Source organism: Clupea harengus, chromosome 2 (assembly GCF_900700415.2).
Source record: "Clupea harengus chromosome 2, Ch_v2.0.2, whole genome shotgun sequence".
Classification (NCBI taxonomy): Eukaryota; Metazoa; Chordata; class Actinopteri; order Clupeiformes; family Clupeidae; genus Clupea; species Clupea harengus.
Window position 1 is genome coordinate 11,230,220 of NC_045153.1, and position 72,089 is coordinate 11,302,308.

Genomic DNA, 72,089 nt, shown 5'->3' on the forward strand with positions numbered 1-72,089 from the left:
CGCCCTAAGGAATAAGTAAATACACAATCCATGTACACACACAGTGCACACAGTCCTAAGGTCCAGTTAACAAAATAACACAAAACTTTTTGAAAAAAAAAATACTTAATATACCAGTAGCTTTAAATCAACGGTATGCAACCACTTGTTACTTTGATGTATGGATGTATGTACAACTAATTCTGATATCATGTTCAAATGATGGTATATGGGCATGGGAAGGAGGACACTTCTCATTCCCACTAACTGGCCATGCTTTGCACTGTGTACTTCTGTGTCTGGGATGGACCACCCAACGGCATTGTACGAAAAGCTTTCACAGCACAACACTGCCAACTAGATCACCAGTTAGCATGCTAGCAAGCTTTTATTAGTGCTGGTGTTTTCACAGGTTTTGACAAGGTAGTTAGCTTACTAGTTTTCAATTAAAACTGCACTGCTGCTTTAAGGAGTTCAAGAGACAAGTACACCCCTGCCTCTCTACCAGAAACCTGACCCGGCTTCACAGCCCACAGTGCTTGTGGAATGGTTTGCTTTGTTTCCAAGGGTGTTAAAAGGGTTTTTGTCCCTTTGAACAACAGCCAAGGCTTTTGTTGTCCAGTGAGTAATGTGGAGCTCAGAGAATAACCTGTACAAGGCAGGGCTGGACCAACATGCTGTCTAGTTCTCTGGCCATAAGCTTAATACTTATATCTTGTTCTGTGTACGGTTTGATGGAATCTCTTTCCCCCACTGAAGAACATGATCAGTGTGGCTCAGTGGTAACTGTGCATGTGTGAAGCAATAAGTCTTATCAAGCATGTTTGTCTTATCCTGTTGAGCCTTCTGGAGGTGTCGTGGGCCTAATTCAATGAAACAGGAAGGTTGAAAACGAAAGTGCAATGCTCACAAAGGCAGTTTTGTAGAAGTATTTATATAATGCCAAAACAATAAAATGTCTCAAGGCACTTTACAGAGCCTAGGGCCTGAACCCCTCTGTAGCAAGCACAATGGCGACAAGGGCAAGGAAAAACTCCCTGTGGGCATGTGAAGTGCGCATGTTGAGCCATGAAAGAGTGCCTTTAAAGATCCCGGATACAACATGCCTTGCATGTTTTGTAGCGGTCTCCAGCCTGTTGTGTTCTGTCATATTGGTTAGGTTAGGTTATTGGGCATGAGTACTTGCATGTGACAGTGAGAGGATTGGCCGCTGTGGGAAGTCAAACAATAGCACGAGGAATTTAACATATTCTCATGCTATTACCCCACAGTCAGTGATGACTGATCTCCCAGATCCTGTGATTGTCACACAATACATTTTATGGCTTTTTTTTTTTACTATAAGTGAAGGCTGGCGCCACTTAATTACATGTCTTGTTTGACCTGCTAATTGGACCAAGGCCAAGTTTGCATACTGTAGGTACAAAGGGATGACTGAGCCCTTTATCTTCACCTGCTTCCTATGTTGTTAAAAGCAGCAGGTGGTCAAATGTGTAAAGTGCACCACAAAGAGGAAGAAAACCCTTCAGAATTTCCCCTTTTCCAACTGTTACAAACATAATCCAACAGTCTTCTATGTGCCAAGGTAGATTTTCTGCTAAATGCTCAAAAAGTATTATTGTGTTCATAGTGAGGCCTGTGTGTGTGCATGTATTGTGTTCATAGTGAGGCCTGTGTGTGTGCATGTATTGTGTTCATAGTGAGGCATGTGTGTGTACATGTATTGTGTTCATAGTGAGGCCTGTGTGTGTGCATGTATTGTGTTCATAGTGAGGCCTGTGTGTGTGTGTGTGTGTGCATGTATTGTGTTCATAGTGAGGCCTGTGTGTGTGTGTGTGTGTGTGTGTGTGCATGTATTGTGTTCATAGTGAGGCCTGTGTGTGTGCATGTATTGTGATCTGAAGCTGAAGTAGAGACTAACATGGCAGCTGTGCTTCATGGTTTTGGAAGACCTGTGGACTTAGTCAATAAATTAAAAGGGTACAAACGCCATCCAAACCCTTGGGGTGGAAAAAAATATCACCAATGATGATGATGCAGCATTTTGTTGTTGTTGTTTTGGGGTTGACAGGAAAGCTGAGGGCTGTGCTGACACATGTTTATATGGAAATGGGAAACTGTAGCCATCAGCGAAAAGATTTTCATGACATGTAAAACAAAGTAGTTCACTTTATTATGGCTAAGAAATATAATATTAGACACTCATGCAAAAACAGAAGCGGAAAATCCTACATTGTCATCAGTTGAACAAAGTACAGGGTGCTTGAGCATCAGAAAATGTGTGTCTGAACGGCTAAAAACAAGACTACTAACCTGAGATCATATCTGGCACAGAGACTAGGGAGGAGCTGCAGTCACTCCTTTAATGAGTTTGTAGGATGATCTCAAATCCTCTGGCTTTCCAGCAGGGGCTACTTGTGAAACATGTCTGATACTTTGTTTTGCTAAAAGACATGGCAGCCCATGATGAAAGGGGCCAGTTGTTCTTACAATCTTAGCTAAATACTGTTTTATATCTCCTCCCAGACTGTTTGTTTATGTGGTCTGTAAATAGTAGCATCTTACATGTTAAGTCTGTGCTCTGACTGCCATACCAATGAGCCTGGCTCTTTAAGTCATAAATAACATATCATTTACCTTATTTATTTATTGGTTGATTTAGACATATATTTATCTCTTAATCTGTTGATTCTTCGGAAAGCCTGTTAAAGATGCTCTCTGTCTTCTGTGTACCCAAGACACCTAACCCCTGTGTCATGGTGGTCTTGTGCTGGTTCGGACTAAGTAGCAAAGGATTTTCTGTTGCATCCTAGAGTGTATTTTATGACAAGAAACATAGTCCTGGGTCAGAGTTGACATTAAGCAATGATCAAAATATGTGCTGCATGAATGGTTGATTGCTTGATTTTGCAAGTAGCCCCTCACCCATTGCTTTGGGTGAAGTGGTGTAATCCTTAGGAACACAAAAGCCATGACCATGTCACACAGTGGGAGGAATAGTAGGGAACAAGAAAAACTAAAAATTGAGGCAGGTTGAAGACATGACATGCATGGTCCATCATTTTGCCAAACACAGGGAACATGTTTGTAGCATACTAAATACATGACAATATATACATGCAATGTATGGTTCCACTCAGATTCCACATATGCTGGGTAAGAGTGTGAATATGTCAGGAAAAGGATAGACAATATGTGACAATATGTGTTCTGAGTAATGTAACTTCACTTTCCAATTTAATCCATCCCATCCCATGCAGTAGGCCTACACTATTATGCCAAACCAGATCACAGTCCGAAAGAGAGATCCAGGCAAAGGTCAAAACCCGGGAAACATAGTCAGGCAGAATACAGGCAGGGGAACAATCAAAGACAGCTAAATTCCAAAATCCAGCAACAGGAAGAAAACAAGACAGGACAAAATGCTAGATGGACAGTCAAAAGACAGGGCAAAATGTTAGATGGACACATGCAAAAGGGTTACACGATCTGACAAACTGGGACTAACAGAACCGGGTGTAACTAGGCTGAGTGAAAAACTGGTACAAAACCAACAAACTTAACTCAAAAATATTATTGTGTTCATAGTGAGGCCTGCATGTATTACGCTGAAGGAGGAAGGGGCATATTAGATAGAACCGCCACTGTTAGGAAGTGCCCACCTAACTGTTCCCCTTTTTAATCCCTCATAATAAATACTGTGACGGAGTGCCATCACTACACATGAGTATGTGATTTGACTGCCATACCATGGAGCCTGGCTCTTTGGCGTTGAGGTAGGAGTGCAGGTTTGGCACCCTGTAGACCCGGGTTCAAGTCCGGGTGGGGTGACAACTCTCTCCCTTCACTACAAATGGTGTCAGAAGTGGGATGGCTTGCCGTGAGGCCCGGATCACATTACATTTACATTTAGCAGACGCTTTTATCCAAAGCGACTTACATATGTGCGACTTACAATGTATACACATTTTACATTTACACTGATGGCACACTGCACATCAGGAGCAATTAGGGGTTCAGTGTCTTGCTCAAGGACGCTTCGACAGGGAATCGAACTAGCAACCTTCTGATTACTAAACGACTTCTCTACCTCCTGTACCACTGTCGCCCCATAGGAGGAGGAGTAGGAGTAGGAGGAGGAGGAGGGACCCCCTGTAAGTTGACCCCTGTGTGTGGGATGGGTGAAGCACTTGTGTGCGGGGCGCCCTGAAATGGGAGAAGTACAGTTGGTGGATGCGAGAGGAATGCCTGTGTGTGTGAAGCGCAAGGGTGTGCTTCCCGAAGGGGAGGGCAGTGTGACAGAGTGCCGTCACTACACATGAGTATGTGCAATCCCATCTAGAGTGCAGGCGCACATACACATACATTGTTACATATCTGTCTTTCACCTCATAAGGGTTCTTCATAATATGATACAAATTAAGTAAGAAAGATAGTCTTTACAGATGGAATGGGTTTGGCATCCACCCCTCCTTCTCCCAGTCACTCCCACCAGTTGGTCTGTGGTGGACAGGCTCTCTACCCACAAGCCCACAACCATCAACTGCCATCTGGTGTGTGATGAAAGCTTGTAGTCAGGAGGCTAAGGATCATTTCATGCCTGTGAGACTGAAATGTTTATCACTAGGAAACTGATCTGCTGTTACTCCTACACTTGTCTGTGCAGGTTCTGGGAAATGGAACTACATGATGAGGTCTGTCTAGTGATCTTGTGGTCTGCCCTAAGGGATAAGTAAATACACAATCCATGTACACACACAGTGCACACAGTCCTAAGGTCCAAAGGTTAAAAAAGAACACAAAACTTTTTGAAAAAAAAAACTTAATATACCAGTAGCTTTAAATCAGCGGTATGCAACCACTTGTTACTTTGATGTATGTATGTATTTACATTTACATTTACATTTAGTCATTTAGCAGACGCTTTTGTCCAAAGCGACGTACAAGGGAGAGAACAGTCAAGCTAAGAGCAATACAAAGCATGGTGTAAATAAATACTACTTTACATGAGAATTAGAAAACAACGACCTAGAAAAAAGGAAAAAGAGGTGCAGGAATGTAACTGCTGAAGTGCAAGTTAAGCGCTAGTCAGGTGCCAGTTAGGAGGGGAGGTGCTCTCTGAAGAGTTGGGTCTTCAAAAGCTTCTTGAAGGTACAGAGGGACGCCCCTGCTCTGGTAGTACTAGGCAGTTCGTTCCACCAACGTGGAACTACAAATGATCATCTGTTTTAGTAAGGTGGTCACGTAGCCCCAGAGGCATTCATTTTTGTTTGTGTGAAAATAACTTCTTAAAAGGACGTCCCAAGTTTGTCCCACATTATGTTGCTCTGCAGATTCAAGGGAAGAGGCAGAGAGGATATCATTAAGGGTGGGGTACTTCATTACTAGAATTATTATAGTTACACTCTTGCAAATATTGCAGTTTTACAGATGGTGTGCTTCAAATCCAACGCTTCTCCGTTTCATCTTTCATTTCTGTTTCAGCTTCACGTCTCCACATAAAAAAAAAGCTAGACAGCGTAGCCCATTTCTTAACATGGTCTTTCACAAGACACGGCTTTAAACCCTGATACTGATAAATGCCAGTTGTCTGTTGAAACATGTATGTATGTACAACTAATTCTGATATCAAGTTCAAATGATGGTATATGGGCATGGGAAGGAGGACACTTTTCATTCCCACTAACTGGCCATGCTTTGCACTGTGTACTTCTGTGTCTGGGATGGGCCACCCAACGGAATTGTAAGAAAAGCTTTCACAGCACAACACTGCCAACTAGATCACCAGTTAGCATGCTAGCATTTTAAGAAAAGCTTTCACAGCACAACACTGCCAATTAGATCACCAGTTAGCATGCTAGCAAGCTTTTATTAGTGCTGGTGTTTTCACAGGTTTTGACAAGGTAGTTAGCTTACTAGTTTTCAATTAAAACTCTGCACTGCTGCTTTAGAGGCCATGCAGACGGACTCTAGTTTGTCTGAACCCGGTGAACCCCGAGTCCGGATAGCCCTATCGTGCAGACGAACGCACTGTATCCGCACACTGTATCCGCACTCCCTCGAATCGGGGGTCCAAAGTGAGTAACCTCCGAATCCGATTGCTGTTGGTGTTCGTCTGCACGCTATCCGCATACCTAATCGGATTGCCCCACGTGATCGCATCATTAGACCAGCCAGAACAACGACACAACCGGCATTATTTAATAACTGAATAGTTTGCCATGGCGCAGTGAGTTTGGCAGCCAGTTATAACAGCTCTCCAGTTTAAAAAAAAATATTCTTCCTATTACCTTGCTCCTTTTCCACGTGAATTTCCCTAACGGGATTAATACAAATGTATCTATCTATCTGTTGTTAGGAAAGGGATGACATTAACAAGCCACACTTTAATCTATCACTGTTTAATCTATTTGCATCAGACCATTTTTCAAAAAACTGTTTTTAAAAGTGTCAGCAATAGCCTATATGAGCAAATCTGACGTGAAAAGATTTTTTTATTATAGACGGAAGTTTCAAAACAGATGAATGTTACGTTAGCTTTAGTCCTGTCAGACAACGATAGCGATAGCTACTAGCTAGCGTTAACGTTACTTCAGAGGTAGCCTACAGTACGTGAAGGACAAAGCCCTCAACAATAGCCTACATTTGTTGTTAGTAATAAAACCATGAAATTGGAAGCAATTGTAAACCATGAAACATTCAGGATCCACAGCACTTGCATTGTGGTCTCTCCTGCTCAAGCTCAGCATCTCCATAAAGCACAGGCATTTAAACAACTCAGACATGTCATGTTGCACATTGCTTTGTTGCACTGTTCTAAACTCTTTATTATCAATAACAAATATAATTATTTTTCGCTTAACCTACAGTCTGCTCTTACCACTGATTTTATAAACCACCATAATGTGTTACTGTGCAGATTAAATGTAGGCTATGCGGCTAAGCTAAACGTTGCTAGTTGGAGCTCAACTACTGTCATATGCTACTTTGATAGCATGCTCCTGTCTTCTTCTCTGTTTTCTTCAGTTGTCTGTAGCACCAAAGCGCCACCAACAGGCGTGGGGGATGTACTACAGCTGAGTCAATCGGATTCACTGGGTTCATGTGCACGCGATGTAAAAAGTGGGTAGGTGTGAAAAATGAACCCGGGTTCAGGCAAACTAGAGTCCGTCTGCATGGGGCCTTAAGGAGTTCAAGAGACAAGTACACCCCTGCCTCTCTACCAGAAACCTGACCCGGCTTCACAGCCCACAGTGCCTGTGGAATGGTTTGCTTTGTTTCCAAGGGTGTTAAAAGGGTTTTTGTCCCTTTGAACAAGGCTTTTGGTGTCCAGTGAGTAATGTGGAGCTCAGAGAATAACCTGGACCAACATGCTGTCTAGTTCTCAGGCCATAAGCTTAATACTTATATCTTGTTCTGTGTACGGTTTGATGGAATCTCTTTCCCCCACTGAAGAACATGGTCAGTGTGGCTCAGTGGTAACTGTGCATGTGAGAAACAATAAGTCTTATCAAGCATGTTTGTCTTATCCTGTTGAGCCTTCTGGAGGTGTGGTGGGCCTAATTCAATGAAACAGGAAGGTTGAAAACGAAAGTGCAATGCTCACAAAGGCAGCTTTGTAGAAGTATTTATATAATGCCAAGACAATAAAATGTCTCAAGGCACTTTACAGAGCCTAGGGCCTGAACCCCTCTGTAGCAAGCACAATGGCGACAAGGGCAAGGAAAAACTCCCTGTGGGCATGTGGAGTGCGCATGTTGAGCCATGAAAGAGTGCCTTTAAAGATCCCGGATACAACATGCCTTGCGTCTCCAGTCTGTTGTGCTCTGTTATATTGGTTAGGTTAGGTCATTGGGCATGAGTACTTGCATGTGACAGTGAGAGGATTGGCCGCTGTGGGAAGTCAAACAATAGCACGAGGAATTTAACATATTTTCATGCTATTACCCCACAGTCAGTGATGACTGATCTCCCAGATCCTGTGATTGTCACACTGCAGATTCATTTTGGGAAAAACAAGATGTTCTGTACACAACAATATGACCACAAGACCAACAGAAAAGAAATGGTTGATGGAGCCGCTCTCATGCCTGCCATCATCCCATCTCATCACAAGGACACACACCCTTACGGGAGGATCTTTACTCACTTCCCTATACCACTGCTTTTGCCTATTCATCATGCAGTTAAACCCACCCACACACACACACATACACACACACACACACACACACACACTTCTCTGGTCAGTTGAGACTGCTTCCTTTAATTCATTTCATCAGCTCCATACCATACATTTCAGGCACACCACATATTCTAGAGGATGTTCAGCATACCACATACCAGCATCACAATTTCTCCAAGCAGTTGAGGCACCCAGCATAGTTGAGGTCCCCCCCCCCCCCCCCCCCCCCCATACAAAGGGTCTAGTCATGTTATGGGTTGGGAAGAAATGTGCCATTTCACCACAGTATTTAGTCTCTTCTTGTCTCATTCGTTCCTCACTCAGGATTATGGTGAGATTGGTTCTTCTCTAGTAAACAGAATCTAAGTTAACAGGGCGGTAATGCAGTTGAGGCGATCATTACAGAGCTAGACCAGAGCCTACCAGCTAACATCAGATGTCATAAAAAACAATGTCGCACGGTTAGAAATGGTCACAGCATCAAATGTCAAACTTTCCGGCCAGCCCATTGCTGCTAATGGTTATGTACCACTGTCATTTCAGTGTAAATATATACAACATCAATCATTGTTATGCCACTACACAGTGTCGGCTGTAATATCTTTACCACATGGTTCTTATGGAGGAGGGTGCCAACCATGTATTACCATTGCTTTAACACTCATAGGGAGTTCCAATGAAAGCAGAATTAGGCTCGATTCCTAATTGAAGACACAGTTTAATCTAAGACAGTGATATCCGTTCCCATGAGTCAGCCTTAGACAGGCCTCCTGAGAAAACCGCCACAACCGTTAAGTCATGGTGATTTGCATCACTGGTACCCACTGTGGGTTTACAACTCAAACACAAGTCAGAGACATCATCTAGAACACTATGTACATATTTGGAAACAAAATACATATTTCAACAGACAACTGGCATTTATCAGTATCAGGGTTTAAAGCCGTGTCTTGTGAAAGACCATGTTAAGAAATGGGCTACGCTGTCTAGCTTTTTTTTAAAGTTGAGACGTGAAGCTGAAACAGAGATGAAAGATGAAACAGAGAAGTGTTGGGTTTGAAGCACACCATCTGTAAAACTGCAACATTTGCAAGAGTGTAACTATAATAATTCTAGTAATGAAGTAATCTACAAGTACCCCACCCTTAATTATATCCTCTCTGCCTCTTCCCTTGAATCTGCAGAGCAACATAATGTGGGACAAATCTGGGACGTCCTTTTAAGAAGTTATTTTCACACAAACAAAAATGAATGCCTCTGGGGCTACGTGACCACCTTACTAAAACAGATATGTACACATACAACACCGCGATCAAGAACATGACCTGTTTTGGCAACAGTTCTAAGTTATTTCGGTAAATATGTGTCCAATCCACCAAGTCAAATCCATGTCACAGTTGTCAGTTAGGCCACATTAACCAATATGGTACCAACACAGGATGCACATGTTAACCCTTTTAACAGCCATCCTAAAATACTGTCACTGAAAAATGAAAAATAACCATGACAGGTCTACTTATGGTCTTAAAAAAAAACGTCACATGGTTTGTCACAGCATAAAATGTCAACGCTGGGGTATTGCTGATAATGGTAATGTGCTATAACACACACACACACACACACACACACACACACACACACACACACACACACACACACACACACACACACACACACACACACACACACACACACACACACACACACACACATGTTCTATCAGCACAAAGCAAGAAAGCTCTCCTCTCCCACACACTAATACATCCAAATACAGCCCAACTAAAGGTGTAGTAGTAGTAGCCCCACCAAATACCCTCCCCCAACAAACACAAACACACACGCACACACACACACACACACACACACACACACACACACACACACCAAATACCCTCCCCCAACAGACACAACACATACACACACACACACACACACACACACACACACACCAAATACCCTCCCCCAACAGACACAACACATACACACGCACACGCCCACACACTAAATACCCTCCCCCAGAAGTCGTTTTAAGCCATCTGGCTTTTTATCTGCACCTGCTTCCTATGTTGTGAAAACAAAGGAGCAGGTGTTTAGGTGTGTAAAGGTTAGATGTGAACCTCCCCTCTTTCTATTACTTTAACACAACAGTGGGGTATGTGCCACAGCAGATATTCTACTCAAGATTAAGTTCTAAAGTTATTTATTCTTTGGGCGAACTAGTGAACTATGAAACGTCATTTAAAAAAGTGGCTGGAGGGGGGGGGGGGTGTGTGTGTGTCACGGGACAAGGGCAGACAAGATTATCACAACCTTGGGAATGTAAAGGAGTGCAGCCCCAAAACACCAGCAACTGTTAATCCTGTGGCTCAATCCATGCTTGCATTATGGAAACAGATTGTGTTTACATACAAAATATTAGGGGTGTCACATCAGGGGTTGTGTGTCAAACCTGGGGAAGTTAACTCAGAGTAAGTTATTATCTCTTATAGAGGAGCCCTATGGCGTCATTCTCCTAGCAAAACAAAGGCATTGGGCTCCTCTAGTAGGAGGTTTACCACCTATTCTGAGTTAACTTACCCAGGTTTGTCACTAAACCACTTACTTGGAATACCACCAAGGTAGCCTTGCCTGGGGCTGTACACAGCAAAACAGCAAACAGACAAATCAGCAAACAGACAAAACAGCAAACATGTTCACTTAAACAGAAGAAGGCTGCGCAGCTGAGAAGGCCAGTCCTTGCATTCTTTTTGAAGGATTTTGGAGCCTGATGAAATCAGTTTAAACACGTGTTTTTTCAAGTTTTTATTCTTATCTTGCAAAGCTGGATGCACACCATTTCAAGAAAAATGTCGTTCAACCCGGAAGCCGTGGCAACACACTTTTTGTCAGTGCACACCATTTTCAGATTGAATGTGCCCCAGCAGTGTCCGCCTTTTTCATGCTTCTAACTGAGCTGGCATCAGGTGAGAGAGTGAGTGTGACGGAGTGCCGCCACTACAGATGAGTCTGTGCTCTGACTGCCATACCGTTAACCCTGTCTCTTTGGCGTTGCAGTCAGAGTGCAGGTTTAGTACCCTGGCGACCCGGGTCAAGGTCGGGTGGGGTGACTGCTCCCTCCCTTTGCTACAGCGAGGCAAGGCTTTCAAGAACTGATACTTTGAAATGCAACAAGAACAGAAACATATTGTGGCTGATCAAGCAAGCTGTAGATAAACGGTATGGATAAGAAAGTAAAGTTGACTACATGGATCTATTTATTCATAAAAATGCAAATATAGACCAAATAAAGCTACTAAAAATGTCAGGGCCGGGGTCAGGAGTTGAAACCAAGCCGCTGGATTACCGGTTCAGTGAGGATCTCAATTAACAAAGTAGGACCCAAGTGCAGAATAACAAAAAAACTCTCTTTTATTTCTTCAAAAAATAAGGAATAATACAACACACAGAAGATTAAGGCAAAAGCAAAAAAAGGGAATGTTAAAGCTCAGAGAGAGCAACTCGATTGGAAAAATCCGGGAAGATAAATCCTGGAATCCTTGAACCCAGACCAAATATGGAAAAAACAGCAAAGTTCCCTTAACAACGAAAAGGCTAAACTAAACAGGAGGCTAAGAATGTCCTAAAACGTACAGAGAAACCACAGGGTTGGAATGACGGAATCTTGAGACGAGCAAACTCTGGACAATAAAACTCGAGACCAGAACTCGAGACCAAAGACAGTATAAGAACGAAAAAACAGCCAGGTATAAATATGTCCTGTAATAATAAATAATAAAGCAAAGCAAAACAAATGAACAAACATAACATTACGTGTCATAAAACATGAAATACATTAGTGTACTGAAATGTTCAGACAGGCACGAATTAGACACAAAATGTAAAACCAGTGGAGCAGATTGTGGTGTTGTGCCTTTAACACTACTGAGTCCAAGCCTGTTTTTCACTCTCTTAGGTAGTCTGCCATGCCTTGATATTTTTGTTTATTTCACCTAACTAAAAACATTGAGGCAAAAGTGGCATGTATGATTATATTCTAGAATACCTCAGCAATAATAACATGGGAATGAAAGGAATGTAGTAAAAAAAGATTTAATTTAAATCAAATCTAAACAAACCCTTTCAAAAACATACTTTCAGAGGTGCTCAGACTTTGTACAAAAAATACATTGTAAAGATTTTGGAGCAAGGCTTTTGAACTCTGAACTTTGTAAACATAAGTGTTAGTTTTACAAAGGTGAGTTTAGCATTTAGAAAGTGTGTGTGGTTTCACTACTATATATTTATAATTTTAGAGTGACCTGTACCTTTTCAAAACTAGTGTCCCTACAAATGCATATTGATGAGTTAGGTGTAAACACACCTGGGACACCTCAGACAAGAACAATGGCCTTTACCTAATGGCCCTGGAATGTCTTTGTGGCCCGTACTCCCCACAGGATTTCTTGACACACCATGGCCCAATAGAGATCACTGAATTACCATACCCTTATCATATGAATAGCTGTCATTTGCTAATGGGCGGGTCGTTAGGAGCTGAAACCTCACTCAGAGACTGAAAAGTGCAAGAGACTAGTCCTATTCTCCTTACAAAGTGCTTATTTATATTTTTGTTTCAAACTGTGTACATTTGAAAAGAAAAGGGTTCAAGGTTTCTGGGGGTGTAATTTCTATGTCTCTCCGACAAAAACTGGCTGAGCTTTAAAAGCAATTCCCCATAAAAAACACCATATCCCTGCACAGGGAGCGTGGACTTCAATGGGTTAAAATATCTCTGCAAGTTTTTGTCCTACAGATAACACCCCCAGAAACCTTGAATCTTCTACTTTTCAAATAAATACAGTTTAAGTATATACAAATGATAGACAGTTCAAAAACATAAATTAGCACTTGGTGAGGAGAATAACTAAACTCAGTCGCTGAATGTGGAAGCAGCTGCTTACGACCCACCTATTAGCAAATTAGGTCTATTCATATGATAAATGCATGGTAAATCAGCGATCGCTATTGGGTCATGACTTCCTGTGCATCCCCATAGGTTCCTGTGAAGTAATTTGGCTCCTGTAAAGAACACCTTTAAAATGACTAAAATTTAGTAGTGAAACCACACACACTTTCTGAATTGTAAATAATAAATAGTAATATACAGGCTCGTAACGAGGCTAATCACATCGTATGCTAGCTACTACGGCTAACTTTTTATACAAATTTATCTCATAAGGATATACCCCTTGAAATGCATCATCTCGTACCTAACACATGTTAACATTACGGTCACATTTATGTGCTTGATTATTACTGCCCCACTTCCCACTGTACCTCAGCAATGCAGCGTAATGCCTTGGTGGATAATAAAGTAGCAGTGTAGAAGTAAAAATCCAACACACAGAAGATTAAGGCAAAAGCAAATAGAGTAATGTTAAAGCTTAAACATTAAGCATCACTGAAGCCCCGCCTGTAAGTTAAAGTAACACTATGCAACAAATTGACTTTATGAGGTATGGTTTTATAGGCAACTAGTTTTGGTACTATTCTCAAATTAATTTTGATAGCATATGGTCATGTGAAGGACAGATAAACACCTGTGTCTTCCCCACTAGCCATCCAGGATATGCCCACACTTAACGTTCTTAACAAAGGCTTGGAAGCTTCGGTTTTAATGATACTATCAATGGGCACAGTTTCCTCAGAAAAAAATGAAGACTTCATTGCGTCTACGTTATCCGCCAGTTTGTCGAAAGGTATGTTGCTAAGCTTAATAGCTTAGAAGGCCTTTTAAGGGGTTGTTGTGGTTCCTGGTACATTATATATTTAATCTGACTGTATAGGCCACTAGGAGGTGCGTTACTCGCAAAGCACAGATAATGCGATGGTTTTAGGTAGTTAGCTTACTAGTTTTGGAACAGAACTCCGTATTGCTGCTTTAATGCTTTCTTTACTACAAACAAAACATAGAATTTGTTCTCTAAAACAGAACTAAAATGAAAGCCACATTTCCTTAAACATCCACAGGGAAACAGAGACAAAGAATGTACATATGTAGATTGAGCCCTTGCTTCGAGGAGTGTTGTCTGTGGCCTGATGCCGAAAGAAATTGCTACCACTTTTGGGGAGGCTTCTGTTCAAAGCTGGAGGCTACTACCTAGTTTGTTACAGCTACACCTGTGTCGTTACCATGCAGAAAACGTATCACGTATCTTCTCCAAGACTCCTTGCATCTTTCTGCGTCAAGTGGGAAGACCGTTCTGAAGAGCCTTCTTGTGATTCTTTTAGTGATTGTGATGTGTGCTAGGAAGACACACAAACAACTTGTTTTTCATTGATCTACAAAAAATTGAGTCTTTGGACTCCCAACAGTGAATAAGACAGGTAAACAGGTAGCAAGATGTGTTATAAGCTGTGTGGTGACAGCACTATTGAATCCTGATAAGAAGAGCTTGAGAAGGAGGAATTTTATACTGGATCTTCCCTGACTATTATTTATTCCCTTATAATGGGAAGCCAGCTCGCTTAACATTTTTAAAAGAAAACTAAAAACGTACCTCTTCACCTTAGCCTTTAACTAGCTACGACTTCGCACTATACAGTCATGGACAAAAATATTGGCACCCCTGCACTTCCTTTAGATAATGCACAATTTCTCCCAGAAAATTGTTGCAATGACAAATGCTTTGGTATTCACATGTTTATTTCTTTTGTTTGCATTGGAACAACACAACAAATCTGAGAAAGAATGCCAAATCTGACTTGATTCCACACAAAATTCCAAAAATGGACTGGACAAAATTATTGGCACCCTCAACTTAATATTTGGTAGCATACCTTTTGGAAAAAATAACTGAAATCAATCGCTTCCTGTAACCATGAATGAGTGTCTTACAACTCTCTATTGGAATTTTGGACCACTCTTCTTTTTCCAACTGCTCCAGGTCTCTCACATTTGAAGGGTGCCTTCTCTCAACTGCTGTTTTGAGATCATGCCACAGGTGTGCTATGGGATTAAGATCTGGACTCATCTCGGCCACTTCAGAACTCTCCGTTGCTTTGTCTTAACCATTTCTGGGTGCTTTTTGAAGTGTGCTATGGGTCATTGTCCTGCTGGAAGACCCATGACCACTGACGGAGACCCAGCTTCTGCCCTACATTGCGCCCAAAAAATCTTTGGTAGTCCTCAGATTTCATGATGCCATGCACACAGTCAAGGCATTGGGTTCCAGAAGCAGCAAAGCAACCCAAAAACATTGGTCCACCTCCACCTGACTGTAGGGACCGTGTTCTTTTCTTTGAAGGCCTCATTTCGTTTTCTGTAAACTGCTTTACCAAAAAGCTCTACTTTGGTCTCATCTGTCCACAGGACGTTCTCCCAGAATTATTTTGGCTTCCCCAGGAAGGTTTTGGCAAACTCCAGTCTGGCTTTTTTATGTCTCTGTGTCAGCAGTGGGGACCTCCTAGGTCTCCTACCATAGCATCCCATTTCATTCAAAAGGCGACGGATAGTGCGAGCTGACACTGTTGTACCCTGTGTCTGCAGGGCAGCTTGAATTTGTTTTGGAGTTGTTCTGGGTTTTTTATCCACCATTCGAACAATCCTTTGTTGCATTCTGTCATCAATTTTTCTCTTCCTTCCACATCCAGGGAGGTTAGTGACAATGCCATGGGCTGTAAACTTCTTGATGACACTGCGCACAGTGGACACAGGAACATTAAGATCTCCGACGATGGACTTGTAGCCTTGAGATTGTCCATGCTTTTCTACAATATTGGTTCTCAAACCCCCAGACAATTCTTTGCTCTTCTTTCTTTTGTCCATGCTCAGTGTGGTATACACAGACCCACAACACAAAGGTTGAGTCAACTTTGCTCCATTTGGACTGGTTGCAAATGTGATTTATATGTTACCAGCATCTGTGACTTGCCACATGTGAGTTTAAATACAAATTAAAGGAGCATTACATGCTTGAATTACAATTATTTCTTACAATTTTGAAAGGGTGCCAATAATTTTGTCCGGCCCACTTTTAGAGATTTGTGTGGAATCATGTCAAATTTGGCTTTTCTTGTCTGCTTTTTTGAGTTGTTCCAATGCAAAAAATAGAAATCAAAATGTGAATACCAAAACATTTTTAATTGCAACAATTTTCTGGGAGAAGTGGTACATTATCTGACAGAAGCGCAGGGGTGCCAATATTTTTGTCCATGACTGTGTATATATATATATATATATATATATATATAAATATTTTTAATTTATGTTTAATTCAATGTGTTTTACTTCATCGTGATATAACGTGATATTATGGGGTTAGATGAAATATATCTCTGCAGAGTTTTATTTTCTATCTTATGCATTTTATTTAATCTATTTTTCATCTTAAATCTTTATGCTCTCTGTCCCTGTTTTTATGTTCATTTAAAAAATGTTATGCACTCTATCGTAGTTTTTATGTTTTATGTTTATTTGATATTTGAATTTTAGTCTATTTTTAATGTAGATCACTATGCACGTAATTTATTTGCTGTTAAGCACTTTGAGCTGCATTGTTTTGCATGAAAAGTGCTATACAAATAAAGTTCATTATTATAATTATTAATAATACAGTGCGGTTAATAGTCAGGAAAATACAGTAAGTCATATTTGCAATGTTGTGGTAACATGAAACATTTTATTTTACACTGAAAAAGGGTAAACAAAAAAAGCTTACCTGTAATTGACTGGAAAACGTGTAGGGAAAACAAAACAAAAAAGAACTTCAAACAAATCAGAACTAACTATAATAAATTAAGTCAAATTGAGAATTACATTTAAATAACTAAATCATTTAAAACATGACTAACTGTACACCTGTATATTCAAGCACTTCTACCTTAATTCTCCTGACTCCTCAGCGTCAGGAGGGTTCTGCTCCAGTGGTTCTAGTGGTGTGTCTTCACTTTGCCCTGTTGAACCCGGAGCAGTCATTGCTGTAGGCTGACGTCCCTGCTGTGCTGCAGGCTGGGGAAATACGTGTATTCACTCTAAATGGCAGCACACAGTGTACATTATATTTGTAGAAATCACATTTTATAATCAATATTTAATATGATCAACATATTGATATTGAGTTTCCACGCAGTTTTGTTAGGTGTTTGTATATCCGTATAACATACCCAATATGCGCTCTAAAGTGCTCTAAGGAAATGCATTTCTTTACAGATGGCCTCACCAGAGCCTTTGGCTTTTCTTGTAAATGCTGCCAATGCAGACAGGCAAAAGTGTAGTGGACTCTACAGACAGGCAAAAGTGTAGTGGACTCTATGGACGGCTATCACTCATCCCACTTCCACTTTTGAGGAGATCTAAACCCTCCTCATCTCTCTACCACATCACTCAGTCTGCCGTAGCAAAGCATCCCACCTCCTCCCCATTCTCCTCATTTTCATTATTAGCTCTAAGCTCACAATACTCCTTATCCATAGGAGGTGTCAGTGGACAGCGTTCATACGCGTTCTCCACTATGGGCATACCAGGACCACGGCCAGCTACCAAGCCCAACATGCTTATTATCAGCGCTCTAAATCAACCGCTTCAGACAAGGACAATCTCTCCTGTGCTACAGGTGGGAAAGGGCCCTGATTCGGCTTTTGTAGGGAGGAGGTGTAGTAATGTCTGCTTGAAATACTCATCCCCACTTCATACAACTTTTAAATGACTAGTAACGCACGCATTTAGTCTTCCATGAGACAAAGTAACGTTTAATAAACCGCGGTTACTACACCGTTTTTGCTTTTTAAAATGACATTAAATACCATCATGCGTTTACTTACATATTTAATAGTCTGGAAGAAATAGTGAGTCATATTTGCAATGTTGTGGTAATATGAAACATTTTCTTAAAAAGGGTAAACAAAAAAAGCTTACCAGTAATTGACTGGGAACATGAAGGGGAAACAAGAAAAAGAACATTTTAAACAAATCACAACTTCAATAAATGAAGTCAGATTTGGCATTACATAATTTAATACATGACCAACTGTATACCTGTATATTAAAGTACTTCTACCTTGATGTTTCTGACACCTCAATGTCTTCACTTTGCCTTCTCGAAACCAGAGAAGTCCTTGCTGCAGTCTGGGGACATACGTACATGTTTTCACTCTAAATAGCAGCACACAGTAAACATTATATCTGTAGAAATCACATTTTATGATCAACCAATGAATGAATCGCTTCAAAATCATAATTTTTAGTAATCCTTGAATAATAGAAATGACACTGGACTGCAGGGTAGCAAAAGGGAACACAACTCTATGACCACATTCTGTTGATAAAGATAAAGCTGAAAACAGAAACATAGCTCACCACATATTTCCGCTTAGATCTGTTGAAAACGTAGGGGAAAATAAATGTTTAAACTTCAATAACATCACAGAACCCTTTCACACATGTGTTTATATATAGGAAATATATTTTACCTGTTATAGTATATATATATGCAAATTGCAAGTATACATAGGAGCACGATGAATGGAAACAAGAAAAAATAATGTCCTGAAATGACAGAAGTGATGTAGTCACATTCCTAATAATGTACTTTCTGCTGTACATCATATCTACAACTAGCAAACCCAATGCAGTAAATCATTCATTAATAATTCATATCAAACAATTCATTGTCAAATTTTGACATCTTTAAAAAATATATATATATATATATATATATTTATTTATTTATTTTTCAAAATTTGACAATATTTATTTATTTATTTATTTTTCAAAATTTGACAATGAATTGTTTGATATGAATTATTAATGAATTATTTGCTGCATTGGATATATATTGAATACAGTACAGCTCAGTAAACTAGACATGATAAAATGGTTAAAAAATAAGAAATCAGTAAATAAGGAAATAATTTAAATTGAACAAAATACTCACTGGAAGTTGAAAGACTATAAAACTGCAATGAACCTGTTGCTGACCCATAGATGTTTGAGGCTTCACAATCATAAAGGCCATTCATGTCGGATGTAAATTTTTGAAAGGATAGTTTGTTACCATCTGCTTTAACTCCATTATTGGTGAGAGGAAGTCCATTCCTGTGAAGAAAATGTTTGCAATGCAATGTTTAGTTTGAGATGACACTATCCCTGATCTAATTTGACAATTGACAAAACTATGTTGATGGGTTAACTGTTTACATGAGCTCTCCTCTGATCTCTGTACTTTCCTCTGTCATTTCCACTAGTAAACCAACTGTTTCTGTTGTGTTGAGTATAGAGGCTAATTGTTGACATGTTGCTTCAGAAAGTTAAGAATGATTGCCATGTACAAACACCCCTCCAACAAACTGTACCTTGTCCATGTATAATTTACTGGTATTGGGTTGGCATCAGCTTGACACTGAAACACTAGAGATTGACTCTTGGAAGAGGGACTCTCGAGAGGAGTCACCTTAGCCATCTGGGGGGGGTCTGTAAGAGAATTTCAGTTGTACACAGAATAAGTTGAGAACACCCTTGTGCTAGTGTTTAGGGGGCCTAGCACAATGGCCAGACCTCTAGGTTACTGTACATGGTGAGAGAAAAAAGGTATTAATTGCATAATTAAAAATCACTTGAAAATCGACATTCATTAACAACAAAACATTTTGTCAAAGCAGTAAAAATCATGTTTTTTTTTTCATCCAAATGTAACATTCTACCACTCTGTTGAAGGATTGGAATGTTCCAAAGTGCTTCCCTCAGTGCACTGAGGGCCTCATTTACTAACATTGCAACCGCAGCGCAATCAGCGCCTTTGCCAAACCGCATATAGCGCACGGTATTTTGCATCGTATTTATCAAACAAGAACCTTGTCACGTCATCAGCGCCTAACCCCGCCCATTAGTGTTAATAGCGCACCGCTAAAATAAGGAAGAAAGAGCCTGCGTGTTCCTGCCACCATGGATGATGAGTTAAAAATAGAATTAGAGCTTTTGGTTCACAAGGTTACAGCAAACTAACCCGGGTAAATATAGAAACTCATAAATATTTCTCCATTTAGCCCTTCCGTCCACACTAAAAGCTGTGATCACTTTGAATTCAAGACTGTCTTTTATTGGTGAGCTGATTTTGGGAAATTAAACTTTTCAGCAAACATTGAGTTTCTGGGTTGCTATGGTTACCCCTCAGAGTGCTTGTGCAGCTTCATATTAACAAGTTTATGTTCACAAGTTCATATTCACACATATTAACATGAGTTAATCACACACAGACAACTGCAAACTGTTAATATGGTTCCCTAAGCTAGAGATAGCTAGGATAGTTAATATCCAGGTTAACTGCTCCATAGCCAGTGTTGTGCACGTTCACACCTCTCATGAACTAGTTCAAAGTTCAGTTCATACAAGTAAACATGAATCGTTCACGTTCATAGTTCACCATTTAAATTCTGAACTAGTTCATAGTTCAGTTCATTTTCATTTTTTTTAATTAGTATGTAGTACCATTTAAGTAAGGGATAATGTATTGTCCGGATGTCATTATCCAAAAATAAATCCCGACGGGGCGAACAGCACCCCGACGCGTAGCGTACACTAAATGAAAGACCGCTCAAATGTTAGCATAGGTAAACCCTGTAACACTCGTATTTGTACATTAGCAGCTTATGCTAAGCGAGTTCACGAACAGTGCATCATGCTAGATCAATTAAGTGACAGTGCTCGTAACAATGATGAGAAAGCTAAACTATAACAAACACATAATGACAAGGTAGGCTATAAAGTCAAACTCACGTATACATGGACGCACACAACTTCAACAAAGTGCAACGTTCAATTATGTGAAAATATGCCCGAAGTTAACTGCTACTCCATCTAAATATGCCATGAAGCGATATCAAAACATTGCACCGTGAGAAGTTGAGTCACATGACCAACGCAATTACCAAATATGGTAATTTACCGAAACATAGTCTGTCTGGGCAATTTAACAAATAATTACTATGGCCTTTTTAACAGGTACTGAGCAACGACATGGTACAAGCATTGGATTTAGACAGCGTCTTTCCTCAGCAGAAAGAAAACATTCCGTAATGTCTTAGCTAGACCTCAGTGGCGCTGGACCTCAGATAATATGAACGTGTTCACTGTTCAAATTCATTATTTGTCATGAAGTTGCGTTCAGTTCATCGTTCTCATAAAAATGAACGTGTTCAATGAACGCGTTCTTTTGAACGCTTTCATGCACAACACTGTCCATAGCATCCCGTTAAATAGTCTGGTAGGAATACAAGACACCCCTTACTTAAAAACAACATATTCCAACACTGAAAACCATGCTTTTCAAAAATGCTGCCCTAGGCGGATACATTTGAGAACTAGAGTTGTAGCGTGGACAGGGGAAACTGTTTTCAGACGTTCGGCACTGTGGGTAGCTTGCGCTCGACAGGCTATAACGTCAAAATAAACATTGAAGGTGAAATTAATATGCTGCTCTGTCTATACAATTTACTTAGTTTAGTTAGTGTACTTCGAGTTCAAGTACTGAATAGATACGCGTTACTCCTACGCAGAAGGCGAGCACTGTACTCGGTGTGCTTGAACTATGGGTGAAAATACAGTTTATAAACCATACAATGAGCGCCGATTCTGGGTAAGACGTGGCCGAACAGCTAGCTGGTGGGACAATTCTGTATATGCCTATATTAAATATATCAAATATAAACATTTAAAAAAATTAAATTTCTGATGTTCGGATTTTTCACATTTCTCACAGGCACACAGTTTTCATTTAGCAGCTGATACGTCATGCTGAAACACCTCTTGTTTCATTACTAATACTTAATTAGGCGCACTTTACGCATCTCCTCTTTGTGACGAACACCCACTTTCTCTTAGAATAGAATAGAATAAACTTTATTTGTCATTGTGCATTAGATACACAACGAAATAAGTTTGTGCAACCACTAAAAAAAGTGCAGTTGTGCTGGGTGGAGGGTATGAGGGTTGTGTGATTATTTAGTTCTGTGATGGCCCTGGGGATGAAACTGTTCTGCAGTCTGGAGGTGCGGGCTGTAGTGGCCCGGTAGCGCCTGCCAGAGGGTAGCAGGGTGAAGAGATGGTTTGCGTGGTGAGTCTCATCCTTCAAAATGCCACATGCTCGGCGGAGGCAGCGTGACCTAAAGATGTCGTCCAGGGGAGGCAGTGGAAGTCCAATTATTCTCTCTGCAGACCTTATACCCTCCGAGCAGCGGTAATCTGCCCTTTACTCAAGTGCGCCGCCTTTGTAAATACGGTTTTATGTCTTTACCCGCTATTTTACGCCTGAAATGGGCGCAATGCTGTTAGTAAATGAGGCCCTGAGTGTCACATTGTATTGTAACTTTAAATTAAGCTTGCTATATTTGGTATTCGTAAAATTTCACCAGAAAACCAAAATGTCAAGTTTCAGCTGAATCACACCAGCGGTTCCTTTGGGAGTGATGACCTTTTGACCCATATCTCGACCTTCAAATTGACCCTGTGGGAAGTGCCTGAGATGACCTTTCATGAAGTTTAGGCCGACATGTTGTCTACAAAATTAGAACTTTAAATAGAGACAAAACATGGAGAGGTAATAGAGGAGGGCTCCTCAGTCTTGAGGACTGTCCTATCTGTGTGCTAAATGATTTTAGGGACACAGTGTTTATCACACAAAACATGTAATTTTCTGAAACCCAGCATTGGTCCTCAATTCCTGGCCAGTGGAACTGTTTTACGTGTCAGTTTGGGTGACCGGACCATGAACTGTAGTCGCAAAATAGAGGCCTGCACTCTGGGGGTACCACGGGACTAGCTCAAAATAGTGCAGCACTGGTCTAATTATGATTGTGGAGTGCGACTGCAGGTGGAAAGAAACTCGTGCAAGATATAAATGTATGTATACAATTTAAAAAGTATGTTTTTTGTCCTTAAAGTTTACAATATTATATGTATTTATATGAGAACAGCCAGTTTAATTTAAATTGGAGTGGTACAGTTTAGTCCATTGAGTGATCTGAAAACATAGAGATGGAACACAAAGGCTACAGCACTGCTACTCACAATGGATGCTGATAGAGTAAGGGATCGTCCTCTGTCCTTCCAGCATTGGGTGTCTGACCAAACACAGGACCTCCTTGTTGAGGATGTCTCTGGAGGGCACACCCATGAGACTGCAGGAGACATTGATAGATCCATCTGGGTTCTCAGTAGAGTTTGTTATTGATCTCACAGATATTCTAAGGGAACTGGCATTCCAGAACACCTCAGCAGGAGGATGAGCATTATCAGCTCTGCAGGTTGCAAGAGTTGCCTCACTTGTGCCAACCAATGGTGTAATGGTGGGAATGTTGATCTCAGGTCGAGCTAAAGGGATTTAAAAACAAAAAAGGTTATTTGTCATATATACAATCACATGCAAGGTATGTAGCACAAGTAGTATTTTTGATGTGCTACTCTAAAACTGAAATTGATTCATTAAACTCTGCCATCAAATACAGTTTGTTTCAAGTAATTGATGTATTTTCGTATCTATACAAAATTGCTGTGATGTCTGCAACAGTGACAGTCATTCACTTACTTTTTTAACTACCTGTATTTATTTGACACCATTTCAAACCTATGGTCATTTTAAAAGGCTATGAGTGTTTAGTTTATTTTTTTTACATTTATTTATTTAAAAACTGGATTACTGTGAAGCATATCCCATAGTAATTTGTAAGCCCTCTGTTTTTGTGCATGAAATAGTATATATACCCTTATAGGCAAGGCCTACACACAACAAGAAGCAACTCACAGTCCAACCACCCTGTGCAGGCTTGCTTAACGTATCATAGCTATTAAATCTCATTCATCCCCAATTAAATCCCATTTATTTTGTTCACTTTTTACAAAATGGAAATAAATATGCCTGTCTCAAATAATTATGATTTTTTTTTTCAATTTGCTTGCCAGGCATGATAAAATATTATAGACATAATCTGCACAATTATAGCATCAACAGCATATCTGATATGTAATTTAAATGCAAATGTTAATTTTGTTAATTGATGTATAACCATGAAGTAGGCTTTTTTTAATTAACCAGACTTTTATAGGGGAAAAGGGTATTCCAAATCTGAGGATCCCCGATCTCTACTAGAGGCCCTTAGAAACATTTATAATCTGAAAATCTAGCTTGAGGGGGCCTTTTGACAGGGGGCCCAGAATTCTTAGCAGTGGCCTTATCTAGACATTCAAGGGCATATAATACCTCACATATGGCACAAAACATACATTTAAAGCAGTCAATGTCTATAATGATGAGACCAGGGGCGATTCTAGTTATAGTAAAGATCAGAGGTCAAGTGTGTGCTTGGATCTTATTTTTAAGGGAGATTGGCATTGGTAAGTTGGGGAGGTATATCTACCAAGATATTAGGATCACATGCATGACAAAACAGAACACTTTTTGTATCTTCTTTATATAGCCTATATGTATGTGTTTTGTTCCTTAAGTTTGCTTTGGCAAATAAAAGTAAAAATGTAATTAAAAAGTGTATTATCTTGAATGACAACTTTTCTGAGTGTGACTACACGTATACATAAGGAACAATATGACCTTCTTTGAATAAATGTACTTGGCATTTATTTACAAGTTTTGGAGGAATATGCATATGACGCAGGAGGCAGACGTAAGGAGTTTACTAAAGGAAGAATAAAAGAAAACAGATAAGCAATTGACAGAAAAGGCAGGCAATAAGCAACAGACAAACAACAGAAGCTTCTAAGCCGTGGTCAGAACTAACTCACAACATGAACATAACAAAACCCAGGAAAGGAGATGATCTAACAAAGGCGCAGAGACAGAGCAGGGTATAAATAGGGGGGGGGGGGGGGGTAACAAACAAATCAGGATGGGGAACAGGTGAGCATCAAAATTGGCGAGATATTAACAGTGACAGGTAGCAAACAAGATGAGGAGCGGAGCAACAAACACATGGCAACCAAACAAAAGCCCAAGTCAAACAAACACAGATGGAACAAAATGTTCAACAACACAGAAAGTCCTGTCTGGAACCCTGACAATGTATATATAAAATGTAGGATTATTCGTTGAAAACAATACTAAATATAGAGTATCAACCTTTTGTAACTATCATAATTATACGTTTAAATACAGCCCCACCCAGCGATCATCAGGGTCCAAGCAGCATTTCATTCAATTTGAACCTTTTTATCACATCACATATTTGCTGCTAAATTTTGATTGGAACTTCAAGAGATGGGAACAAATGTAGTAAGTATAAGCATATCACATTTCTAAATTCTAGTTCATTCATATTAATCCAACAATCAATCATCACTAATCAACTTCCTTGATAACCTCATTATGTTGTCAGAAAGAGAAATCATACCTTGGACTTTCAAGTGAATGGACTTGATGACAGGACTGCCTTCAAACAGAACAAAGCGACATGAATAATTCCCAATATCCTTAATTCTTGCATCCAGTAGACGAATATTTCCAATGCCTTGTGGTATACTCCCAGTAAATTGAAGGCGATCCTTGAGTCCATTTACTTCTTCAGGAGTTGGATCCTTATTTCTTATGATTGTGAAAATCGTTTTTTTTGGTGTATTCAATGTTGTTCTCATCCAGTCTACTTGAACAACTTCGTCACCAGCTCCTACTAATTTACAAACTAGCTCAACAGTTTCTCCAGCAATTACTTCCGTATCATCACCAATAATGTGGATGGCTGTCGAAATAAAGTAAAGAAAGTTATATGCCAACATATGTGACTAGAACAACGAAACTAAACTAAGAGCAAATTCTGTTTATATGAGGAAGTTATTACCACTCCCAAATAAAATGGTCACAGATATAACTGACAATATTTACCTTGAGAAATCCTGAGAAAGCTCAAAAGGAGTAATGTAAATTTTGGTGCCAGGTCCTTTTGGTCCTGCAGATAAGAAAAATATAGGTTTCTTTTTTTTTCAAAAACAGTCTCTGTTGATTTTCAGAGGGGTGTATGTACTTGTATGGTGCTGAAGGTGTTGTATAGTGAAACCTCTCTGGTTCTGGGCATTTCAAAATGCACACTTACCAATAATCTTTTCCTAAAGCTAAAAGAACATAGAAAAGATAAATAAATAAAAAAGGAGAGCGCATTCGGTCAGTTAACAAAAAGTATCTGAGAACAATTGGGTCTTTAGTCTAGATTTGAAGCTGGCTACAGTTGGAGTATATTTGATGTCATCAGGAAGTTGGTTCCAGAGCTGAGCAGCATAGCAACTGAAAGATGCTTCGCCATGTTTAGTTCTGACAAAAGGTATTACCAACCGCTTTCTCTCCAGTAATCTGAGAGATCTAGCAAGTGTATATGGCTGAAACATATTTGAAAGTTAATTTGGTCCTGTCCTATTTAGTGACTGACTTATCTGACTTACAAACTAGCAGCAATGCTTTAAAATCAAGTCTGTGACTTACTGGAAGACAGTGTAAGGACTGAAGTCTTATATTAAAGCTATTTGGCAAAGTCAAACAGTTCCCATAAGCGTTCAAAAGTACAATAGCAGGTTACTAAAAACCAAGAGTTAATGAAGAGGCTAATCAGTGTGGTGATGTACATAGGAGAGCAAGAAGTATTTCGTGCGCATGATGAATCTGCTTAGTCTGAACAGGGGTAAATACATTGAGCTTGTAAATGCCATAGAGTCATATATCGGTTCGCCTCATTGAAAGAGAGGGGGATGCTACTGTTGTACAAGAAAATGGGCAGGATATACATTTTCAATACCCATTATCCGATGTTTGTGAGACACTTCCCGATGTTCAGTTTGTGTTGTAGGTCCACTGACAAGGAAGCCAATTTGTCCATTAAATTATCATTTTGATAGCCTCAATCCTACACAGCATACATTGCAAAACATTTGACACCTCCTTAAATGTGTCACGCGACGCTAATAGGCTACTGTTTACATCGCATTATCTGTGCTTTGCGAGTAACGCACCTCCTAGTGGCCTATACAGTCAGATTAAATATATAATGTACCAGGAACCACAACAACCCCTTAAAAGGCCTTCTAAGCTATTCTTTTTAGCAAATTAAACTTTCAAAAGACGCCATAGTCCTGCAATGTTCGTATACGGACGCAGCAACAAACCTTTCGACAAACTGGCGGATAACGTAGACGCAATGAAGTCTTCATTTTTTTCTGAGGAAACTGTGCCCAATGATAGTATCATTAAAACTGAAGCTTCCAAGCCTTTATTTGAGTTTGGGTATTAACATCATAGAGCTAGCTACGTAAGCGCGTTGACGTGTCGACTCCTCATTTGTTGAAGCAGCAATAACTTGCATATACCACCAACAGCCTAACTGACACCAGGGGCGGAGATCCCATTTCATTGTAGGGGGGGACAATACATGGTCAAATTTCAGAGTGTAATTCCGGGGGGGGGACATGAAAAAATTGCTTTCACGAGAGCTAGCATAAACTGCTAAATACCGAATTCTCTTATCACATTTACAAACAGAAATTCGAAGTAATTTTAGAATGATCTAAACAGCATTACATGTACTAACACGAAATATCTATTCACAGACAAATAATGTCCAAAGTTCAAGAGAACTTGATGCTCAAAATAAGTTATAAAACAGCTCAACAGGGAATCGAACGAGCAACCTTTTGATTATAATACTACTTCTCTACCTCCTGCGCCACTGTCACTCCATATTACAATACCAGCATAGTTCATCAACCGCAGAAAAAGATGACATTAATTTAACTTCAGATAATTTAACAAATCTGGAGAGGCACTGAGATGTAGACCTACGTTTATTAACTAGCATGAACCTGCCCCTGACAGGACAGTGTCCTAGACTGTCTAGCTAGCTATCTTAACTGTGTTAATTACCGGTGTTGTACCCAATTCAGCACCCCCGGCGTCAGATGCACCCCCTCGCGGGAGCGCGCACCACTCGCTTGATCGGAAAGGAAAGCAGTTCGCCTAAACAAACGCAGGGGAAAATACTATACTACGATTGAATTATTTGTGAAAGAGATGGAAGAGAAGAACACAAGTGATTACAGTCTTTAAAACTGTTCTAAAGAGTACAAACAACCGATGTTTTTCTTCCAAAAAACTCGGATAATAGCGAACGCAAAAGAACACCTTTTTTTCTGTGGAAATATATAGCCTACCCCAGCCATGACTACAAAATTAATTAACTTAATTTTGCTTTGAGCAAGTTGAATGTATTTGACACGGCGTTTCACAAGACTAAATATGATTCTAGCATTTCTTGCAATTCATAGGTTCAAAAGTAAGTGCTTTTAATTGGGTTAACTTGTATATAGGTCGAAACAATAGCCTTCTGATCCTGAATATCTCTTGATGAAAATGTAATGTGATCTATGCCTGATAGACAAGTCATAACCTATGTGTGTTTCTCACCATTAAAGGGCATATTCTCTTCATCAAATAGCTACACTTGTTTTTGTGAAATTAAACATTTTTCTTGCTGCTTTATAAGATAAAATATAATAAACCAATTCCACATCCACCACTGACTTATCTGTTGTCAGACTTATCAAACTCATACATATCTTGGCACCAATTGCATGCAGTTAAAAGCACCAATAGTGAGGTCAAAGGAACAAAATGATGCAGATGGGGTGCATTTCATGGCAGGCATTGTGTTCCATTTCCTGTGATATGTACCCCCAGCATAACTCTAACTGTGAAGCTGTCACATGCACTAAACTGACTCTGGTTACACATACTAGTCTCAAATGCTAGGATCAACAGAAAACAACGAGGGTACGTATCACGGCAGAGCTGGTTTCCTACCTGCCAGAATGTGCACCCCCTGTTAACTTTTACTACGAAGGTGGCACATGCATGAAACTGACTCTGCTTAGACATACTAGTCCCATGTGTGTACTGTCAAAAATATTTGATGCTGGGCTCAACAGAGAAAAAAATTAGGAGGGTGTGCATATCACGCCAGGCCTATTTTCACACCAGGCAGAATAAGCACCCCCTCTTAACTTTTACTAGGAAGGTGGCACATGCATGAAACAGACTCTGCTTAGACATACTAGTCCCATGTGTGTACTGTCAAAAATATTTGATGCTGGGATCAACAGAGAAAAAAATTAGGAGGGTGTGCATATCACGCCAGGCCTATTTTCACACCAGGCAGAATAAGCACCCCCTCTTAACTTTTACTAGGAAGGTGGCACATGCATGAAACTCACTCTGCTTACTCATACTAGTCCCATGTCTGTACTCTGAAAAGCATTTGATGCTGGGATCAACAGAATTATTTTAAAGGGGGGGGGGTGCATATCACGCCAGGCCTATTTTCACACCAGGCAGAATAAGCACCCCCTCTTAACTTTTACTAGGAAGGTGGCACATGCATGAAACTCACTCTGCTTACTCATACTAGTCCCATGTCTGTACTCTGAAAAGTATTTGATGCTGGGATCAACAGAATTCTTTTAAAGGGGGGGGGGGTGCATTTCACAACAGGCAGAATAAGCACCCCCTCTTAACTTTTCCAAGGAAGGTGGCAGATTTATGAAATGGACTCCCCTCATCAGTCCTGTTTGTACTCTGACAAGTACAGTAGTGATGCTGGGAGAAACACACCACTTTCATGAAAATAATGTAATTGTTGAATTTAATTAGTTTTTATTTTTACACTAAATAGTATTTGCATCTGAAATGAATAGAAATGTAGGCAACATTCCTCACTCCCCACCATCGAGGCTGTCCAGCACAGAAGATGTCTGCGGAGGGCGCGCAGCATCACCAAGTACAGCTCCCACCCCAAGCGTTCCCGGACTAGCAGGTTCAGGAACAGCTTCGTTCCTGGGGCTGTCTCCCTGCTGAACTCTGCACCTCCCTTCACCCCCCCGCTGAACCCTGCAACATCCCCCCCCCTGGCACATCGACCCCCAATGACTGTACTCCTCCCAGCCTTGACGGCCATGCACCTTGACCCACCTGTTCATTTGCACTGACTGCTTTATACTGTTTTACTGTACTACCTCAATCCACTTCACTCCACACCACTTGTTCTTCACCTTTCTTAACTGCACTTTACATACTGTACATAGTCTGATCTGCACTCCCCTCTGCTATTTAGCAAAACTGCTGCTCACTTTTATAGTCATGTTATAGTCTTATATTGTACTGCACATATCCTACTTCATACTGTACATTCTCATGTCTATAGTTTTTGTCATAAAAATGCTTTTCACGGTACGCAGATGAGACTAGTATGTGTAACCAGAGTCAGTTTAGTGCATGTGACAGCTTCACAGTAAGAGTAATGCTGGGGGTACATATCACAGGAAATGGAACACAAGGCATGCCATGTAATGCACCCCATCTGCATCATTTTGTTCCTTTGACCTCACTATTGGTACTTTTAACTGCATGCAATTGGTGCCAAGATATGTATGAGTTTGATAGGTCTGACAGCAGATAAGTCAGTGGTGGATGTGGAATTGGTTTATTATATTTTATCTTATAAAGCAGCAAGAAAAATGTTTAATTTCACAAAAACAAGTGTAGCTATTTGATGAAGAGAATATGCCCTTTAATGGTGAGAAACACACATAGGTTATGACTTGTCTATCAGGCATAGATCACATTACATTTTCATCAAGTGATATTCAGGATCAGAAGGCTATTGTTTCGACCTATATACAGGTTAACCCAATTAAAAGCACTTACTTTTGAACCTATGAATTGCAAGAAATGCTAGAATCATATTTAGTCTTGTGAAACGCCGTGTCAAATACATTCAACTTGCTCAAAGCAAAATTAAGTTAATTCATTTTGTAGTCATGGCTGGGGTAGGCTATATATTTCCACAGAAAAAAAGGTGTTCTTTTGCGTTCGCTATTATTCGAGTTTTTTGGAAGAAAAACATCGGTTGTTTGTACTCTTTAGAACAGTTTTAAAAACTGTAATCACTTGTGTTCTTCTCTTCCATCTCTTTCACCAATAATTCAATCGTAGTATAGTATTTTCCCCTGCGTTTGTTTAGGCAAACTGCTTTCCTTTCCGATCAAGCGAGTGGTGCGCGCTCCCGCGAGGGGGTGCATCTGACGCCGGGGGTGCTGAATTGGGTACAACACCGGAACGTGCTTCATACCTTAAACTACACCAACCATAAAACCACTGCTTCGAAGGTTGCTTTGGTACGGAAAAATCACGTGACATATTACGTGCGAAACAGCAACTGCTTCTTTCTCCGAATGAACCAGCTGAGTGGTTCACAGCGCCACGCACGAAACAGTCAGTTGCCTCGTTTTGAGTCTGAATTGTAGCGCCTTCAAAGCATAAAAACTTCCGCGCACAACATTGCGTTTGGTTCGTAGTAGCTTATCTCATTCTGTGACAGTCATTACGTTCGTATTGATTTATCATCATTATGAAAGCATCTAGGAAGAGAGGTCGTTCTGACATGTGGGAACACTTTATTCTGATCGCTCATGATAAGGTGCGCTGGCTGTTAAATATTTAGCCTATAGGAAAAGTAGACTATATCAACAGGCTCAGTCCAAAAAGTGTAGAACAAATAATGTTTTTAAATCAAAATCTTTGACTGTTCCCTATCCAACATGGTTACACAAGCACACCCAACTTGTGCCATATTTGTCCAGCCAGTGTTAATTTCGTTGACGAAAACTATGACGAAAAATATTCGTTAACGACCTTTTTCCTGTGACTAAAACGAGACTAAGACGTGACGAAAATGGATCTTTAAAAATAAAAACTATGACTAAATCTATTTTAACTCTCGTTGACGAGACGAGACGAAAATGTTGGTGGTTGACTAAGTCACAATTGTTTTTTTTTTTCTAAACTTGTATGCACATCATTGGTTGAATGTTGCCCGGTCCTGTATCTATCCCTCCTCCACTCCCTGAGATGCCCAGACAGACATGCAAGTGACGCCCTAACAAACGTCATGATGGCTGAAGTTCAGGCACTCGGTAGGCTACTGGAAGAAAAATAAGAATAGATATCTGGACAGTCTTTAATTATAACTTGACAGAAAATAAAACACAATGCACCGCAATAACCGGCGAGAAACCTTGTGGCTTCAAAATAGGTGGGAAGAACACAACAAGAGGCACCTGAAAGCGCACAATACAACCCTGCAATTTATGCCAAGGTAAATTAGCTAGTAACTGTCAATGATAATTAGCTAATGTTAACTAGTTATTAGAATATATTAGCCAACGTTAAGTTAACTTCAAAGGGGCAGTCGAGTGTATAGGTTGTGTCAGCTTGGATAACTAGCTAGTCATTTTCGATTGAAACCTCCCGTTTGGCTTGGCAAATGAGTTCCAAAACGTTTAGCTAGCTAACGTTAGCTAACTATGAGGTAGCATAGCTAAGTTATACTAGCTATCGATAGCTAGCTAAGTTATACTAGCTATCGATAACTAGCTAGTAAACGCATTGCAGAACGGACTATAGGACAGGCCACGCATGACATTAATCAAGAGAAAATAAATGAACATGTGATTTGTTGCACTACTTTCAACTCTCAAACTATCCGTCTAGCTAAATATGTAGGTTATCAGATTGCACAGCAATTCATATGGAAGATATGTGGTTGATTTAACTAAGGCCAGGTAGGCATAGTAGTTGTATTGTGTTATCACATCATTTTAATCTTCAAAATCTAGACTCGATATTCTCTTATATTTTAATAATAATACTGTTAATTAAGTATTGCCTTAAAATTATTATTTACATTCAATTCATTGGAATTCAGCTGTAGGCATATACTAGGAGATCTGTATCTTAGAGACTAATTGCATCCACAGTTTAAGTACTGCAAGCTTGACTATTATGCAGTTGTAGACACTACACAAGGGGTCCCCGGGCCTGAGAAGGGAAGGAAAGGAGTTTAATGTGGCTATAAGATGGACTTTTAAATGTGACTAAAACTAGACTAAAATGTAATGAGACTTCGTCGACTAAAACTAGACTAAAATGTTCTGAGTTTTTGTCGACGAAAACTGGACTAAAACTAAGGAGGATATAAATGACTAAAAGTGACTAAAACTAATATGCATTTTCGTCTAAAGACTAAGACTAAGACTAAATCGAAAATAGCTGCCAAAATTAACACTGTGTCCAGCACATCCTTTCCCCAAGCACTCTCTCTTCAATAACACAATATACAAAAAAGAATTAATCTTTATTTGTAAAAAAAAAATTATATCACAATCTTTGTATACGGGTGCATGTGTGTGTGTGGGGGGGTGCACACTAGATTGACATTGTTTTAAAGCTTCGTGCCACTGTCTAGCTGGGCTAATTTAGTTGCAGCCTTGGCACATCACCAGGAGAGGTCACTGTTACTGAAGCTTCAAGTAATGAACCGATTTTTGAAACAATGTGCCTAATGGTTCAATGCTTCACCAAAGCTTCATTTGCCCATCACTAGTACGAACACAACAGACGCGTTTCTAAAAACGTAGCCTATACGCTTCAAAAACCCTTGGCAACGTGCGGCAGGCAAAACAGCTGCAGGAGCACCAGGCTGTTTTGCCCGGCGCCTATGAAGTGGAGCTGCGTGCGCAACCTGCCTGGTCCGAGTGTGACATTGATGAGCGGTGCGCCTCTATCCCAACACCTCTAAAAGATTTCCTGTTAATAGATCTGTTTGTCAAGGCTGTCCAATTTCTCCTTTTTTTTGTTCTTAATTGTTGTACCGTTACTTCCGCTAAAGGTTCTGAACAGTGGCGGAAAAATTCTCAGGAGGGACAATTTTTTTTATAATGATTAAGGCGACCCATTCAGTAGGTACATTAAGTTAGCTGATTAACTCATACAGCAATACCTTTTTGTCCACTATTGGCAGCACACAACAGTAATATTTCCCCTCTTGCTACATAGCTAGAGTAGCAAGTTACAGGTGGAAAGCTATGGAAGAAAGTTGCATCCAGGAGCCTTCATAAGCAAACATGATGTGGCTCCACATTAAATGATCCCACTTTTTCATTATCTACATTTCTCAAATGTTGTATGATGTAAGCTTAACAGGACACATATGTCCAGTAACAACATTAAGAAGGGGGCAACATATAAGTCAAACCCAACAATATTTATTGACTGATCTTGAAAGTATTGGCTTACAAAAGCAAAATAAGTCATCACATAAAAAATAATTCAGTGTTAGTGCAAGAAGCGAACTGTGAAACACACTGTGAAACCTATGAAAAGTGACAGTGGTATATAGAAATACAGACCGCATTAGCCACTTCACGACCGCAATTTTCTTTCATTCCAATTCTTGGATGTAGGATTTCCCTCCCTTTGTAGAAACCTGTTGAATGGATACATTTGGTCTAGGAAGTCCTAATTGTTTTGTTGTCAATTTATCTTCATTAGTACGCTGACTAAAAATAAATTTCTGTCAAAGAGCGAATCGAGTTGTTGCACTGAACAGGTGCCATCTTGACAGAATATGCCTCTGTCGAAGCTGTATGACGTTCTTATAGGCTTTTACATCCATTACTTATGACACGGCATGGAGGGGCGAGCCCTCCCGGAAGCCATAGAATGCATTAAGAGCCCTGTTTTGTGAAAAAAAATGGATTTAACATGGGAGTCAATGGGAGAGGTCTGGGGCGATTCTCATTTCGCCCCAAATCGCCCAGAAGCTATTTGAAGCACGACTTTTGCCTTGACTGCCTGGCTGTTACCTGATTGGAAAATGACATTCAAAGGCAGATCAGACGGTTTAGTAGTAGAACATTTACATAGTCATTTAGCAGACGCTTTTATCCAAAGCGACTAACAAGGAAATTGCATTTATACATCAGGATTATTATTATTTTTTTTTTTTTCCCGTAGGCAGTGCTTCGCCCCAATCACACTTATGGACAAGCCGCCCCTGGTTCTGAACAGTACCAATATACATGGTTTATTTGTTTTTCAAAAATAAATCAGAATTACTCAACTGGCAGATGATACAGCTTTGTTCATGAGAGACAAATACCAAATTGGACCAACTATACAAGCTGCAACGTGATCTCCAAAACCTGTTTGTATAAATGTATACGAAATATTGTGACATAGAAATTCGTAACAATACATACGTCTGGCTGGTATGGCATTATTAACCACGCCCAAAATACAACGTGAGTGAACGTCTGTCTCCGCCATGTTGGATTGAGAGCTCCCTATTAATTCCTTTGTACCAAAATGTGTGTAATTACTTGTGTTCTGCTTCATGAAATACTGTTTTTCTGTTATATTCTTACAATTTAACATTGATTTCTCGTTAAAAATGCAATCATAACACGTTTATTTGACATCGTTTGACTTAACGAAGGATGTTTCTACGGGGCGCAGATCCCCATTCACTTTGAATAGGGTGACGTCATCAGTTGTTTGTTTGACCTTTTTTTGCTTAGATTTAAACTTACCGAGAAGTAGACACTAAACAATGTAAAAACCTCGTTATTGTAACTGAAAAATAAGTCTGAGGGAATTTGCGAGGTGTCTAGGCCAGCTATCTAATGTTAGCGGCGTGATTGGTTGTTGACCTGTCAATCTCACTATAAACATTTCCGTCACCACCATAGACAGACACCCCACTGACGTGCAAGCGTCGCCACCCTATTGGAGAGGTGAAGACTGGCCGGTAAACAAACAAGTAAACGGTGGAGCTGTGTTTTTTCTGAAAAGATTTCTCAAGAGTCGTTTTTATATTCAGGGGTTTATGATCTCCGTGAAGTACCAGAAAAAGTTTTGTCTCCATGTTACTTAGAATCTCGATAGTAAGCTATAATCGCCACGGATACTGTATATACATACATGTATGGCTATGATAATCGCTGCTAGACGCTCACTGTTCTTGTGCTCCCACAGCTCATTCACTTTGAAATACTGAAAATAAATCTAAACTATCGAAATAGTGCATCTTTAAATACTAATATTTGACCATCTTTTTCGATAGGGCTACAGTTTTTTTTCGAGAGGTTAGATTTGATATTGATATTGACTTGTGATATTGATATATGCACATAAAAGCAACATAATTTCAACCTCTTCGTCATATGAATGCTTTCTTCATTGACCAAGGCTGTTAAACCACTGACTACAATTCAATGTATTCATATAGTGCAAAAACAATAAAATTGTCTCCTTAGAGGTGGTAATAGGGGAAGGGAAACAATCAGGAACATGGCAGAAAAAAATGGGCAGACTACACTGTAAGCCCCAATAAGTTGAGTTTACTTAAAAAATTTGAGGAAAGTGGTTGCCTAAAAAACATCGAGTAATGTCTAATGAAAACTTGAGTACATTTAACTTAAAATCTATTACAATATCAACTGCTTTGCATAGTGACTACACTTAAAGCATTACGTTCAATGAACATTAAAATTCCAATTTGATTCAACTTAAAATCTATTGCAATACACTAAGCCCAGATAAGTTGAGTTTACTTAAAAAAATTGAGGAAAGTGGTTGCCTTAAAAACATCAAGTAATGTGTAATGAAAACTTGAGTACATTTAACTTAAAATCTTTTGCAATATCAACTGCTTTGCATAGTGATTAAACTTAAAGCATTAAGTTCAATGCACTTAATTCCGAAGTTCATTTCACTTAAAATAAAATCGCTAAAAAATCGCTTTGCATAATGAATCATGTAAACGTAAAAAATAAATAGAAAAATAAACGTTTTTTTTTATTATTGCAACCAGTTAGCACCTACTCATAAGCTTGCATCTTGTGGCAGCTTGCATTTCCCCAAATTAAGCATAACCTGAACGCACACAGACATTCCTGATATAAACATGGAAAAGGCTCTGTTCTTGCTTAACTTCCATGTTTTAGTCTATAATGTTTAAATAGCTGTGCTCTCTTTTCACAGCTATGAGGACAGTACTTGCATTTCCAAAACATTGTAAAAAAACAAGAGGAGCGATTCAATTAAACATGCTCCGCATTCAAGTTGTGACCACAGTAGGTTAACCACGGCTGATTTGTAGTTTGTTTTTTTGCCAAATTAATTACAGACTTAATTTACTTAATGCTTTTCAGCTGTCAAGAGCATTCACATTCCCACAATGCACTCTGGTCATGACTAAAACTCAGTAATTGAAAGCCGCTTAACTTAAGTTAACACTTATGTTTACTCATTCGACTATATCAACAAAGTACTTAGAATTTTGTAGTAATGTCATCACACTTAGTAGAATATACTTAACATTTAGTAGTAATGTCATAAACTTAAATTCTTTAAGTGAAAAAAACTCAGTAATTTAAAGCCATTTCACTTAAAGTCATTCACACATTCGACTATATCTACAAATTGGTAGAATATACTTAGAAACTTGTAGTAATGTCATCACACTTAGTAGAATATACTTAACATTTAGTAGTAATGTCATAAAACTTATTTTTTTTTAAGTGCACTGTAATTAAATTGTTTACGTACAGTAGACTTGATAAGAAATTGGGGCTAACAGTGTAGGTGAGATCATTGCTGATGTTCACCCCCAGGAGCCTGAAGCAGCTGACCTTTTCCACTTCAGATCCGTTGATATGTAGGGGTGAATGCTCCACCTCCTGAAGTCCACAATCATCTCCTTAGTCCTGCTGATGTTGAGAGTGAGGTTATTATCCTGACAACATGGTATCAACCTCCCCTCTGTAGACTGACTCGTCACTCTCAGGGATGAGGCCCACAATAGTTGTGTCCTCAGCAAACTTAACGATGAGATTGGAACTGTGCGTTGCCGCACGGCATGTGTGAAGGTCATGTGGGAACAAGGAGAACAGGAGGGGGCTGAGCACACAGCCCTGGGGGATGCCTGTGTTGGTGATCACTGTGGCTGAGGTTTGGTCACCGATTCTCACCACCTGTGGCCTTCCTTCCAGGAAGTCGAAGATCCACTTGCATAGGGAGGTGTTTAGTCCCAGGTCCACGAGCTTGGAGGGGATGATGGTGTTGAATGCTGAACTGTAGTCAATAAACAGCATCCTCACATACGTATTCCCTTTGTCCAGGTGGGAAAGCGCAGTGTGAACAGTCAGGCGATGGCATCGTCTCTAGACCTGTTGGACCGGTATGCAAACTGCATAGGGTCCAGGGTAGGGGGCAGTGAGGAGCAAATTAATGATTTGACTAGCCGCTCTAAGCATTTCATGAGGTCAGTGCTACCAGGCGACAGTCACTCATGCAGGTGACCTTAGTGTTCTTAGGCAATTTCCAGACTGCAGGAAATACAATGCAAGACACGAATGCTTAGGCAAACTCACACGCCATTAAGCAGACTGATCTAGTGGCACATAAACAAGTGTAGTGGAATAGCGAACTTCCCTTTGCAAGGCAATCGTAAAGCGTGAAACAGTCAGCCTCGGAACCAGCCAATACGCCGCGTCCAGAGTAGTAACCAGTGTCCTCGCTCGATCCGTTTTCGTCAGCTGTAAACACAAGGGAGCTGTACACCATATGCCAGTATGTAAAGCTGCATATCCCCAGGTACCCACACACAAAGGTAGAAACAAATACATCCCTTTCGGGAAAACTTACCGTCCATTGTGTTACATTCGCTGAGCTGTGATTGCCAGTGTCAGTCGTGTGGATCTCCGCCTCTCGTTTGTCTCCCGGTTATATCCACCGTCAGTCCTCTCCCGCTCATCGCTCGGACTACCCTCTTTATACAGGGAAGGGACCTATCCCCATGAGCTACTCCACTCCAGTCCTATCAAGCTAATTGCCATGCAATTGGCAATTAGATTAGCAGCAAGCGTTTGCAGCCCAATGTCCATGTCATAACAACGCAACCATAACAGACGCACACAATACATAAAAGTCCCCAACCATCAGTCCATGGCATAGTACTATGAACCCCACTCCCCAAGGTCTCAAACAAGCAGTCCAGTTCATAATACACTTGACATTACAATCAATCATTACAATTGCACAGTACACTTGACATGTCATCTGGGCCAGGCAATGCCGGCAATGCTCGGCTAGAGGCACATCACTGTCTAGTCCATCAGGTAACTCCACTTCAGGTGGGTCACTGTCCTTTAGACGAGTGTAGAAGGCATTCAGCTCGTCAGGTAGTAGGACAGAGGACTGGGTCTCACTGCAACCCCTCCCTTTGTAGTCTGTGATGGCTCTTAGTCCACTCCCCATGCGCCTGGGCTCCGAGGCATGGTAGCTGGACTCCAACCTGGTCCTGTAAGTCCTTTTAGCTGTTGTGTGGGGAGGGGGTGAGAACAGAGGATAAAGGGTAAAAGCAGGAAGGAGGCTATCTGGGGAGAAGGGGACCACATCTCGCCGGTCAAATGGTGAGCACCATTTAAAAGGGAGCTAAACAGGCTTTCCAACGGTATAAGATTTATTGCCGAGAAGCATTGTTACAACAAAGAAATAATCTACCAAACACAAATTTCCTTACTTTTTGTGCTATGTTTATAACTATTCTACTGTTATGTTGTATCATCTGATTCTGTAACATACAACGTTATGTAACAGCTACAGCAGTGACGTGCGGTGAGGTTCGTGGCTGGTGAGGCACTGACTTTTTCAGAGTCAAATTTACAAATACATAAACCCAATTTACTAACGGCGCCTATTAACGCCCGAAACATATTAACAGCCTCACGCAGGTACATGTTACTTAATATTGATTTCTATATCAACCAGGATAACGGATTTTAAACAGCATACGCTCCTACCCAAAGGGGGTATTTAACTTGTATGTGTGCAAACAATTGCAGTACAGCGTTATTTAGTGTACTAGACAGCGATGTATTTCTGTGTGTACAAACCCTCATGGAACGAACTGAACGAATTCGATTTCGCAGAGAATTTGTGAGGGTCATCGAGCTTTCCATAGACATATATACAGAAAGGCTGTTAATGTTCTAATTCTCATGTAAAGTAGTATTTATTGTTACACCATGCTTTTTATTGCTCATAGCTTGACTGTTCTCTCCCTTGTACGTCGCTTTGGACAAAAGCGTCTGCTAAATGACTAAATGTAAAATGTAAATGGGTCCACCTCCTGTATCAGCTAATTTTGCGTGTCGGTCTACACAACAGAAAAAAAACTGAAAACACGTTTCAGTTGAAATCCAAACAAGTTACCAGTCCTAATCTAGACACCCACCGCTACTGAAATATGTAAGATTGATTGATTAAAGATGTTTCGATCTATAAATGTTTTTAATAGCTGGGGCGTTAATAGGCGCCTTTACGATAGAGTATCTAAGATCACCATTCAATTGGCAGCTTTCACATTGACTACTGGTTGTTTTTCATATCAGCATTCTTTACACACACATAGGTAAGGTGCATACAGTATGCAGCTGCTAGCTTGTGATGAACTCATGTGTAAATATTATGCACTCATGAATATGAACTCTTTCTTACGAAGTTGCACAATCACCCTGAGGGTTTCTACCTTTTCCCATTATAATTTTAAGAGTTAAATCGAGGAGACTATAACATCAGCTAGATAACCAGCTATCATTTCATGCAAATTGAACTCTTCCGATTAACTCGTAAGGTTATTAAGTGTCCTTAGCCAGCTAATTAGCTAACGTAGCAACAGGATAACCATTGCAACCAGGAAACACAACTTACCTACAATTTAAGTTTAATTTCTCAAACTCAGCTCACCAATAAAAAGCAGTCTTGGGTTCTAAGTGATCACAACCACTTGAGTGATGTTAAATGGCTTCACATAGACATAAAACAATCCCAAGAGAAATAATGGGAAATCAACGGAGCTGCCGCTGTAAGTTCAAAACCAAATGTATTCTTGAGGTTCCAAACATGTTCAAAGCAATTTGGCTTTAAATGTGAGAAGTCGATCGAGTTATCTTCTGTCCCGTGCTTGAAGCATACCTTTTAACTCCGGCATTGGTCTCCCATTATTAATCATTTCACGTTTACACTGAAACTCCAGTTTTGAGAACTGCTTCAGCTTAGCAATAAAATCTTCCATTTTCGCCGTCAAGTAGAAGTGTAGAAGAAGAGCAACGTTTCCCAGCATAACCCCGACAGGTGCGCTCTCGCACGCCCCCTTTATTGAGGCAGAGGTACTGTGTGCCTCACCTACATGATTTTTCAATGCGTTTTGAGCTCAGCTCAAAGGTTCTACGCATGCGCACGCATGCGCAAAACTCAGTTTGGAGCGATTGCGCAATCCTAGGTGAGGCACTGCCTCACTAGCTTCCATAGACAATACATGGTGCCTGACCTGACCGCACGTCCCTTGTTTTCTCCCGTCTTTTTGCATAGGACATCCGCAAATTCAGCGAATTCAGCGATTTTGATTATAAAAATGCTCGAAATGATTGGAATCATGCAGAAACTACACCTATACCACAGATTAGTAGAGAAATATCAATATTTATATTTTTGCACTTTTTTACTTTTCAAGATGACAGGCTCTGCCTCACCTGTCTCATAGGACCGCACGTCCCTGAGCTACAGCATAACGGCATTGTAACAGACATGTGATGCAAGAATAGAATAATATCTGAATCATTGTTTCAGCTGTTTCAGGAAAGGTGGATGTAGAAAAATACAATGGTTGTAAATGCAGTGATGTGGTGAACATGGAGCAGCCTTGCAAAACAAGTGTCACAAAAGGTCAGGCAGAGAGTCCTGTGTGCAAAAGCAAGTGTCAATTAAGGCCAGGTAGAAAGGCCTTACTGAGCCTAGTGGGGTCAAGCCTGTGACCCTGAGTGAGCTGGGTAGCCTGGCAGGCAGTCAGGGCCTAAGGGAGGTCACTGCTGAGGCCCAGAGTGTGCTGGGTAGTCAGGCAGGCAGTCAGGCAGTCAGGGCGTAGTGGGGTCATGCCTGTGACCTTGAGTGTGCTGTGTAGTCAAGGCAAGCAGTCAGGGCCTAGTGGGGTCAAGCCTGTGATTTTTGATAGAAAGGTTGCATTTCTGCAAGATTGAAATTAACTTCAGCTCATCGCACTCAGTCGTCTGCCTCTCATTGAAATAGCAGCTTTAATGTCATTGTAATTCCTGGTACCCTTTCATAATTTCTGTTACCTTCTTACTAAATAATAATAAAAATAAGTTTAAAAAAAAAAAATAGCAGCTTTAAGACTTGTAAGAATGTATTCGTTTCACCAGTGGATAATTAACATTTAATGAAACATAATACCTGCACTACAACTTCATAGTTAAGTACGTCAGAGCTGTTTCCATCGACTTCATTTCCCATTGAGTTTCCATTGACTTAATTTCCCATGATGTATAGTGTTTATTCAGACGGTGTTTAAAGAAATGCTGCTGAAATTTGTAGTTCACTAAAACTTAGATTTTGTATTTCCGTTAGAGTTACAAACTGAGTGCAGACGATAATTTGCCAGAATAAGCTTTGCTCAGATCGTGTGCAATCTAGTAGGTAAATGTTGTATCACATTGTCATGGAACAAGAAATATGCATAATTAGTTGAATCGCTTTTGCTCATTTTGAAATTATCGTCGGAGGCCAGGATGGATCCGTGAGGAGGGCAATACGCGGGTGGCATCACTACGCATTAGCCAATCAGAACGCTCGTACTGTCATTGCTATATAAAAAAGAAAAACTATTCTATGGTTATTAGTGTTCTGACTTGTACTTGACCTATAAATTATCACCCGGTATACACAATGTCTGGGAGATCTTGAGTGCTTTATTCTTCATGCCGTGCATGGTACATTATACTGGTTTCCGGTTGCCAGACATTTCATAATACAAGTCCTGATTCTATCAGTACTACCGATAAACATTACAATTAGCTTATCCAATTTTGTAGTCTGTAATTTACACGTTTCAACGTGCTATCTGGGGTGCTGTTGGATGGAGTAACAAAACTGGTTCAAACAATAAGGATATATAATTCTTTCCAACTTCTTCATAGGATATGGCACTGACTCTTTTATGTAAATTCAACGATTACCCTATTCCTTGCCGTATTTGTATTTATATATTTATATTTGCATACCTTGCGGATAAATAAATGCAAAGTTAGATGTGTGCGTTTGTTAAATGAAAAAGCCACAGTTAACAGAAACAGGGGAGGCCAACTTAACGTGGAGATAAAGTTATCAGTTGAAATAGTAAGTAATTAAGATAAGGCAGGTGTTCAATGGTGACAAGCATTTACTACAGTTGCGATATGCATTTGCATTAATCAGCAGGTTGTGGTATTTATGACAGGAAAGCTAAGGTTATTAGCCTATCCTATTTTGTAGTCTGTAATCACTACAGATAAACACGTTTCGACGTGCTATCTAGGGTGCTATTGGATGTAATCGTGAATAGTTTCCTAGGTCTACTTTGTAGTTCAAACAATTAGGATATCTAATTCTTTCCAACTTCATCTATAAAATCGATCCTGTAAAGGTATCCTGCATAGAACAGCCAATCTGTATTTATTTTGTATGTATCACTACGAATTTGTATGTTAAAAATTTCCGTATACATATGTATGACAGCTGATTGAGACCAGGCTGACAATTTGATACAGATGATGAATACATATGCAACATTCCGTTAAAAAAGTCAAATATGCGGGTATTGATGTAACCAAATATATGTTAACCAGACAACAGCTTAACTTCCTATAGACAAAAAAAAAACATTATGGTTGCTCCACATCTTAAATGTAATGTAATTATAATACATTGCCATTAGTAGGCTAAAAATATGAGTCTGAAAATATGAGCCTGTTTCACATTAATTAATTAGCATACACATTGTCAATGCAATGCAAAGCAAATGGCTTTTGCCATACAAATCCTGCATTATTAATAAAATGAACCATTAAACACAATTAATGCATATACAAATTTTACACAATATATATGTAACACATTTTTTTACTTTTAATTTTTAAATATTGAAAATAAATGTTCCTTCTGTAATAGCGAATCTCAATCTTTAACTCATCTGTTCTACCACTGCTTATGTTCACTAACCTTTTGGATTCAGATTGAGAAATAAAGTCAAGCCGGAAAGTCTGCACACCCCTTTCACCTTCTGCACATTTTATTACGTTACAGACTTAGCGATATAGTGAAAATATGCTATTTTATTTTACTGACAAGAATAGGTTATTTAGGGGTTACATATCTGTATAGAGCCTTAGCCTAATACTTGGCTGCTGCCCCTTTGGCAGCGATTACAGCTTCAAGGTGTCTTGGGAAAAAAGCTACGAGCTTGGCACACTCCTCTTGGCATATACTTGCAAGCTCCGTCAGGTTGAATGGGGAGCGTCGGTACACAGCCATTTTCAGCTCTCTCTACAGATGTTCAAATGGATTCAGGTCTGGGCTTTGGCTGGGCCACTCAAGGACATGCACAGACTTTCTCTGAAGACACTCCTTTGTTCATTTGGCTGTGTGCTTTGGGTCGTTGTCATGTTGGAAGGTAAACCTTCGCCCCAGTGTGAGGTCCATAGCGCTCTGGAGAAGGTGAAAGGGTTGTGCAAACTTTTTGGCTTGACTGTACATATTGTGTAAAACTAAAATGAATGTCAAAATTCACTTATTTTGATCACAAGAATAATAAAGTTGAATTGAACTAATTGGTTGATCCTATTTGGCATATTTCATATTCACAAATGTAGATATGCAGAGGTTACCCCCAATTTTGCCAGATTCTCATGTGAATTTGCTCATTACATTGAAAAACTGGATAGACACAACCAAAAGTAGTACAACTATCAAAATATACAGGGAACATTTCAAAGGGGAAATTTCTTTCCTTGTTGTATCAGATTTGTGTTTCCAATTTATGCAATGTATCTGTCTCATGTGTCTCATTTATTTGATATTGCTTTATTTGTTGTTGCTTCATGGCTGATGTGCTGAGCAGTTGTCTGTATGTTTTGTGTAGGCCTACTGTTTTGCAAGAAATGAAAAAAACTCATCAAAGGCTGCACTTTCACTGCCCTGCTGATCAGTTATAGTATAACACTACTAAGTCTATAACACTCATAAAACAACTAGGTCAATGAAGATAAGAGGAGTAGCCTACTTTGTTGGCAGAGGATGGCTTCAGTGGATATTGCCGCAAGGACACCTTTACTCGGTTTACTCTGAAAAAATGTATTAAAAACGATAAACACTAATTATCAACTAATACTGATCAGGTATGATCAATATACTACTAAGTAACAGTGCAATTATCAAGGCACAATTGAAAATGGTAATAGAAGGCAGTGAGGTTGTGAGGTTGTATGTTCAAGTACGAGAGGGGCTGGAGAACGTGCATGTGTGCAGGCTTGGGGAGTAACGGAATACATGGAACGGCGTTATGTAATTATGATACAAAAAAAGGGTTTTTAACAGGATTACAAATAGAATTTAGAGAGAAACAGAGAAAACTACAAGTCCATATGATGACCTCGAGTTCAAAAACTGCTTTCTCTGGCTGGAAATATTGACACTATTTTGTCCTCGAAGCTGAAAGTGGGAAGAACATATAGTGCAGTGCACCTTATGGCTCCCCGCGGTGGAAATACTGTCATTGTCCAAGGACTCCACGTCAAATTTCATGAAGCATGTACAAGGCAATTTTTAACAGGTAATCAGTAATTGTATCAGAATACATTTTTAAAGTAATCCTCCCAACCCTGCGTGTGTGAGTAGCGCCTATTGCTTGGCAACCGATGGTCCGTCACTTGTTATCTGACGAAGGATTCAATGTTTGAAAACCAATGAAACAGTGACACCTAGTGACGCCGTCAATATCATAAAGTCAAACAAGTAGGCTATGAAACACCAGTTTGTCAATCCTAAACCATTGTTGAAGCTTAAAATAATCGTATGAACGTTGTTGAATGTCTGAAGTAGCTTATAAAAATACAAAAACTGAAAAATAAAATTGCACATTCAATTTTTTTTTATAATAGATGAGGTCAGGTCATATTACATTTCATACACAGGCTAACTCTTCTGAAAGAAAGAATGCAGCAATTCAGAGAGGCTCTACCGTGGCCGAGAGGTGCAAACCAACATTACAAAATCTGAAACACTTTTACAAAGCTTGAGACAAATTTACATTTTGGAAAACATTTTTACATATCATAAAACAAAATGACATTACCACAACACATTTACAAGTCCCGAAACAAATTAACATTTCAGAAAACAAATTAACATTACAGAAAACAAATTAACATTACTCGAAACACTTTTACAAGTCCCGATACAAATGTACAAGTGGCGAAACAAATTTACAAACGACATTAACCGGAAAGGGAATGTACCAACTCCGTGATTGACGTGGAAGTGATCATAAACATATATAGGCCTACGCATAGACATATATATATGTCTATGGGCCTACGTATACGTATATACGGTATGTCTATGGAAGTGATAACGAAAGCGCTCAACTTTAGTTGATGGAGTTCATGGTGACCCAAGTGTAACGGAGTTGAAAAATCCGTTTAACTACATAATGTATATACAATGAGTTTCGCCATAATTCAGTAGTTGTAAATAATGTTGGTGTTTTGAAGCCACCTCTGGAGCTGTGGTGTACTGCAGGTCTGCAGTTTATATGTGTGTACAGTTGCCGTTACTAGACAGAAAAAGTTTGCCTGTCAACGGTAGGTCCACTGTAAAAAAATGACCCGCACGATTTATAAACTTCCAGATTAATAAATGCAATGAATGTCGACAACTTCGACATATTACATGTAATTTATATGATTAGTATGTATTGTGTTGTTTGTAAAGACGTTTTATCAATGGGCAGAGAGTTTGATCATATTTTGTATACCATGAGGTTCATCATTAAACACACTGATTAGCTAGCTAGTTCGCTGGGAATTTCCCATTCTCCACGTTCCGTAAACTAGCTAACCGTACTGCAATACTGAATGTATTTTGCCATTTGATTTTATTGGTGCAGATGCTGTGTATCAACTGTGACATTTATGCATGAACAGGTATGTTGCTGTTACAATAGTGTGTTATATGTGTGAAATATGTGCATCGTTGTTTAAATTGTTTGTGCGCTGTTTTACTTGTGCGTGATTAATGTGTTGTTTAAATAAGACAGAAAAAGTTTGCCTGTCAACGATGCTGTGTACCAACTGTGACATTTATGCATGAACAGGAATAAAAGAATCAGTTGCAGTTGCAGTATTCGTCAGTTCTAAGTTTGACCACCGTCACACTGGTGCCGTGACCTTGCGATTCAAGATCAGCTTGATGCAGATCGCCTGACCGAGGGTGCAGCGTGGTTTGGAGGAATTCCGTGTTGGAACGTCATTTGTGCTGGAGCTTGATTATGGTCAGGTACTCGGGACTGTCAAAGCATCACTGACAAGATAGGATTTTGGTTATTTTCACACTGTTTATATACACTGTATATGAAATCTGTTATTGAGTTTTATTTTATTTGTCTTTTATTTTCTATTTATATGTCCATTTCTTCTCTATTGTCTTGCCTAGAGGTAAAATGGCTAGCAAGTTTCCATGTGATGAGTCTGAGATTAGTCACTTCTCTTTCGGGAGGGGTAGAGGTGTAATGGGGATAAATGTACAGCCCAGTAGGTCTGTTGGAGGGATGTGGGTGCTTCGCCTGTGTTGACTGCTAAAGATAGGGACTTAAGATCGAGTCAGGATCTAGGTGAGTCACCTATGGGGCAGGGGCCGCAGGATGGGCCACACCACTCAACACCTAGTGGTGAAAATACGACATTACACCAGTTCAGTGATATGATTTACCAGCTGGGCTCTCAGATAGGTGTGTAAATGTGTTGTTTAAATAAGACAGAAAAAGTTTGCCTGTCAACGATGCTGTGTACCAACTGTGACATTTATGCATGAACAGGAATAAAAGAATCAGTTGCAGTTGCAGTATTCGTCAGTTCTAAGTTTGACCACCGTCACACTGGTGCCGTGACCTTGCGATTCAAGATCAGCTTGATGCAGATCGCCTGACCGAGGGTGCAGCGTGGTTTGGAGGAATTCCGTGTTGGAACGTCATTTGTGCTGGAGCTTGATTATGGTCAGGTACTCGGGACTGTCAAAGCATCACTGACAAGATAGGATTTTGGTTATTTTCACACTGTTTATATACACTGTATATGAAATCTGTTATTGAGTTTTATTTTATTTGTCTTTTATTTTCTATTTATATGTCCATTTCTTCTCTATTGTCTTGCCTAGAGGTAAAATGGCTAGCAAGTTTCCATGTGATGAGTCTGAGATTAGTCACTTCTCTTTCGGGAGGGGTAGAGGTGTAATGGGGATAAATGTACAGCCCAGTAGGTCTGTTGGAGGGATGTGGGTGCTTCGCCTGTGTTGACTGCTAAAGATAGGGACTTAAGATCGAGTCAGGATCTAGGTGAGTCACCTATGGGGCAGGGGCCGCAGGATGGGCCACACCACTCAACACCTAGTGGTGAAAATACGACATTACACCAGTTCAGTGATATGATTTACCAGCTGGGCTCTCAGATAGGTGAATCAATTGTAGCCTCACTCCTGTCTAGTGGTGCTATTGGTGGCGCTAACCACAGTAGTGCTAACTTACACAACGCAGAGTACCAGAACACTCATACTGGCAATATGAATACATTGAATGACAATTCACACGTTAGAGTCGTCGTGAAATCTGATAAGGAACCTGTTATTTTCAGGGGGGATAAGACTGACAAATACACAGTGACTGAATGGGTTGAGTTGATGAAATCGTACCTCAACAAACAAAACTATGGTGTCCAGTCACAGATAGAGGTGGTAATGGGGAGGCTGATGGGGAAAGCCCGGGATGTAGTTAAGATAGGCTTCAGGAGTGATCCCTTGCTTGAGACTTCTTGTACCCCAGATGTGATATATAACATACTGAAACAGTATTTCAGTGACACATCTTCATGCCTGCCCTTACAAGACTTCTACTCAACCCTGCCAAGTCAGAGAGAAAATCCAATTGATTACTGGATACGCCTCAATAAAGCTGCAGACTTAGCTGAGGAAGGCTTACAACGTCAGGGCAGACAAGCAGAGAACATGGGGGGTGAAATTGCGAAGATGTTTGTGAAGCACTGCCCAGATCCAGAGCTTGCGTCTGTGTTTAAGTACAAACAGATTCATGAGTGGACATCGAAGGAAATACAGCAGAGGATAGATGAATATCATCGAGAGCGTGTGTCTTCTGTGAAGGTGTGCACAACTCAGACCCGTGCGGCGGCACTGCTTTGTCAGGAAATGAATACAGAGCCTTACAGTGTAGGCAACATGGAGACATCCAGTGGCAACTCTCTGTCTTACCCAGCTCTCTCTCTGGGGGTTATGCCATCTCTCTCTCCTTCACCTGTCTTGTCCCAGGCCCAGCAGCAGCCCTTCTCTCCAGGTCACCAGGGCCAACAGCCTTATTCCTCTCCTCTGTCGCAGAACCGTCAGCAGACTCTCTCTTCTCTGCCGCAGTACAAGAGACAGCCTCCATCTTCCGTGCCACAGGGCCAGTTGCCTCCAAGTCAACAGCAAGGCAGTGATGCTACTCTTGGAGAGATGATGTCTATGCTCAGGGAGCTTCTGACTAAAGTGCAGGTTGGAGAGGGAAGGCCCACCTGGCGGCGTGGTGGTCGACAAGTCCGCAGCCGGACCCACTTCAACCGTGAAACCAACTGTCAGGTCTGTGACGGAAGAGACCACACTACAGAGGTCCACTGCCGCTCTGACCGTCTTTGTTTTACCTGCTTCAAGCCTGGCCATTCAAGGCATTCATGTCCCAGTGGTGCATCAGGCCGCGATGTTGGGCAGGGAAACTGAATGACCTGTACTTTAAGGGAGGCTGTACAGGTCCTGAAGAAAACTCCCACATACGTGATGCTGCAGCGCTATATGATAATGTTAAGGATTTGGATAAGTCAGAGACTGTTATCATTCAAAACACACAGAAACTTAGGAGCAGTGACAGTTTATTTTACACTCCTGTTAAAATCGGAAAAGTGACTCTTGGCGCTATGTTAGATAGTGGTTCAATGGCTTGCTCTTTAAGTGCAGAAGCGCAGCGGAAGCTTAATGAAGCTGGTGTTGTCTCTCTTAGCAGTCAGTAGGTGACTAGTGTGGTTTTTGTTGGATGTGGTGGCATTCGTGTGAGGCCTAAATCAGTGGTGAATCTAGAGATGGAAGTCTATGGATGTAGTGTGTCAGTGCCTACCTTTGTTGTGGAGAATCAACGGGATGAATTAATCATTGGCTCCAATGTCATCAGGTATATAGTCAGCAAGCTCAAGGGAGATCCAAGCTACTGGGAGGCTCTGTCAACATCAGGCTTCGGTAACCACGAACTTGAACAGTTCCTCTCTCTACTAGCTGGGCTGGAGCGCTGGTCTGATGATGTGGTCCCAGACAAAGTAGGCACAGTCAGATGCAACAGAGCTGTTACCCTGACAGCTGGCAGTGAGCACCTTGTGTGGGGGACCCTTCCTAAAAATGTGAAGATATCTCCTGGTAGTACCGTCATGACTGAACCAACCTCTTCCCACTCTGCACCAAGGGGCGTTATGGTTGCCAGAGTAGTGACGCCTCTCTGGGGTGACAGATGGGTTCCACTCAAGATCCTTAACCTCTCAGACAGCCCAGTCACGTTGCGTAGGAACGCCAAGCTTGCAGATGTCTACACCTGTCTTGCGCTGGAGGATATGGAGGTTCCAGAGCTCAGGAGCTCTCTTCAGGCTACATCTGTTGAGCCTGCTAGCACATCAGCTCCATCAGATGTCGAGACCATGCAGGAGAGACTGGTACGTGTCGGCCTAGGAGACCTGGACCTCGGATCTTGTGATGTGTCAGCAGACTGGCGGGGAAAGTTGACCGATCTTGTGCTTAAATATGAAGATGTCTTCTCTCGCCATAATCTGGACTGTGATGAAGCCAAGGAGTTTGTGCATCGGATTCGTCTCACAGACGAGAGGCCATTCCGTCTGCCCTACCGACGTGTTCCACCTGCCGAATACCAGAAGCTCCGCCAAGTCCTCACTGAGATGGAAGAGAAAGAAATCATTAGGAAGTCAGCCAGTGAGTTTGCTTCACCTCTTGTCCTTGTATGGAAGAAAAATGGTGACTTGCGAGTGTGCACAGACTTCCGCTGGCTCAACAAACGGACACTGAAGGATGCCCATCCTTTGCCACACCAAGCTGATTGCTTAGCTGCCCTGGGTGGGAATGCATTCTTCAGTACGATGGATCTGACATCTGGCTTCTATAATATGCCACTCCATGAAGATGACCGCAAGTATTCTGCATTCACAACGCCCATGGGCTTGTATGAGTACAACCGGCTTCCCCAGGGCCTGTGCAACAGTCCAGGCAGCTTCATGAGGATGATTACCTCCATATTCGGTGACCAGAATTTTCTCAGCCTCTTATGTTATCTTGATGATTTGTTGGTCTTTGCTCCGACTGAGGAGTTAGCTTTGGAACGGCTGGAGCTGGTTTTCAGTCGCCTTCGCCTGCACAACCTGAAATTAGCTCAGAAGAAGTGTTAGCTGCTCAGGAGGTCCGTGAAGTTCCTTGGGCACATCATTGATGGATCTGGTGTGTCCACAGATGCCGCCAAGGTTGAGGCTGTCAGCAAAATGACCACAGCAGATCTAATGGAGCCTCTCTTTGAACTCCTGGCTGGCCAGAAGCAGAAGCGCAAGGGAAGACCGCGCATTACACGCACTCCTCAGTCACGGAGGTTGACGCCTGCTGACTGGACAGCCGACCACCAACAGGCATTTGAGGGTCTGAAGGCAGCTTTGGTGACCTCAGTTGTTTTGGCTCACCCAGACTTCACTCGTCCATTTGTGTTGTGCACTGATGCCTCCTTGGATGGATTGGGAGCGGTTCTCTCACAGGTTCAGGAGGGTGACACTGTGGCGCGGCCTGTGGCTTTCGCCAGTAAATCCCTTTCACAGGCTCAGAAGAAGTACCCTGCTCATCGCCTTGAATTCCTTGCGTTGAAGTGGTCTGTGTGTGACAAGTTTAGTCACTGGCGTAAGGGTCACTGTGGGGTCACTGGCGTAAGGGTCACTGTGTGGACCGATAATAATCCCCTCACACACAACATGACGAAACCACGGCTGGATGCCTGTGAACAGCGGTGGGTAGCGAAGTTGGCTTCCTATGTATTCGACATCAAGTACATCCCCGGCCCCAAGAACACTGTGGCGGATGCGCTTAGCCGGCGGCCGTTTGCGAAGCCAGTGGTTGGAAAGAGGTTGCTTCAAGACGCTTACAGTGAGCTCCTCGTAAAAGCGGTTCCCGTCTCTTCTGACTCTGTCCAGGAAGCTTTCCGACACTCGAACACCATTCGGGATGACCATAGCAGCAAGGGGGAGGAAGAGCTTTATGTGTCTCAATGTGTGAAGACCCAGTCCTTCTCCAAAGACGAAGTCTCTGCCATCCTGGAAACACACAGCCTGTGGGAGTCCGGTGCCAGGATGCGAGCTGTGAACGCTCTCCAGCATCTCCCGCAGCTAATTCCCCCTGATGACAATCCCTTATCCGTGTTCTCGGAGAATGAGTTACGTGAAGGGCAGTTGAGTGATCCCATTCTTTCCAGGGTGTTGTACTTTGTGGAACGTGGCCGACGTCCGTCCAGAAGAGAGAAACCCAAGGAGCCTGTGATGGTCATCAGATACCTCAAACATTGGGAGAAATTGACAACTTCCAATGGAATCCTTTACAGAGTGTCCAAAGATCAGGTCTCTAAGAAGAAAAGATACCAGTTTGTGGTTCCTGACTCTCTCAAATCTGAGGTCCTTAAAGGCGTTCACGACAGCACCGGCCATCAGGGCCAATTTAGGAGCCTGAGCCTGGCCCGCCAGAGATTCTTCTGGCCTCACATTGACCGAGATGTCAAAGATTACGTCCGCAAATGTCCGAGGTGTGTCATAAGCAAGACCCCAGATCCTGAAGGAAGGGCACCTCTGGAGAGTATAAAGACTTCTGCACCTTTGGAGATTGTATGTATCGATTTCTGGACTGCAGAGGACTCTAACAACAAGTCTGTTGACGTGCTCGTAGTGACTGATCATTTCACCAGGCTTGCACAGGCCTTCCCCTGTCGAGATCAGTCTGCTAAACAGGTGGCAAAGCAACTTTGGGACAAGTATTTCTGTGTTTATGGATTTCCTGAGAGGATTCACTCAGACCAGGGTGCTTCGTTTGAGAGTCATCTAATAAGTGAATTGTTGAAGGTCGCGGGTGTGAGGAAGTCCAGGACGACACCATACCATCCAATGAGCAATGGCAGCGTAGAACGTTTCAACAGAACGCTGGGTAACATGATTCGAGCCCTCCCGCCTGATGCAAAGCACAATTGGCCTCGTCACCTCCAGACCCTGACATTCATGTATAACTGCACCGTGCATGAGACTACAGGCTACCCCCCTTTCTATCTCATGTATGGTAGAGTTCCACGTCTTCCAGTTGATGTCCTCTTCAAGAACATCTTGAAAGATCCAGAGATCAGTAGTTATGATAGCTATGTGGTATCTCTCACAAAAGACCTTCAAGAGGCCATGGCTATTGCTCAGGGACATGTTGATAAAGAGCAGGGTCGTCAAGCTGAACTCTATAACCGCCGTGTAAAAGGGAAATTGATCTCTGCAGCTGACCGGGTCCTGGTCTCGAACAAACGTGAGAGAGGGAAGCGTAAGACAGCGGACCGATGGGAGTCCACAGTGTACATTGTTGTGAGCATGAATGCCTCCTCTCATACATTTCGGATTAGGAACCCAGTGACTGGACAAGAGAGAGTTGTGCACCGTAACTTGCTGATGCTTGTTAACTTCTTGCCTGTGGATGTGGACAGTCTCTCAGATCAGACCTTTGTGTCCTCCTGCGAGAAGGACTCAAGTGATGTTAGTGACATGGATGGAATGTTGCCTGTTGTGGATGTGGACAGTCTCTCAGATCAGACCTCCGTGTCCTCCTGCGAGAAGGAGTCAAATGATGTCAGTGACATGGATGGAACGATGCCTGTTGTGGATGAGGAAGATGCCAGGACCAGAACTCACGAGTGGGTCAGCAATATGACAACTGTGGGGGATGGTTCACTTAGGGATGTCTTGAGTATGAACAAAGAGTCTGAGCATGTGGGCAGTTTGCAAACCCAGTCACAGACAGAGAGTTCTGAACACAGTCACACAAATGGCCCAACAGCTGACACTCAGGGTACCCCCACACAGTCTTTGCATTCCAGCCACTCAGATGATGTACACATTACAAAACCACCTTCCATTCAGTCTGATTCAAGCAGTATTCACGAAGCCAGATCTCGTGCTGGACGTATACTTAGACCGGTTAAGCGTCTGTTGTATCAGATGTCTCAATGGGGTATTGTCAGGGATACCAGTCAGCTTGTTGACAAAGCCAATAATTCAATGTTTCAACTATTCCAGTGAAATAGGTATTCTTTTGTATATATATGTATATATAGTTGGGTTTTAGTCAATTTCAGTGTATCCTTTGGGTAATTTAGATATTTTTGATTTACTTCATCATGGATGTGTCTGAGTGTACCTGTAGGGAACTTTTTCTATGTATGGGATATGGTTTGTGTGGGGTGTAGACTGCATCCTACTTCCAGAAGCTGGTAGTGAGCAAGGTGCCGCTCTCTTTCCACTTCATCCTTTTGGGGATACTTTTCAAGTTGGAGTATTTGTGTAACCATGTCATGTTAGGTGCTTTATTGACCACTATTGTGAATGTAATGCCTTGTTCATCTAACGATTATGGGCGAAATTCAGAAGGGGTGGGTGTAACGGAGTTGAAAAATCCGTTTAACTACATAATGTATATACAATGAGTTTCGCCATAAATCAGCAGTTGTAAATAATGTTGGTGTTTTGGAGCCACCTCTGGAGCTGTGGTGTACTGCAGGTCTCCAGTTTATATGTGTGTACAGTTGCCGTTACTAGACAGAAAAAGTTTGCCTGTCAACGGTAAGTCCACTGTAAAAAAATGACCCGCACGATTTATAAACTTCCAGATTAATAAATGCAATGAATGTCGACAACTTCGACATATTACATGTAATTTATATGATTAGTATGTATTGTGTTGTTTGTAAAGACGTTTTATCAATGGGCAGAGAGTTTGATCATATTTTGTATACCATGAGGTTCATCATTATACACACTGATTAGCTAGCTAGTTCGCTGGGAATTTCCCATTCTCCACGTTCCGTAAACTAGCTAACCGTACTGCAATACTGAATGTATTTTGCCATTTAATTTTATTGGTGCAGATGCTGTGTACCAACTGTGACATTTGTGCATGAACAGGTATGTTGCTGTTACAATAGTGTGTTATATGTGTGAAATATGTGCATCGTTGTTTAAATTGTTTGTGCGCTGTTTTACTTGTGCGTGATTAATGTGTTGTTTAAATAAGACAGAAAAAGTTTGCCTGTCAACGATGCTGTGTACCAACTGTGACATTTATGCATGAACAGGAATAAAAGAATCAGTTGCAGTTGCAGTATTCGTCAGTCCTAAGTTGGACCACCGTCACACAAGATTGACAGCGAGAGTGGTGTTTTGCCCGTTTTGTGGCAACCATATGAGCCGATTAACGCGATTTTGTTTTTCGTGTGGTCTTTAGAGTTTTTAAATGAAGCAGACCAGACTGAAGGACCAGATATCCCGCAGCAGTGCATACAATATTTGAATGAGGGACACTCGTACGCTGTAATCGTGGACATGGTGTCATGTTTACACGGTGTACACATCAGCTTGAGGTCTCTGAAAAGACTTTATTTTTTTGAGCATTGGCACCCTCGAGGATTGAGCTCCCGGAGCAAATTCGTTACATGATCCCTTTTCACTCGCAGATTGTAGGCTACTTTTCTTTGAGCACCTGCCACATCATGCGGTAACCAAACAGCTGTCTATGTCCACGAAGTTCCAGTCGTATTGCCCTAATTATGACGTTTGTAGAGGATAAATCCTTTCTGCGATATAACCGAGCATCATTCAGTTTGCTTTTTCACCATGAACTCCATCCATCAACTCAAATTGAGCACTTCCGTTATCACTTCCACGTCAATCACGGAGTTGGTACATTCCCTTTCCGGTTAATGTCATTTGTAAATTTGTTTCGCCACTTGTAAATTTGTATCGGGACTTGTAAAAGTGTTTCGCGTAATGTTAATTTGTTTTCTGAAATGTTAATTTGTTTTCTGAAATGTTAATTTGTTTCGGGACTTGTAAATGTGTTGTGGTAATGTCATTTTGTTTTATGATATGTAAAAATGTTTTCCAAAATGTTAATTTGTCTCAAGCTTTGTAAAAGTGTTTCAGATTTTGTAATGTTGATTTGCACCTCTCGGCCACCGTAGGCTCCCCACTATAATACTGACGTCTTATCAGTATGACTAGTTCTAAGTAAGAAGTAAGAAATCCAAGACACTTTGAGTCCTGAGTGTATTAAATCATTTTTTTAATGTATCAATGCTGATCATTGTGGTATTGATTTAATGGACTTGAATTCGTCAGTGATGGTGTACATAACATGGTCTAATTCTGTTAGTAAAACAGACAACAATCCATGAAATAGTGCATATTACTTGTGTATTGTGCCCCGTCATGCCATTCTTCAAAAGCTTTTTAAAATGTTAAATGTCAAATAAAGTGGAGGGCGTTCAAAATACCTGCTTACTTAAATAAATAATGTGTTGAAGGATGTTTCTTCCCCTTACTATAAAATAAAGGCTACTTCACATGAATTATTGTGTAGGTGGAAAAAAGCTGCAGCAGTGGTACTTGTCCAGTGCTGCAGGATACAGGCCAGCTTTGGAAAACAATTTTTTGGTTAGCATTTTAATTTCCTGCAACTAGGTTTCCTGCAATCGAATCCGGCCCCCGAGCTGCTTTGGACTGGCCCCCGTAGTGTGCTCCGGTAGCCTCATTCAATTCGTGACTATGGCTAATTGTACACTCTTGCGTGCAGAAGGTGGTGGTATGGTGGCGGTATGCACCCGTTTAAGCCAAGTAAACAGGTACTGCCTGTTTTGGCCAGACATACAGTACATTTTGAGGGACAACAAATGACCAATCAGATTTGCCCCTTCGCGCTCTAGAGTGCATCACTGTGATCGTTACCGTTGACCTTCATCACTCTAACTCGTACCTTTCAAGCTGCGCTAACGAGACAAAAATGTCTCTCTCCACCTTAAAAAAAAGAAAAGTTGACTCTGAAAATAGGCAGTTCAAAAATGAATGGACAGAGAAATACGTGTTTATTACTGTGGATAGTACGAACCCGGTATGTTTAATCTGCAATGAGTGCCTTGCCGTGTGTAAAGAGTACAATTTGAGAAGGCATTTGAAGACGGCGCATGCTAACTTTGATGTCACTTTCCCACTGGGCTCTGCTGCTCGGAAGCAGAAGATAATGAGCCTTAAATCTTGTTATGAGCGAAGATGTCAAACTTGAATGCCATTAAAACTCACAATCGCATATCCCTTACTGACTAGCATCTACATGACTGCATGCGCATTTCCCTGACAACTTATATGCCTGACTTGACTGCTCTTGCCAAGTCAAAAAGATGCCATTTCTCTCATTAGATGGCAAATGTAGGCAAATTACATGCAAGTTAATAGGCATGTTAGTCAAGCAAGCAATTAAGGTTCATTTTTGTAACAGTAGCTATGATGTAATTATGATGTTATTCACCTCATATTATCCACTTAGGCTGGGTTGCACCAACAAGGATTAACTCTTAAACTAGGTCTAAACCAGGTTTGTCTTTTAATCCAGTTGCACCAAACTTTAAACCTAGTTTAACCTTAGTTTACAAATCTGTTGCACCAGTCATTTTAAACCTAGTCTAAACCTGGATTAGCATTTATATTTAAACCACCCCTGGAGGAGGTTTATCTCTGTTTTATTGACAACAAATTATAGCCTACTTTCGTCATTTTTGTCACGTTATTGCTGCAACTAACGGCGTTGGATAGAGTGATAACTTACTTGGGGTGACAGCAATTATTGTAACCTGCTATTCATAATATTTACACCCTATTTACCTGTTCACAGTCACAGCAGTACATAATCAACACAACGATTATAAGCTAGCGACGTCATCTAGTTCGTAGTAACTTCTGTGGCTGTAGGCTACTGTCATCTAATACGCCGTCATCGTCGTAGGGGTTGGGTAGGGGGAAATCTGCTGCGGGATCATATCTATTATCTTCTTTGACAGAGGATCTGTAGTCATTCGTGGTGGTCCTCGGCCGGTTTGAAATTGACCGCCGCATCTTTTTTGGCTTTAGCCTTGAGGTTTTTCCAACAGGCTTTCATTTGTGCCCTGTCCCTCGTCTCTTTGATACCGGTAGAGCCATTGAAGCGCTCAGCTAACTGGACCCAGTTCCTCTCCTTCTTCTCTAGTGTACTGCTGTCAGTCCTCATATCCTCAATTGTAACCCCAAACTCCTCCATCAACTCGGTCAGCAACATCTTTTCAAATGTTGAAAAGTTTGACCCTCTTTGACGTGCCATAATAGCTAGCTAGCTGGCTAAAGTAACTGTGTTTATTAGCTATAGCCGCTGTAGTGGTAGGGTAAACGGTAACTAACGGTATCAGTAACGGCATTTATTCAACAAGCAGCTAGTTTAGGAAAAAGAGCGGATGCATTTATTTAGGGCTATTTAGTTCCGTATTTGTTAAACATACATTGTGAATTTGTTTACATTTCGTCGGAATCCATCATGGCGGACATTGAACATAAACTAATCCTGTTTTAAGCCTTGTTTAAACTAGTTTAACTAATCCAGGGTTAAAATTAAGTTGTGCAACACATCTCTGATTAATTATAAACCAGTTTAAACCTAGATTTACTAAACCTAGATTAACTCTAAACCAGGATTAATTTAATCCATGTTGGTGCAACCCAGCCTTAATGTTTTGCTTGATGTGGTATGGTTCAGCTGGACTCAATATTGAGGTATCTGAGGCTATTTAATTATAGACAGATATGCAAATTGCAGTGTACTTTTGGCCACAGCAGATGAACTGCTTAACCCTGTTATTGTAAAAAGAGGTCAAATATTGGACTGTTACAGTGATTGTTCTGTCAGTGATTATAGTTAAATGCAGTTTGAAACATTTTGCTCTCATTAATTGTCATGCATTGTTATGTTGTAATTCAATAGTTGGTACAGATATGTACAACGAAGTAAATGTTGGTGTTAGTTAATTGCATTTCTCCAATTGTCTGTTAATATGGCTTGGTTATTGCTCACCTGGTTTGATTTTTGAATCCTTGGGCCTATGCGGCCTCTTGGGTATATGTTGTTAAGCACTTACAAAATAGAATATATTGACTCCTTCAGTATGTTGTGGTAATTTCTTTATTTGTTACCGTGATTACTCATATCCTCCGGCCCCTGACTTTGCCTCAGTTTCAAGAACCGGCCCCAGCTCCAAACTAATTGAAGAGCCCTGCGCTAGGCGTTGTTAATTCAGATAGGGAGGAAACCAAAGAAACAAACACAAACAAAATGTCCGATAGGCAAAGAACTTCCCAGCAGGTGAGGTCACGGCGTGACAGCAAGGCCGTCTCTCTCTGCACCTCTACGTGATTCCACTCCGCTCTCCAGAGTGCTCCCATGTGAGCCATTATCAAATGTTGCTCATCTCGCTCAGCCAATGAGCAGCGTGTGTAAACCGGCACTCCCCCTGGTGTATGGGATGTGAAAGTGGTAGTGTACTGTGCATCTCTCTTTGCCTATCGTAACAATGCAATCATTTAACTTAACATCAACTTTACAATAAACTTAAAAAAGCCCCTAACAAGGCCCTCCAACCTTTTCTTTTTAACAAATTAAACGACTGAACGACACCATAGTCCTGCAATTTTCTAGCGGAGACAACACCAAACAATTTGATTTCTGCTAGCGAAATTTGCTCCTCATTTACATAGGATGAAACTTTTCCTAACATTTTTCACTCACTTCGCCCAATTTGCTCATCTACGTCACATTCGCCTGCTTCCAACAGAAATGATATCTGTTCAGAAATCCAAAAAGTGCCAGACTGTCCCAAATTGTGACCAGGTCTTTCATTTGGAGAACCTAAAGGTAACCCACAAGCTGTGAGCACTGATAGAGGAAGGTACACGTGAACCGTCAGAATGTTTGTTGTGGAAGGAAATTTGTCAACCTAGAGGTTTGCCATGTGTTTCCAGGGGAGTCGTCTGGTGAAGCACTCACAAAAGGAGCATTCTTAAAGGGGTCCAGCAGAGTGGTGCAATGAAAAGAGGGCTTGAGCGGGAGCCTCAAGTGCTGTAACAATACTAAACATTTTTCAGTGTAAATGTTTTACCCTGTGGCTTTGTTGAACATCCTGATGCCACTTACCTTGGTGCAAACGTTTTTGACCATAACTAAAACTAATCCTAGTTATGCAGAAGTAAAATGCCCTAATATCAGTAGTGTTTCTGAAGCAGGGCACACCAAATTAGTGAATGGTCAGGCAAAAAAAAAAAAGAGGTAGTTAGTCCACGTTATTGTGATGCGGCTGACAGTAGACACACTTACATTAAACGTCAGCCAACACAACAAGTAAGTTGTAGCTTGCATATAGGACCAGGAGTGGCATCTGGGTCAAATAGCTGACTCTTTCCCTATGCATTCGACTTTAACAATGCATAGATACCATATTTTATATCATATCAAGATTGAAGTAAGCTGGAAGGACCCTTATGTTATACTGCGCTCATCTGACCTGAAATATTTCCTATTATGTTGCTTTATTTAACCCCCACTTACTGGGTGCCAGTAGTGTAGTATTAGTTAGAATACGGGGTAGGAACCTTCTGCATGTAACCCGTGTAACCACTAGGTGGAGGGCAATAAAGGAACACAGTTCTTAAGATGCAGTCACGTCTCTGCGAGTCTCCCTGTTATAAGTACCTATTGCAAGGCTAACTGAACATGGTGTCAGAAGTTAAGACAGTAAGCTGCACAGTATTAGTGTGGAGTCAACTGCATATTGCACAAGTTTAGAGCGCATTGTTTGCGTGCATATTCGTCGAGTGAAATTAGTTAAGCTAGTCAGATAGTTAGCATTAGCATCACCAAGACGGGAGCAACGATGGCTCATTATCAAGTTAAGCCTCCAGAGAAGTTTTCATTCAAGTCGGAAGAGTGGACGAAATGGATTAAACGGTTCGAGAGATTTCGCATCGCATCTGGGTTGGACCTACAGGATGAGGAAAACCAGGTGAATGCGTTGATTTATTTAATGGGAGAAGAGGCAGAAGACATTATAGTTTCCCTGCACTTAAACGATGAAGAAGCGGGTGAATATGCAACAGTGAAGGATAAACTGGATGCGCATTTCGTAGCGCGCAGGAACATTATATTTGAACGGGCTAAGTTTAACCAAAGACAGCAAGAAGTCGGCGAGTCAGCAGACAGCTTTCACACCGCGCTGCATTGCCTAGCGGAATTCTGCGGATACGATGCTCTGCACGACGACATGGTGAGAGATCGTCTAGTCGTGGGCCTGAGAGATAAACGCCTATCAGAACAGTTGCAGATGGACCCTGAACTGACGTTGGAGAAGGCAATTAACAAGGCACGAACAAGCGAACAGGTAAAGAAGCAACTTGAAATGCTGAAAACAAACTTTAAAGCAGAAGCCAGTAGCACTCAGCTAGACAGTATGCACGCGTGGCAGCGCGGCAGCTCAAAGCAAAGCAATGAGCAAAGTAGGCAGACATTTCATAAAAAGACACTGGATAGACAAACACAATGCAACAGATGCGGAGACACACGAGGGCATCATCCGCAGCAGTGTCCAGCTAGAGAAGCTGTGTGTAACCAGTGCAGACAGAAAGGACATTATGCTAGAGTCTGCAAAACTAAAAAGAAACTGGGAGTTCATGTAGCTGCAGTGAGTGAGGAGGACAGCGATGAGGACGTTGCGTTCTTGAGCTCTGTGGAGTCCACAGGGGCCAGTCCATGGATGACAGAGGTAAAAGTGGACAATCACAAAGCAGTGTTTAAGATAGACACTGGAGCTGATGTCACTGCAATCCCAGCAAAACTGTACACACAGGGCCAGTTCAGTAAACTGTCTAGAGCCACAAAGATTCTTTATGGGCCAGGAGGGACAGCATTAAAGGTAAATGGAAAATGCACAGCTACTCTCAGTAAGGTCAATAAAAGCACAGAAGAAGAAGTTTATGTTGTTGATGGGCTACGTACACCACTCCTGGGTGGACTAGCCGCCATGAAACTCCAACTGGTCGCTCGATTGAATACCATTAGCCTGGATACCAAAGAGACTGTAAAAAGAGAGTTTCCAAAGCTTTTCTCTGGATTAGGGAAAATGAAGGGGGCGTACACCATCGTACTGAAGCCTGGAGCAAAGCCCTTTTCTCTCTCCACACCGCGACGCATATCCCTCCCACTCATGCCAAAAGTGAAAGAAGAGCTCACTCGCATGGAGCAGCAAGGAGTGATTTCAAAGGTGGAGGAGCCTACAGCATGGTGCGCACCGATGGTTGTGGTGCCCAAGCGCACCGGCAAAGTAAGGATTTGCACAGACCTCACAGAGCTGAACAAGTCAGTGATGAGGGAGAAGCATCCGTTGCCATCAGTCGAACACACTTTAGGACAGCTCGCAGGAGCCAGGATCTTTTCTAAGCTCGACGCCAATGCTGGATTCTGGCAGATTCCGCTATCTAAAGATTCCTCTCTCCTCACCACCTTTATAACACCATTTGGGCGTTACTGCTACAATCGTCTCTGTTTTGGGATTTCGTCTGCTCCAGAACACTTCCAGAAACGCATCTCTCGTATTCTGGAAGGCCTGGAAGGTGTTCTGTGTCAGATGGACGATGTGCTCATCTGGGGTGCTACGCAGAGAGAGCATGACGAGAGGCTCAGGAAGACGTTGACACGTCTGCAGGAGGCAAAAGTGACACTCAACGACAAATGTGAGTTCTCAAAGAGCAGGATAAAGTTCCTAGGACAAGTTATCGATGCCTCAGGAGTCAGTGCAGACCCCGACAAGGTGGGCGCCGTGAAAGCCATGGCAGAGCCCAGAAACATCAGTGAGGTGAGGCGCTTCCTGGGAATGACCAATCACCTGGGAAAATTCCTACCTCACCTGGCTGAGAAAACGCGCCCTCTCAGAGACCTGTTGAGAAAATCCAATATGTGGGCCTGGGGTCCACAACAGCAGCAAGCCTTTGAACAGATTAAGACTGAGCTTACGACACCGCCGGGTCTTGCCTTGTATGACCCAAATGCTGACACACTCGTATCAGCCGATTCATCTTCATACGGCATGGGTGCTGTTCTCCTCCAGCGACGAAATGAAACAGACTGGAAGCCGGTGGCATATGCTTCGAGAGCCCTGAGCAACACCGAACAGCGGTACGCTCAAATTGAAAAGGAAGCTTTAGCCACAACATGGGCCTGTGAGAGATTTTCTGAGTTCCTCATTGGGAAGGACTTCCACATAGAGACAGATCACAAGCCTTTGGTTCCCCTGCTAGGCTCAAAGAGTCTGGATGAACTGCCACCTCGCATACAGCGTCTACGTATGACACTCATGAGGTTCTCTTACACCATCTCGCATGTGCCAGGCAAGGACATCGCCACTGCTGACGTGCTCTCCAGAGCGCCAATCGAGAACACTGCAGACGGCTTACAGGAAGAAGAGGTGAACCTGTATGTGGATACTGTGATGGCAAGCCTGCCAGCTACAGACAAAAGACTTAAAGAAATAGAAACACATCAGGACAAAGACACTCTACTCCACACACTGAAGAGATACTGCGAGGAGGGCTGGCCGGATAAATTCTCCATACAAAGAGCATTCTGTCCCTACCTGCCATACTCAGGTGAGCTAACAGTTAATGGGGGTTTGCTACTTTACGGCTGTAGAATAGTAATTCCAGCATCACTTAGAGCAGACATACTGAACAAACTGCATGAGGGCCACCTGGGACTCACTAAATGCAGAGAGAGGGCCAAGCAATCTGTTTGGTGGCCGGGCCTTAGCAAAGACCTGACACGACTGATAGAGAACTGTGACATATGCAGTCGTGAGAGAACCAACTTTAAAGAGACACTGCAACCCACCGAGTTCCCAGCAAGACCATGGTCCACTGTGGGGGCAGATTTGTTTCAGACAGAAAATAATAAACATTATCTGGTCATCGTAGACTACTTTTCCAGATTCTTTGAAGTGGTCAAACTCACCTATACAACATCTGAGGCTGTGGTGGAGCACTTCAAATCCATATTCGCGCGTCATGGCATACCAGATGTGGTGCGCTCAGACAATGGGCCACAATTTGCATCTGAGTACTTCAGAAAGTTTGCGCGAGAGTGGGGTTTCAGCCATGTCACTTCCAGCCCCCACTTCCCACAAAGCAACGGAGAGGCAGAGCGGGCCGTAAGGACAATCAAAGGTATCCTGAAGAAATCCAGTGATCCTTACCTTGGCCTCATGGCCTACCGCGCCGCACCTCTGGCGAATGGACACAGTCCAGCAGAGCTCCTCATGGGCAGAAAGATTAGAACACCTATCCCTGTCATCCCATCCCAGCTTAACCCAGGCTGGACAGACATGGACAATCTGAAAAGAACTGAACAAACATACAGACAGAAGCAGAAACAGAACTACGACCGTCGTCACAGAGCACACGACATGCCACTCCTGCAACAAGGTGACCATGTGTGGGTCAAGGACACCCTTGAGAGGGGCACAGTGGTGTCCAATGCAAGCACTCCGAGATCCTACATTGTAGAGACGCCTAGGGGCACTCTGCGAAGAAACCGATACCATCTCTCGCCCACTCCTATAGCACCAGCAACACACACCAACTTACCCGAGGATGCCGCACCCGCTGCAGTGAACACACCTGTCACACCTGCAATCCCCTGTGACTCCGGGCAGCGGACACCAGTAAAAGAAAGACATGTCCCTTCCAGAGTGAGAGTACCTCCAGTGTACTTAAATGACTATGACTGTTCATAAAAAAAATTAAAAAAATGAGTACTGTAAAAATGTTGACAGCTGTTTGGTAAAGTTATGATTGAATGATGTTCAAAAACATGAGAGGTGCAATGTTGAAAGTGAATGCCAACTGTTGGATATGATTTCATATTTCCAGTAACACTAGTTCATAAAGGTTAAAAGGTTATGAGATTAACACAAAACAGTCTTAGTTTATAAATCTGTTTATGCTTGAATATGTGAAGTGTTGAGTTAAACATTCAAGAGGACTGAAAGAAAAATATTCACTGTTTTCTTAACATGAGTTTTATTGTTTAGTCATGCATCTTCTTAGACAGCATCTTGAAGTCAGAAAGGGGGATGTAGTATTAGTTAGAATACGGGGTAGGAACCTTCTGCATGTAACCCGTGTAACCACTAGGTGGAGGGCAATAAAGGAACACAGTTCTTAAGATGCAGTCACGTCTCTGCGAGTCTCCCTGTTATAAGTACCTATTGCAAGGCTAACTGAACAAGTAGCTTGTCCCTCCTCGTGCCAGTGTCATGTACCCCCTGATGCTAGTGGCATGTACCTCCTAATGCCAGTGGCATGTACCTCCTGATACCACATGCCGATTAAAAAGCTAACCCTACTGCACTGTGTGTTCTGTTCTTAACCTCGTAACTAATCATTTCTCTTCTGTTTGCACCAAGGAGATTCTCTTTTGCTACTTTTGGTTTGATGAAGTCCAGTGAAGGGATTTTTTTAATGAAGGATCTAACCTAGACTATCAACATATGTATCACTTCCTGATTACCTTTATGCCATATGTCCTTCCAGCCTCTTGCTAATTACATGACTACCTGGACAACTACCCACCAATATAGTGTCCACAACTGATCAATCAAAAGCAATCGATATGGAGATATGTTTTTCGAGTGTCTCATTTGCATAAATCTGTAATCACTCAAAGCTCCAGCACTGATCACTGGTCCCTTGCTCCGGTTGCTGACCCACCAGGTTGAACCTCCAGTTGATACTCACCTAAGTTTGAAATTCCCATAACCATGTTAGTGATTGTACCATACCATAGAAAAACAGTTATATTCCTGATGATGGTAGTAGTGAGAAAAGCTGAATATTTATGAAAAATCATTCAAATTAGCTAGTTGTGTTGTCTGAAATAACACAATCCTTGATGATTAACTCCATGAGGAATATGTGGCCTCTGGGTTGGATGACTTATATCATGAAATGAAGTGAACAGTAGATGTCAGTAGAGACATAGTTATCTATGCTATTGCACACACAATACATTATAGTGCATGTGTAATGCTTTCAGATTTAATTGTAAATGTAGAACTGTTTGAATAACAGCACCTTCAAGCTTTCTTGTACTATATATTTAAAACCTTGAATACTTGTGCGACCAGGCCCTTAGCCATATAGGGGGTGGGTCTTTGTACCCAAACACAGAACTTACAGACATACGTGCACACACACGAACACACACACACACGTCATGTTCTCTGACCTGTGGTGAAACCATCCCTCCTCAGACCATCAAAGCCAGAACAACTAAAAAAAGAAACTGTACTTCCATCAGGTCTACACATAGAGGACATACTGTATAATATATTCTTAGACCATTGCACTGTTTGTTTTGTATCGTGTTGTAATGTATATTTTGTGTAAGCACACTGAGAGCCACTTTACCAAGTCAAATTCCTTGTTTGTGCAAACTTACTTATTCTGATTCTGATAATGTGGGAGCACTAACTACTACAGCAACCACTACAGGGGCATCTGCAGCAGAAGCAGTGAGCATGAGACAAACTAGCAAGAGCACCGATTGCTACATACAACCTCTTATACAAACCAAAATATGACATTCATGATATGTGTGATACTATATATAGAAAAGGCCATACATGTGGGTGTGTACCTTTTAAAGAGGTTGCTGGTCTTTAAGAAGGGGAACTGTCACTGCGGTTTACACAGGATGTGCCAGAGTTTCAGAGAAACACTTCAACAGAAATTAGGCCAACAGACCCCATAACAAATTGTGTACATGTGTGTTTGAGAGAGAGAGGGACACAGAGCAAAACAGAATGGAGTGAATGAAGAGGATAGAAATAAAGATATAGAGAAATAGAGATCTAACATTTTTGTGCAGTTTGAAAAGGTGCCGAAGAGAGAAGGGGTTCACTTTTGGCGGGACACTTCGACAATAAGATGTCCCACAGTTTTTTTAGATTTTATGCTTTTCTCCGTCACGTGTTGCACTCTAATTAAGATCTGTTTTAAACACATCAGCATTGTGTTTACAATATTTCTGTTGTCAGTTACCATTGCCATCTCAGTTACCATCTCTGCCAGTAGCACGTCATGTGATAACTCTGGGCTAAACATATGCTACAGCGATGCATCTCACAGTGTTTCTAATCACGCCTCAACACAATATTTAGGTGTTTAATATAAAATTGTCAGTTTCATTGTCCACATCAAGTCATCACTTGCTATGAAACTAAGAAAACGTGTTTCAAAGATCAAACTACAATACCGGTAAGAAATGTCTTGCAATGCATGTTGGGTAGGATTGAGGCTATCAAAATGGTAAATGATTGGACAAATGGGCTCCCCTGTCAGACACTGTAAGTAGGACTATGTACAACACAAATCAAACATCGGGAACTTTAACTCCTCATATAACTCCTCAAAACACGGTAAACAAAGTAACAATTTCGTTCACAACAATTGAATGATTGGTATTAAAACCTGTACATATATACAGCTCCAGCCCAGCTTACTTGTACAACAGTCGCATTCTCCTCTCTTTCAATGGAGCAAAACAATCTATGATTGTCTGGCATTTACAAGCTCAATGAAATTACCCCTGGTAGGGGCAGATTCTTTCAGTTACTGCGTTCACAAGTAAAAGACCACACTGATTAGAATCTTCATTATCTCTCAATTTTTAGTTACTTGGCTATTGTGGTTTTGGCTTAATAGCTTTAATATAAGACTAGATGTAATGTGGGACTCTAACCAAATAAGATAATCTGCAAACCCTATGGTAACTCACGGATTGCTAGCACATGCAGCTGTCCTCTCAAACAGCATGCATGGCCAGCAGTAGCCTATAGCCTCTTGTATGCCGTGCTAGCAGTAAACCACATAGTCTTAGCATAGTGTTGGGTAGAAAAAGTTCTTACTTTATTGCTGTTTATTTTGCACTAAAGCAGGGGTTTTTAACCGGGGGTCCGCGCCCCCCTGGTGGTCCGCGACAGCATCGCAGGGGGTCCGCGACATGATGAGCCTATGTTTATCAGTTTACCATTGATTTTTTTTTTTTATATATATAAATTCACTTTTCAACACATTTCCAGATTACTCTTGAATATCGTGAAAAATAAAACGAGCTGATAATAATATAAAGGAGATTCACGCTGACAGAATGTAGCCTTGCACCTATCCAGTCTATGGTAGCCTGTGCTTTGCTAATGTTAATGCATTGCGTCCCTAACGTCACGCCATACGCATATTATTCATAACGTAGTCTCGCGCACAAAGTTGACAAGCATCTGCATAGCCTACGTGTACTTTTGAAGTTTAGTCGAAAAAGTAATACTTTTGGTGAAGGACTGAAGTTATCTATTGTCCTTAGCTAACATTTCGTTCTAACGTCGAGTTAGCTGGTCAGAAGCACCAATGGATCGGTTTTTAGTGAGGAGACTGACAGAGGGACAGGCTGCCACGACAGAGGGACAGGCTTCCAACAAAGCTACACGTTCACAGGATACAAGGAAACAAAGTCAAAAAAAAGAAAACACAATGAGGAATACATCAAATACGGATTTACAGTGACGACAGACAGAGCAGGAGAGGAGATACCAATGTGTTTCGTGTGTTCAACATTACTGTCAACTGAAGCCATAAAGCCGTCGAAACTATTGCGGCATATGGAGACGCATCACGTTTTCTTGAATGCCAAGCCTATTGAGTACATGCAACAGATGTTGCGTGATTTTCATATGACTTAAGTTCTGGATAAGTTGCCAGACATAATTTCCAGAGCTTGCTGCAAAAACAATGAGGTGTCTTTTGCCCTTTCAAAAACCTGTGTGGGAGCTGTTTTTCTACACTGGCGTACTTGAATAAGTACAGGGCAAAGTTTGAACCAGAGAATGATATGAGACTGTCGCTATCTACCATTTCGCCACGAATAGACCGGCTGAGTGGACTTCACCATGCCCAGATATTACACTGACAGGTCTCCCCTCTCTCCACGCAGGCACGCACGCACGCACACAAACACACGCACGCGCGCGCAGGCACATCAGTGGGCCGTGGATTACTTTCTAGTCAGAATGGTGGTCGCTGGGACAAAACCAGTTGAAAACCCCTGCACTAAAGCAATATATGGCATCACCAAACAAACATGGCTGTTGCTCAAACAAACAAACAAATAAACCTAACAAAATGTTTTGTTGATTGATTTTGCAACAAAAATTCAAGTTGACATCCATTGCTTGCCTTACAGCAACAATGATCACTGACCAACTGCTCACTCTCTGGGTTGAATTTCAGCTTATTAGCTGCTCATGTTAGACAGCCACTATTTCATTTCCCTTGAAGTCCCTTGCCCGCCCAATGGCAATTTACTGTATGTTTTCATAGACGCCAAACATTCTTGGGCCTCCTGTACACACCCACCAAACAAATGTGAGATAGCAAGTGGGTGTGAAATAACGTGAAATGTTTCATTACAATTTATTTTGCATGTTGTTATTGTTATAGAGATTTCCACGTCTCAAGTCATTTAATCCTAAAGAGGCCCCCCCCCCCCATTAGAGACAATGTCTATTGGTAATGGCTATATATAAATTGATAAAATAGAAAATTGAACACAAGACCAAGTTGACACCAAGATATGTCCCTGCTCAAGAGGGCACCAAGACCTTGGACTTTGATCCTGAGACTGGTGCTCACACTGTTCACACAATCACACTGCCGCACTGTAGTTTTATTTGCATTCTGTACCTCAACACTTTAAAGTAGAAGGTAAGATGAAAGTTTATACGTGTAACACTGAGTGTTGTTGATGGGGAGTCTTATCTCTGAGTGTATTGCTACTGGTGCTGATCTCAGTACTGAGAGCAACAACACAGCCAGGCAGAGATGGACAGGAATCTAACATGTATAGTGCTTCCTGTCTCAGCCCTGAGGTGGCAGGTTAAGGCAATGAAGGGAAGTGGGGGGCGCTGATGGGTTTGGTGTTTTTGTGTCGTTGTATAGGAAGATGGGTAAATGATCACCTGATGCTACAGTATGTTAATCTATCAAAGATCAAATTACAAACATGTTCATGTAATGAAGTTCTACCCCTGTCAATGGTTCATTATGTTTGTACCCTCAGGCATGGTTTGCATGCAGTGCTCTGTGTGTTAAACTTTGATTTGCTATTTTTTTCTTCAGAATGTCCATTCAAGAAAAAGCCATGTAAAAAGTAGCAAGAGGACATTTGTAATAGTTTCTTATCATGCAGCCATCCCCAGCCACAGTGAACAGCACATTTCTCTGCAGCGTCATTCTCCTGAGCTGCTAACCACTTCCTCCGATACACCATGTTTATTTTTTGACTGCAGGTTTTCACTATGCTGCAAAGTGGGGCCGATCGACATTACTGCCGTTCTCATGGACAGCGCAGCGCTTTTCTTCCATGGCGAAGAATATTCAGCTCCAGTATCTGGGTATCTGTGGGATTCTGTTGCATCTTGCATGTGGAGGTACGACCATCATTGAAAATGTTTTTTTTTCTTTTTTTATGTTTTACATTCGTAAAAAAAAAGTGAGCAATATTTTAGAAAAGTGATAATATTTTATGAGAAGCACCTTAAGGAACTCACCATGATTCATATTTTCTCTGATGTTTGTGATGCAGATGAATTGGTTTCAATCAACAAACCTCTGGGTGTGAACATTACGCTGCACTGCAACTTATCTGATCATGTAGCGAAAATTGAATGGACAAAGGATGGAACCCAGGTGTTTTTACATAGTCCGGTATGGGGAAATAAAAGCAGAACCAAAACGAACTTCACTTCCAAAAGGATGAGTGTTGATCCTGCGACTCCAACGATACTAGAGATATCATATGTGCAGGAGTCTGATGAGGGAATATACACATGTACAGTTACAGATGAGATACAGACAAAATGGAACTTGACCATTTCTTCAAGTAACCCAGATCAACCAAATTCAATCCATATTTATGCTACTGCCATATCAGGGACAATCTTTCTCATCTTTATCATCATCATGGTATTATGTATTTACAGGTAAGGGCACTTTGATTGATCAGTATCTTTATTTGTTGGAATTTGTAGCTGTCTTATATATGTGTGTAGGCCTTATTTATAACACAGCATCATTGTTGTAATATGTATACTGTATATAATCCATTGAATACTGTGTAAAACACTGATTATTATTACATAACCACACACTTATACTCTGTGTTTGCACTACTGAATGCTAATACCAACGCTGTAGGTTTAATGTAAGTAGGCTGGTTATACTTTGTTACTCAAAATGTAATACTGTACTCAATAGCATAATTACACTGTCTGTTACACAATTACACAAACAGTCCCTCAGGGATTTTGAGAGGGTCTGTTGTGATTACTGCAGCTGAATTTGCAATTGGAATTCTCATAATTGTGGTTTAAATTGTGATGATTTTGAATGAATTTCCTGGTGGAATTCCTAAACATTGTGATTCCACCAGGTTTGTTGTGATTGTTGTGGCCTGATTAAAATCAAATCAATCTTAAATAATACAGAAATTCAAAGACTTTGCTTGCGGAAATATTGCAGTCATAAGAGAACATTGCAACCCGCAAGTGCACTTGAGGGAATCCTTGTATTTGCACGAATTTGTGAAAATTATTT

At 41.2% G+C, this 72,089-nt stretch overlaps 1 protein-coding gene across 1 annotated transcript; it reads right to left on the reverse strand.

Annotated features, from left to right (window-relative positions):
• Nucleotides 1-13,702: 13,702 nt before the first annotated feature.
• On the reverse strand, nt 13,703-44,445 carry LOC105902519 (poliovirus receptor homolog). The gene is made up of 15 exons (XM_031577678.1): nt 44,400-44,445; nt 39,099-39,395; nt 38,508-38,615; nt 26,026-26,089; nt 25,538-25,728; nt 23,205-23,507; nt 19,496-19,625; nt 19,078-19,238; nt 18,614-18,689; nt 18,501-18,519; nt 18,202-18,269; nt 18,060-18,069; nt 17,026-17,153; nt 16,864-16,873; nt 13,703-14,449 (listed from the first exon to the last, which is right to left on the reverse strand). Exons 1-15 carry the CDS (start codon nt 44,443-44,445, stop codon nt 14,351-14,353), a joined length of 1,710 nt encoding a protein of 569 aa, XP_031433538.1. The 3' UTR covers nt 13,703-14,350.
• Nucleotides 44,446-72,089: the final 27,644 nt, after the last annotated feature.

Excerpts from the sequence above, each read along its gene's own strand:
- LOC105902519 (XM_031577678.1), bottom strand. The coding sequence starts at position 44,445 with ATGGCTGTGTACCGACGCTCCCCATTCAACCTGACGGAGCTTGCAA. Across the intron at positions 39,396-44,399 it reads CAACCTGACGGAGCTTGCAA|CTAAAAGGACTTACAGGACC; the intron begins GTATATGCCAAG and ends CCCACACAACAG. Across the intron at positions 26,090-38,507 it reads CGATTGCCTTGCAAAGGGAA|GACCAAAAGGACCTGGCACC; the intron begins GTTCGCTATTCC and ends TCTTATCTGCAG.